At 45.4% G+C, this 65,314-nt stretch overlaps 3 protein-coding genes and 1 long non-coding RNA gene across 4 annotated transcripts in view; 1 reads left to right on the forward strand and 3 right to left on the reverse strand.

Moving 5' to 3' along the window:
• Positions 1-23,031, reverse strand: part of mylka (myosin, light chain kinase a) — a 42,207-nt gene extending 19,176 nt beyond the window's left edge. The window contains exons 1-17 of the mRNA XM_026144124.2: positions 22,876-23,031; positions 17,830-17,989; positions 15,349-15,556; positions 15,092-15,137; positions 14,136-14,301; positions 13,830-13,995; positions 13,560-13,581; positions 12,879-13,050; positions 12,699-12,772; positions 12,513-12,613; positions 12,131-12,343; positions 6,505-6,636; positions 4,837-5,034; positions 4,156-4,363; positions 4,036-4,080; positions 3,141-3,227; positions 1,597-2,465 (exon numbers count right to left, since the gene is read on the reverse strand). Coding sequence (XP_025999909.2) covers positions 1,597-2,465; positions 3,141-3,227; positions 4,036-4,080; positions 4,156-4,363; positions 4,837-5,034; positions 6,505-6,636; positions 12,131-12,343; positions 12,513-12,613; positions 12,699-12,772; positions 12,879-13,050; positions 13,560-13,581; positions 13,830-13,995; positions 14,136-14,301; positions 15,092-15,137; positions 15,349-15,556; positions 17,830-17,985 — 2,863 coding nt within the window. The 5' untranslated portion in view covers positions 17,986-17,989; positions 22,876-23,031. The remainder of the gene's footprint in view (positions 1-1,596; positions 2,466-3,140; positions 3,228-4,035; positions 4,081-4,155; positions 4,364-4,836; positions 5,035-6,504; positions 6,637-12,130; positions 12,344-12,512; positions 12,614-12,698; positions 12,773-12,878; positions 13,051-13,559; positions 13,582-13,829; positions 13,996-14,135; positions 14,302-15,091; positions 15,138-15,348; positions 15,557-17,829; positions 17,990-22,875) is intronic.
• Positions 11,188-11,866, forward strand: LOC145421038 (uncharacterized). The gene is made up of 2 exons (XR_013902306.1): positions 11,188-11,419; positions 11,545-11,866. It is a non-coding gene; the product is annotated as an uncharacterized LOC145421038 (long non-coding RNA).
• Positions 23,032-29,727: 6,696 nt separating the features above from the next.
• LOC113007503 (uncharacterized) lies at positions 29,728-59,139 on the reverse strand. Its single transcript, XM_026144130.2, has 6 exons — positions 58,970-59,139; positions 54,242-54,583; positions 54,067-54,171; positions 51,304-51,630; positions 33,972-34,313; positions 29,728-29,966 (listed from the first exon to the last, which is right to left on the reverse strand). Exons 1-6 carry the CDS (start codon positions 58,998-59,000, stop codon positions 29,875-29,877), a joined length of 1,239 nt encoding a protein of 412 aa, XP_025999915.2. The 5' UTR covers positions 59,001-59,139; the 3' UTR covers positions 29,728-29,874.
• A 2,520-nt stretch (positions 59,140-61,659) lies between these two features.
• LOC145421037 (heat shock 70 kDa protein 12A-like) lies at positions 61,660-63,968 on the reverse strand. The gene is made up of 3 exons (XM_080290768.1): positions 63,852-63,968; positions 63,611-63,782; positions 61,660-63,509 (listed from the first exon to the last, which is right to left on the reverse strand). Exons 1-3 carry the CDS (start codon positions 63,870-63,872, stop codon positions 62,476-62,478), a joined length of 1,227 nt encoding a protein of 408 aa, XP_080146894.1. The 5' UTR covers positions 63,873-63,968; the 3' UTR covers positions 61,660-62,475.
• Between the last annotated feature and the right edge of the window lie 1,346 nt (positions 63,969-65,314).

Raw genomic sequence — 65,314 nt, forward strand, 5'->3', positions numbered from 1 at the left:
CGTACAGCTCTGCTATCACTTCCAACATAAATGAAGACAGAAAACTAAACAGCAGTGACGTTTGTAGGGTTACTGAAGTTGGGCTAGCTGGTATATAATGATGTGCTACGTGACCGCTAGCGACACAGCTATGTTAGCATAATATAAACAAGCTAACTTTTTTTCCACTCGATAAAAGTTACAGTGAGTGTTCTCGGTGGTCAGGAACAAATGTAATCGCATGGCAGGATGCTGTAAAAGGACCAAACTTCAGCCAGGAGAACAACTGATCCATCCACAATACGAGGTTAGTCATTCATATACTGCTGCATGGGCTGGGCTGTAGTTACATCCTAAGGTTTTAAAAACTGAGCTTAAATAAATGATTAGTGGTAATAAAAGCCGAGGGAGGTCAACAGGGATCACTGACTGTTTTAGGAGCTTTTTGAGATCAAATAGAAGAAAATACAAAACATTAAACATGTTAACAACACAAAAGCCATATTAAACGCAGACTACTTTAGACCCGGAAGTAGGATTCGTCACGTCATCACTTAACGACCGGATAATAAGGTCCTCATTTGCAAAGTAAACATGACGCGGGCAGCAGGCTCACACACTCCGACTTTTACACAATTGGCAGAGGAGTTGCCCCCTACTGGAGATTAGAAAGAATACAGGTTTAAAGTAGCTGAGCACCGGCTGCGTCCATCTTCTTGTTTTTACTTGATCAGCTGATGTTACATTCCTGCAGTGCGGCTAACTGTCACTGCCTTCTTAATGTTACTGCTAGAACAATCACGCTAACTCAATTTTAGCAAAGTCGTGTCTAAAGTAAGTAAAACTATCACCATCACTGCTAAACACAAAACAGTCCAGACTGAATTTAAAGTAAACTTTGTTTTTTACATTTTTGTCTTCACAATCAAATCCATGAACGACAGTTCTGCTCAGCATGTTCAAAGTTACTGAACAAGTTTTAAAGATTAGCTTCGGGGAGACGTAACTAAACATCATGAAGACAGTTTAAGACAGAGTGTCCCTTCAACTGATGAATGAATCCCCGCCGGACCTCACAAGTACAGTAATACGTGTGTGTGTGTGTGTGTGTGTGTGTGTGTGTGTGTGTGTGTGTGTGTGTGTGTGTGTGTGTGTGTGTGTGTGTGTGTGTAGTGATCTGCTTCCATATGAAATTCCAGTGACGGTCACACATCACATCCTGCTTCTATTGTTTCACATCTGCGTTCTATTATTAGAGTCTCAATCCTCAGACCTCCATCAGCAGCTGCTTCAGCTCCTCCACCGACTCCACCAACGCTGCTCCACAGCTTCACCTCCTGAGCTCCGCCTCCCTGTGCGCTGCTCATTCTGTCGTCTTTAATCTGAGGGGTTTCTCTCTGTTTTCTCAGTCTGAATAAATTCAGTGGCTCTAATCGATTCTGATCACTTCCATTGATGATCGCAAACAAACAGTACTGCTAAATAAAGTTTCTTTGAATTCAAAGAGAGCGTTCGGGGTTGCTGTGAAATGTAAACAAAGCCCTCCTCCCTCCTTTTTAACCAAATCATGTCAGAAAACCTTTCACTTCCTGTTGTGCTGTGTGTGTGACCTCTGACCTTCGTTTGCGAGGATGATGAATTTGGACGCCTTGATGACCTTCCCGTCCAGCGTCCAGGTGACAGTGACATCAGAAGCGGTGGCGAGGCGGCACTGCAGCCGGAGCCGCTGACCATCCAGCACCGTCATGTCGCTCAGCTTCTCTACAAACTCCGGCGCCGCACCTCCTCCTCCGGTGCTCTTCTTCTCATTAATCCCTCCATCCATGCAGTTGTTCACCTCCGCCTTCTCCCCATTCTTCTCGGGGCCCGTCGGGTTCTTCTTGTTGGCGAGGACAGAGCGGAAGTCGCCGGCGTTCTTCGTGGGCGTCTCTGCGGCCTTGCTGCTGTTGCTGCTTGCGGCGCCCTTCTTCCCCAGCACGCTGCGGAAGTCGACCTGCGATGGGGAGTTCACCTTCTCCTCGCTCTTGGGTTTGACACCCTTGAGGTTGGCCTTAAAATCCATGTGGTGGCGCTGGTTGTGCTCGGTGGTGGCGGTGGCGGTGGCGGGGCCGGCCTCCCTCTGCTCGTCTCCCTCTTGGATGTTTTTGCCTTGAACGGCTCGGCGTCCAAGCAGCGAGCGGAAGTCCAGCTGCTGCGCCTCCCTCTGCCGCAGCTCCTCTTCACCCCACTCCCTGGTTTCCACACAGCGTTTGAGGAGGCCTCTGGGAGCAGTGGTCTGGTCCTCCTCTTTCTTCTTCTTCTCTTCCCTGTGCAGGTGCGGGAGCTGCCGGTTCTCCTTCTGCTCCTCGTTGGCCTCCTGCCACTGCCGACTGACACCACTGCTGCTGCTTCTCTGCTCCACGCCTCCTCCTCCTTTGCCACCTCCTCTCAGCACCACGCTCCCACCAGCTGCTCCTCCTCCTGCTCCTCCTGCTGCTGCTGCCAGGCTGGATGAACAAGCACAGAGACAGATGGAGGGACAGAGAGAGAGCAATAGGACAAGCTCCGCCCCCCAGGTCTTAGCTGGTGGGGTGGGAGGTGTGGGGGGGGGGACCTCGACTCAAATTGTTCATGTTACATCACAAGTGACTCAACTGCCCGAATATGGGCATGAGCAGAGGGAACACACACACACACACAGATGTAAACAAAGAAAAAGCAGACTGAGGACACACTCTTCCTCCTCCTCCTCCTCCTCCTCCTCCTCAGTTCTGAAGCTGCTGACTCTTTTTCACAGTTTCATCAAACTAGAGCAAACGGGGTTTCTTCCAGCAAACACTCGCAGCAGAGTAAACACACAGAGGAAATACTGGCTCTGATTGGTCGGGGTGATATGGACGGATTAGAGAAGCTTTAGGGAATTTCTGGATAAATAACAGAAGGATGGAGGGAATGGTGGGTGGGTGTGAGGAGGGGGTGGAAACAGGAACAGAGAGCTGGGAATAGTGGGGGGGGGGGGGGGGCTGACGGAGTCAGACTCTATGCTGATGATGCAGAGGTCTGTTTAGGGAACGAGATGTTTTAAAAACTCGTCAGGTTCAACCAATCACGCTCATACGGCACAGAAATCTGACTCCGCCCTGTTCAGCCAGCTGCAGGTGTCCAGGTGAGTGAGGTCTCACCTGCTGCCGTCCCGTCCTCTCCTGTCCTTTTCTCGTCTTTCGGTGACCGACAGCGTGGCCACAGCGCTGCACTCGCCCACGCTGTTCCTGAAACACAAAGTTTATCTTCTACATGCAGCACTCTCTCATCTTCTCACAGGCACTAAGACCATCTCCCACTTCCACGCCACTGATTCATCACAGCGGTGTTTTCATTCAGGCACTGCTGCACTGTGCTATTTGCAACGTCAGACTTCATATGAGAAACTGATCCTTCTATCTCTCATTAATGGCACATAACATTTTCCCTTTAAGAGAGGAAAAGACACCAGGTAGGCTCCACTGGTCCTGATCAACAATGTTCAGAAACGTTTGACTGAAATTACCCTGGAAGCTGTTGTCTTTGTTAGCACTAATCACATTATGTCTTGATGCTCAATCATCCCTTCAGTCTCTGAATAAGTCACATTATGATGTGGAAAACCTGATATTTACTTTTATAGATCAACTGTTTGTCTTTTTCAGTCTGGCCAACCATTAGGCACCTTTAAATTCCTTGATGTTGGTTTGTGTTTCGGGTAAAGTGCAGCTTTACCGTCTCTCACAGTTTCTTCATGTTCACTGGCACCAGCACATCACGTATGATTTTCATGAGCAGAAGGAGATTTCTCTTCTATTCTCATGTTACATAGTCATGCTTTGAATATGATGCAGACTGCTGTATGTGCTGGGGTGGATGATGAGGTTATGGATGGATAGATTATGGAGGGGGAGGGCTGGTGGTTCCTCTGTGAGTGTAATCCTCACTGCAGCTCTGTACTGTAGATCATCTGGGATTATTTCAGCATGTCTGCAGAATCTGTGTCTTTTTATGACATGTGAGTGTTTACAGTATCTGCGCCTGTCGATCTGTTACCTCAGGCTGATCAGGTACTCTCCGCCATGTTCCTTCTTCACTCGTCTGAAGAAGAAAACAGAGTTAGCTGTATCAGGTGTGGTTAGCTGCAGAGCGTGTGGTTTGTGTGTAACTGTAAACCTTATGAGCAGGGAGACGACGTCCTCTTTCTGCAGAAGTTCATAGTCGCCTCCGGAGGTCAGAGATCGGCTCGGGTCGGTTCTGGTCCAGGTGTACTGGGGAAACGGATCTCCGGCGATGGCACAGGACAGGAGAACATGCTGACCAACAGCAGCGCTCACCTCTTTGGGCTTGGTGATGAACCACGGCTGGACGCCATCCTGAGGCTCTGCAGAAAACCACAATAATAAATCTGGGTTTATATGGAGGTCGTGTGGTTGAGCCTCACATAGGAAACCCAACATATACACTGTAGATAGTGTGTGAACACAATGACACCAAAGTTGATCGGTCAGTGGTTGAGCTGCAGCACAGACATCCTCAGTTACACCTGGAGGGCTGACACAGACACTGACTGGACACAGAATAGAGTATGGAAACCAAAACCTGAGACCTACATAATCAAACACCAAGAATAACGGGGGGGGGGAAAAGAAATGCAAAACAGAAACCAAAAGCTTGACAAAAATAAACTAAGAAGAGAACACAAATAAAGGGTACAAAACAGAAACCACATTTTTGGGCCAAGGTGGATTTGGTATCAGGATCAGAAAGGCTGTGGGTTTGTAATTGTTGTGTTTGTGAACATTGCAAAAATCCCCACATTGGTGTCACTCAGGTCTCAGTGCAACTGCAGCATACCCTCCACCGTGAGCCGGGCCTGGGTCTGGTCCTCTCCATACTGGTTCCAGGCCTGGCAGCTGTAGGTCCCGGTGTCCTCGGGGAAAACCTCGTGGATCAGCAGAGTGCAGCGGGTTCCCTCTCTGAGGAGCTGGAAGTCCTCTGACTCGGTCACCTCCTGCCCATCGTGGAGCCACACCAGCTCTGGAGGAGGGTGACCTGAGGACCACACACAGCTTCATTCAAACATCAGGACACATCAGTGAAGACCAGTACGCACCAATCCTTTTACTTATAATTATTATATGCAGTATTTTTGAGAATTAAAGGAGTGGCAATATTTTGTTTATTTAATTTACATTTTAGTGTTGTTGAATCAAAAGTACTTTAAAAAAAGGCAGACTGGAAGCGCAGTTCCTCTGAAATCCAGCAGAGGCAGCAGTGAGTCAGTCCTCATAGACGTTAGCCTCATACACGAACTGATTGGTCTTCATGGATAATTATCCACCTTCATAACCCCTGTACAGGGGTAGGTGGTCTTTATAACTCACCTGTTTATTTGTTATTAGGGGCGTGGCCTCTTTGACTGACAGGTGGATGGTGACACAGGCGGCTGTAGCTGCTAACTGTTTGCTAGTTTCACCTGAACTGGACCTCTGGGCTGTGTTTGTGCAATTGGAGCATTATTAGTGACATCATCTGACCAATAACATGGCTGCTGTGAGGTCACTGTACCAACAGACCATCCAAGAAGGCGGAGCTTCAGTTTTGATGCACAGTGAAATTCAAGGATTGTGATTGGACGTTGAGCACTGATCAGCAGGTAACTCCATCAGCTCATCCAGATACATCTGGCTGCAGGACTCATTATGTCAAGTACTGTCACAGCCGCCATTATTCAGATACAGTCAGTGATTTAAAGCTAAATTCACTGTTATTTGATTCATTTCACGGATGCTTCAGTAAAGCTGCTTTAACTCTAGCTGTGGATGTAAAATTAGTTTAAATACTTTTCACATTTAGTAAGTACAATTATTTATTAATATGTCAGTATGACCTTCAGGGGAGTTCAGTGTAATGATTGGGTAAGAAAAACATCTAGAGGTCAGAGGTCAGAGGTGTGCGTGTGTGTGTGTGGCAAGGTGTTTCTGCACAGTGTACCAGGGGCACGGAGAAAAGTTGTCGTACCATAGGCACGAGGAGTGTGTGCGTGTGTGTGTGTGTGTGTGTGTGTGCGTGTGTGTGTGCGTGTGTCTCCATAAATTTCAGTTTCGTGTGGAAATGAAGCTCGTGCAGAGAAGCAACAGCACCTCTGATCCTCACACAGCTTATATGGAGAAGAAAACCCAGTGTGGAAAATCATTATGTAACACACACACACACACACACACACACACACACACACACGCACACGCACACACACACACACACGCACACACACACTGCGGGGTTAATAATGTGGGGACTCATAATGAACTCATAATTCAGAAACAATGCGTGCTGTCATATCAGAGCAACAACAACACTCAGAGGAAACGAAGAAGTAAATCTGCCCTCATCGCATCTCCTCCATCTCCCCAGAGATCAGACAGGAAATACCACAGCTCGCGCACACACACACACACACACACACACACACACACACACACACACACACACACACACACACACACACACACACACACTTACCGCTCAGCTCCACCGTCATGGCGACTCTGCTGCCGTCCATCACCTTCAGATCGCTCAGGCGACCAATGAAGCGAGGAGCTTCACACGCTGCTCTGACCTCTGTGACCTCTGACCTCCCGCCTCTCTGTCTGCCTGCAGGGCGGAAACACATAAAGAAGAAAAAGGAGCAGTTACTAATGTAATCAAGTACATTTACTCCAGTACACGAGAGTACTCCAGTCTGCTGATACTTCAAATGTCAAAGGGAAATAATGCACGTTTGACTTCCTGTTTTTATTTACAGTGTAACAGCCAATCACATTAAACTATCATAATCCAAACCCAGAGCTCAGTGTGTTAGCCCGAGGCAGAGAGAGCAGAGAGAGCACCAGCCTGAGCCTCACTCGTCCTCTTCCTTATAAGGAGCGAGGGTTTCCTTTTCTCTCTCACACACACACACACACACACACACACACACACACACACACACACACACACACACACACACACTAAAGTCCATTAAACATGCCTGTGTATGTGTGTGCGCTCATGTGAGGAGGAACAAATGTGTGTGTCTTGTTCTGTGTACATATCAGAAATACCAGAGAGGACACACACTGCTCACCGGCTGTGTGTGCGTCACATTAACTGATGAACACACACACACACACACACACACACACACACACACACACACTGTAACAACAGTTAGTATAATCATATTTCCATGCTGGGGTGTTTCCAGGGTTGATGAGACGAGTGGGGGCAGAGGAGGTGAAGAAACAGAAATCTGAATATCTGAAACGCCGGCTTTGGTTTCATCTTTCCTTCTTACACCAGTGACAAATAAATCCATCAACGCATCCATCAGCCCTCCACCCATCCATCCTTCATCACTCCATCTATCATTCCATCCAACCATCCATCCATGCATTCATCCATCTGTCCTTCATCACTTCATCCCTCCATGCACCCATCCATCCTTCATCACTTCATCCCTCCATGCACCCATCCATCCTTCATCACTTCATCCCTCCATGCACCCATCCATCCTTCATCACTTCATCTATCATTCCATCCATTCCTTCATCCATCCACCCATCCATCACCCTTCCGTCTGTCCTTCATCACTTCATCCATCCATCCGTCCATCATCCGTCCATCATCCGTCCATCCATTCCTTCATCAATCCCTCTATTAATCTTTCATCCATCTATCCATGCATCCATTCCATTGTAACCGGAAGGTTGCTGGTTCGAGCCCCGGCTTGGACAGTCTCGTTGTTGTGTCCCTGGGCAAGACACTTCACCTACCGCCTACTGGTGATGGTCAGAGGGGCCGATGGCGCGATATGGCAGCCTCACTTCTGTCAGTCTGCCCCAGGGCAGCTGTGGCTACGACTGTAGCTGCCTCCACCAGTGTGTGAATGTGAGAGTGACTGAATAGTGGCATTGTAAAGCGCTTTGAGGTTCTCGAAAAGCGCTATATAAATGCAATCATTATTATTATATTATTATTATTCCTTCATCCCTCGTCCATCCATCCATCATCCATCCATCCTTCATCACTATCCATTTCTCCATCCATCACTTCACCCATCTATCCATCCATCCATTGCTGGTAAAGTAATTTGGTAAAGTTCTGCACAACAGCTGCAGCAGACCCAGCCTGTCTAGTTTGGGAGTTTCAGAATTCTCTACTTTTACAAAGAAAATGAAAGTTTGTGAATATTGCTCTCCTTCAGCTGAGGTTATGAACCATGACGCTGTGACCTTCACGTTAAACAGAAAACCATAAAACTGCTGTTTCCAGCGCAGGAATTCAAACTCTGATGGATCGATGCACGCTGTAGTTTGGCAGTTCTTTATTTTGAAAGGATATGAACACTTCCTCCTACACTGTGAGGAGTCATGTGACCTGCAGATACAAACTCACTGTGTGAAACGACTTCAGCAGCCGAGACAGATTCTTCTCAGACTGCAGATGAGACTTTATTGTCCTCACATGGAAATCTGCTGTCTGTGGGAACCCGCTGGTATTTCACTGTGTGTGTGTGTGTGTGTGTGTGTGTGTGTGTGTGTGTGTGTGTGTACTGAGTGGGGGATTTCCTGCTGCATGCCTGATTGTCCTTATAAAGCTGCGATGAAGGTTCCTCTCCAACACGCTGATCAGTGATTGGCTGACTGATGCTGCTCTCACTCATCCCTCTAATAAAATGAAATTCTGCACTATTCAGCAAATTACATTCAAATAAAGTCCAGAAACCATCAGGGCACTAACTCTTCCAGCAGCAGCTTCTTTGATTTCTGCTTTAAGCTCAGTAACTTCACAGAGCTCGTGTTACGACAGCGGTGGTTATATTTTATCATGCGGGTCTTAGATTAATGATAAAATTTATGTGAGTAGTCGAGGTGGGAGGAAGATATAAAATATTGTGAGTGATGAAAAATAAACATTACCAAATAATGTTCACATTCACAGAGCTGCATCTGCAGGACCCAGACTGAGGTCTGTGAGCTACATTCATCCACAGGAGCTGTGATACCAGCAGCGTTCTGGTTTCTATTATTTCATCACATCTGATCAGCTAAACAGTCTGAAATCAGAAAGTTAGACTTTCTGATAATAATGAATTACAGTCGTCCAGCCTGGAAGTAATAAATGCATGAACTAGTTTTTCAGCGTCACTCTGAGACAGGATATTTCTAACTTTAGAGATGTTGCGCAAATGGAAGAAAGCAATCTTACATATTTGTTTAATATGTGCGTTGAAGGACATGTCCTGGTCAAAAATGACTCCAAGGTTCCTCACAGCGTTACTGGAGGCCAAGGTAATGCCATCCAGAGTAAGAATCTGGTTAGATACCATATTTCTAAGATTTCATTTGTAACCTTCACTAAAGCTGTTTCTGTGCTGTGATGAGCTCTGAAACCTGACTGAAACTCTTCAAATAAACCTCTGCAGATGATCTGTTAGCTGTTTGACAACTACTCTTTCAAGGATGTTTGATATAAAGGAAGGTTGGAGATTGGCCTATAATTAGCTAAGACTGCTGGGTCTAGAGATGCTTTTTGAGTAAAGGTTTAACTACAGCCAGCTTGAAGGCCTGTGGTACATAGCTGAATATTAGAGATAGGTTGATCATATTTAAGATCGAAGCATTAATTAATGGCAGGACTTCTTTGAGCAGTTTTGTAGGAATGGGGTCTAAAAGACAGGTTGAAGGTTTGGAGGAAGTAATTATTGAAGTTAACTCAGAAAGATCAATTGGAGAAAAAGAGTCTAACTTAACATCAATGGAACTAAGAGTAGCTGTAGATAATATTACATCTGTGGGATGATTATTGGTAATTTTTTCTCTAATGATAAAAATGTTATTTGTGAAGAAGTTCATGAAGTCATTACTAGTTAACGTTAAAGGGATGGTTGGCTCAACAGAGCTCTGACTGTTCACGTTTCTACACTGGTGACCACTTTAAAGACACACTGTGCTGGAAACTGTGAGCCTCGCCTGCTCCGGACCAGGTGAGATGTTCAGTATCAGTTACCATGGTGACTGAACAAGGTAAGACACTGAAAACTGTGACTAAGCTCAGCAGATCTCCTTCTGGTCTGCAAACATTTATCAGAGGCAGGAGTTTTATAAGATTTGCTCCACGTTCCCGTTGTTTGCAATAATATCAGTGAAATAAATCAATTACCATCACGTGGAACAAAATGTATAAAGAAAAACAGTCTCATCATGAACAAACTTGTTATGTGGCTGAGCATTGAATCAGATGAACTGAGGCTCCTGAGCTTAGAGGCTCAGGCTGCAAACTTCCTCACAGGTGGTAATCTGTTTTAAAACATTTTAAATCTGCTGATAGCGGCCGACCTTTCATTTCATCCATCTTCATGTCCACAGAGCAGTTTAAAGAGGGCCGAGTGTGAACGCGAGAGCAGAAGATCAGGAAAAACAGACGACAGGAAGAGGAGGAAGTGACAGTCGGGATGGGAGAGTGACAGAAGCACGCTATTTACCAAAGTGTTTCATATTTCACTGCAGTGTTTACTCAGCACTTATTTATGAAACCATGTTCTTACAAACCTGGGCCGCAAACTAAAGAGCAGCAAACCAGAACAAAGAGTTTCTGAGTCAGCATCACTCTGTAGCTGCTGTCCAGCCGAGGCAGACCTGGGATCAGCTGCAGAGCTGAGAGGAGTCCCCACCGCCTGATGAAGCTGTGGACTCCCTCTGCATGCCCTTCTTGGGTCAGCTTCAGTCTTACTCTGTGTGTGTGTGTGTGTGTGCTGCTGCGTGTTTTGTCTTTATATGGCTCTCGGCTCTCTGCTGCCTCTGCTCAGCGGTTCAACGACACGGTGCTGAAAAACCTGAGCTGTGACTCCAGCTGATCCACGTGGTTACATCAGCTTCATGATTCTGACCAATCGAAACGACAGGAACAGAGCAGGTAACGAGACGGTGTGAGTAACCTCACCACACACACTCTGATAATCAGTTAATCTGCTTCATGCTGGTGAATGAGTCACGGTGACTGTAGGTGATCTGTATGAGTGGATGGAGGAGGTGGAGGTGTTTGCAGGTCTGCAGAGATAATAACACTAAAGCCGCTCGTGGGTTTAACAGCTGAACACTTTCCCCAGCAGCAGCTCTGCAGGTGGTTTCATCCCTCTTGAAGACGACCGCTGTGTGTTTGCAGGATTCCAGTAAGGATGGAGGAGCCCAGTACACTGTGGTGTGAATGCTGCGGGTGTGGGTGCTCTGTGACAACGACTCTGTTTTAAAGATAGATTTGAAACCCAGACTCTATTTTCAGACTTTATGTCATTGCTACAGTTATGATGGACCATAAACTGGTGTTTGCTCACTGCAGCCTGTTCCTGTCATGAAGGTGAGCAGGTGGCAGCGTTCACGGTGTCCACATGTTTCAGGTGAGCTGATGAAACACTTCCTGTGAGTTCAGAGTGCACTTCTTCCTGCTTCACTCCAAACGTCTCAGACTCTCCCACACAAACATTTCTGTCCTGTGTGTGTTTGTTTTTCTCTCTCTGATCAGAAGGTCAGGTCAAAGGTCAGGGTGGAGTATGTCCTCAGTTTCCTGTTGGACCACGATTGTGTTTCTGTGTGAGAGTCAGTGCTGCCCTCTCCTGGAGGACTCTGTCATCACACTCTGAGCCTCAGAGTGAAGCTGTTCCTCTGCCCTGCGTTACAACATCTATGAATCCACACAGGGTCATGGACCGACTCTTACACAGCACCTTTCTGCTCTCCCACAGTACTCAAAGCGGTCTATACAACACGCCACATTCACCCAGTCACACTCACCCATACACGCATGTCTTCTAAGAAGTACGTGACAAATAAAATTTGAATTTGAATTTGTTGTGCTTCCTCACTAACATTCATGCATTCATTCTCTGATGGATGCATCTGAGAGCAATTTGGGGTTATTATCTTGCCCAAGACGGGAGCCAGGGATCGAACCACTAACCTTCCAAACAGTAGATGGCCACCCCCCCATCCATTCATCCACCCACCCATCCATTCATCCACCCACCCATCCATCATGAAGCAGCTCTGAGGAGATGGTTTAAATAAAGGTTTCATTTCAGGTCCTTTAGTCTATGTGAGGAGGAACTCACTGTGCACGAGGAGCGTCCACGCTGCAGAGTCCACCGTCAGCCCGTCAGCGTTGGTCAGCTGACACCTGTACACGCCCTGGTCCACCCGTCTCACTCTCACCGTGGAGAGGGTGAGACGGGTGCCGTCTCGTCTCTGCCACAGACCTGATCCCGTCCTCACGGGCCCCCCGTCCTTCAGCCAGGTGACCACGGCGCCGGCAGCAGAGGAGGACACTGTGAGGAAGAGGAGAGGCGGCTCACACTCACAGGATCTTAAAGTCACAGTAAAGCTGTGGAGGAGCTGAGACCTGAAATGAAACCTTTATTTAAATCATCATTAACCATCTGCTCAGAGCTGCCTCGTGTCAGTGATTCCACCTTCACAGTCTGAGGCGTTTCTCACCTTGGCAGGTGAACGTGACCTGAGCTCCCTCTGTGGCCTCCTGGTCCAGGGGGACGGCCTCGAACCGCAGGTTGGAACCCGCCTTGGACGTCCTCACCGGCCTGAAACACACAGGTGATCCTGAACACACCTGAAAGTGGACGTGACTTCACATTTAAATAAAAGTGGATTGATCCAAGTTCTGACCTGCTATCTGAGCCGGGTCCTGACTGCTGGACCGAGCAGGTCAGATCTGGATCAGGAGCGTCGATGGACCGGACCTGCAGGGGAGCAGGAGCTCTTTCACTTCATGTCATTCTCTTTCATTTATTCTGCTTTAGATGGCATGAGTTTCAGAAACATTATTATTAGTAGTAGTAAAATAACCTGATCAGGTGCAGTTCTCCTCTCAGCCAGCAGAGGGAGCTGTGCAGGTGGTTCGCTCCTCCAGGAGGCGGCCTGTCTGGGCTCTTGCTCCTCGGGCTGGGAGCTGGGAGCAGCTCTGCCCTCCTTCTGGCTCCTGGTTCTGGTCTGTGGGTCGTCAGTGGGCCGGCCGGTCCTGCGGGAGGAACCAGAGTGGATGATTCTGAACATGCCGTCCTCGTTACCGCGGTGACTGTCCCCGTGTGACAGCATGTTTTTAATTCTTTGCAGTCTGGAAATATTTGATTTACTGGTGGATTTATTTTTATGACGTCTCTTTTCGGTCAGACAGTAAGAAACCTCAGACGGATTATTTGCAGCAGGTTCTGAAAGGTGAAACCTGCCGGTTAGCGTCCCCACAGGAGTTCAGATTGATGAGGAATCTCCTCTGCTTCCTTCAGCTGCCTCTAACCTGCTGCTGTGAACACTCAAGCAGTTTTCCAGAACAAGTTTCCAGCTCGTGAAGCCAAAAGATCTCAAACTCAGCTGGAAAACTTTCGCAGCAGCAAAGGAAAGAGGAGCCACGTTTCCCAGGAGCTGACGAAGCTCTGAGAGGGACGCTGCTGTCCGTCCACCAGAGCTTCAGACAGGAAACAGCTCTGAGGGATTCTTACTGTTAACACATCCAGACATGACAGCACTCACCTGGACGAGTCGTCAGGAGCACCTGGAGAAGAGAGGGGAGGACACGTGAGAGAGAGAACGTCCACATCGTCAGCATCCACACAGTCACACGCTCAGAGCGCCTCACCGCCACCAGCTGCTCAACATCAGGCTGTAAACATGTTTTAACGTGGGGCTGACTCACTGCTGCCTCTGCTGGACAGCAGAGGAACTGCAGCGTTTGGTTTGCAGTTTTAAATAATGACAAATGAGCGTGTGCAGCAGCTGAACGACTCTGATTGGCTGCCTCACCCTGGACGGTAAGCTCGGCGCAGGCAGTCGCTGTTCCGGAACCGTTGCTGATCAAACACTTGTAACTTCCTGCATCCTGGACAATCACATCCTTTATCTCCAGGAAGTGAAGGCCTGAGCGCTCGTACATGCTGACCCGCCCACCAGACTGAAGCTCCGCCTCCCCCTGAGAGACAAACAGTAAATACTGAGTTAATCAGTAAAAGCGGACAAAGAATCTGTCCTCCAGCCGCCGCTGCGAGTGAGACTGAGATCCCACAGCTTCTCAGCTGTTCCTCTGCAGCTCTGATCTCAAGCTCCTCGTACCTTGTGCCAGGTGACCCTGGGCTGTGGGCGTCCTGTGGTTTTGGCGGAGAACTTGGCGCTCTGCCCCGGCTCGGCAAACACTCGGCTCGGTTTGTTGATGAACTTTGGGGGACTCTCGCTCCAAATGCTTGGCCTGTTCTCCACAGCAGGAGCTGCAGAGCGACACCTGGAATCGTGAGAGATGGAGTTCTGGGATCAGCACTTAGCAGTTACTTCTTTATAAGCATGGAGTGCAACCCTGTGCAGCAGCGCCACCTGGTGTTTGGATGCTGGTGTTTACACACTGCTGAAAAAATGAAAGGAGCACTTTTTAATCTGAGTTTGACATCAAGTCAGTGAACTTTGGGATACTGATCTGATTGGTTCAGTATCAGAGGAGGTGTTAATCAGGTTCAGCTGCTTTGGTGTTAATGAAACTAACAACAAGGACACAGCCCCCAGAGCAGGAATGCTTTCACGGGTGGAGGACACTCACATGTTTCCTTCCTCTTCTCTTCTGACTGTTTTTCACTAGTTTTGCATTCGGCTGGTCTCCATGCTGGTAGCATGAGGTGAGGACTGGACCCTGCAGAGGCTGCTTAGGTAGCTCAACTCCTCCAGGATGATGCCTGAATGTGTGGGAGGCTTATTCATGGAGGGACACACAGCCCCCCACAGGCAGACGTTTTCACTGATTCGAATGAAATTTTAATTTAAACTCTTTGGGATGTTTGAATTCAGCCTCTGCACGTTGATCATTTTTAATTAAATGAATCGATGTGACTCCTGACACACGACCCGGTCCATATCAGTGCTGAAGTCCAGCACCAGGTTTTCCCTGATGAGTTTTCAAAGTGTTCCTTTCATTTTTGTGAGCAGTGTTTTTTGTTTGGGAGGAAAACGTTCAGCCAAACTCAGAGCTGTGTGAAAGGAGTGTCCTCTGAGACGTCGCGCTCACAGCTGTTTGCACGGCTCACCCTGCTTTCATGGACGGCGGCACGACGTATTTCTTCCCAGAATTCTCTGCAGGTGGAAAAACATCAGAGCATCAGATCGAGCTTTCGTTAAACCTTTAAAAAACGTTATGGGTGTTTTTATTTGAACCAACAAGGCAGCAAGCAGAAATAAAATGAGGGCATAACGAGTGTGGGTGTCACATGTCCACAGAGGAAAACCATACGAACACGTTTTCCTCACAGTGACTGTTTCCTGTCAGAGCTGCTCACGCTCTTACCTTCCAGAAGGATCTCCACGGTAACCTGACGGCTCCCCGCCTGATTGGTTGCCTGACAGGTGTAACTGCCCAGGTCCTCCTCCGTGACCCCTCTCACCAAAAGGCTGAAGCTGCCCCGCCCACCCCGTTCCACGATGTAGTGCTCTCCACCAATCATGGCCCTTCCCTCTCTGTACCATGTGACCTGTGGCTCAGGATGGCCGCGCACCTGAACGATTCAGACAATGGAGAAAAGCAATCAGCTGATTTCACACAGACTCGTCCAGCTGACTCATCCGGCATAACGGAGGCTGTGTCCATCTTTTATATACAGTGTGTGTTTGGTTTGAGGTCAGCGCGACAGAAGCAGACAAGCAGACCGAATCTGCAGGACTCGAAGAGGACTAAGGACCTCACAGAACTAGGAAAGCAAGCGTGTGTGTGTCTGTGTGTGTGTGTGTCTGTGTGTGTGTGTGTGTGTGTGTGTGTGTGTGTCTGTGTGTGTCTGTCTCTCTGTGTGTGTGTGTGTGTGTGTGTGTCTCTGTGAGTGTTTGTGTGTGTGCAGCATGTGGTGGACAGATGTGTTTGAGGACTTTCAGCTGCCATCAGGCTTTGCAGATCCATCCATCATGTTTGGGGATTTGTGGTGCATTCAGGTGTCCTGGGATTCTTCACATGCAGTCAGCAGACAGCCAGAGGAGCTGAGGCAGAAATGAAGAGCGCTGCCTTCAGGTGAAACTTGTCCAGTTTGGCTGCGATTGGGTCTTTAAGTGGTTAAACTGGTGTAAAACCACGGGGGAAACCAGAGCAGCGTAAGAGCTGCTGATTAAAGTCGGGCCAAACACAGAAAATGACTTCAGAGAGCAAATAAAGCAGAAACAGAACCTTTGGTGTGCTGGGATTGTTGGGAGGCTTCACATCAGGATGCAGCCGGTCACAAGACTGAAGAAATGTTAATCCGTCCGCTCTCACATCCTTCCAGCCTTTCAGACTCTCAGATACAAACACAGTCTCCTGACCTGTGATGAAGGTTCAGCCTGATCTTCCTCGCTCTTATTTCTGTGGCTGGCAGCGAACCGCCTTAAACGTGTTCTTTAAAGTTGGGATGTTTGTTCTGTCTCAGTCCTGCTTTTATGATCTGCTGCTGTGAGCTCTGTTTTTATGGTCTCTCAGATCTGTGAAGCACTTTATTCTGGAAAAAGATCCAGACACAAATCGTGTCATTCCTCCCACACCGAGTGTCTGTCCTCAAGTCCTGCTTCAGTGTTATGTTGAAGAGTAGAATAGAATAGAATAGAATAGAATAGCCCTTTATTGTTATTGTACATGTGCAACAGAATTGTAGGTGCTCCACACCAACTGTGCAGGAACAAGTCTGTGAAGGTTCTCAGTCATCCAGGTCATCATAGTCTAAGAAGCTTGCAAAGAAAAGCGTCTGGACTTCTTTAAGTTGCTTGAAGACGTTTCACCTCTCATCCGAGAAGCTTCTTCAGTTCTACGACACCAACTCTCTGCCATCTATAATCCAGTTTTGAGATCCCTCCCAGACGCCTTAACGCCCACTCACATCCTGGGCCATCTGACCTCAGGAATTCGCATGATAAGGTGGGGCCAGGTTTCACAATGAGCTCACCCGAAACTCTGGCTGATTGGGACCCACACCCAGTTTCACACCTTGGCTCAGGCGATTAGAGGATCATCAGGGGGTCCTTTTGTCCCTCTGTGGGGGAAACTCCCACTGGGTTTAAATCTGGGACTCTCCACCATTTGACCTTAGAACTGAAGAAGCTTCTCGGATGAGAGGTGAAACGTCTTCAAGCAACTTAAAGAAGTCCAGACGCTTTTCTTTGCAAACTCCTTTGACTGTGCAGAAATAAATAATAATGAAGAGGAATATATATACAAAAATAAGAGGAAGGCATACAGGTTGCAAAGTGCTCAGAAAAGAGGAAATGATAAATATTAACACGTATAAATCATCAAGAAGTTTTAACAATTAATTTTCTGCATTAAAGTGAGTCGTTTAAAATGAGCCAGTCTGACTTTGATCGTCAGTCTGTTGTGAGTCTGTGAGGGCGTCAGCGTCTCCTGAGGCTTTCCTCATACACAGAGCCTCATTTCTAGCCTCCATGTTTATATTTGGTCAAACTGTGGTGATTACACTGATGCACGCTGGCACCGCTCGCTCAGGTCACAGGAACACAACTATTTATACAAAGCCAGAGTTTAAAGTGGGCTGAAACCTCCATCTGATAAGAAAGGCTGCATGTCTGAAGAGCTCAGCTGCTGCTGACATCGGCTCTGATGAACCTCCAGAGACTGAAGGTCGGCTTCATCCAGAGTTCAGAGTGCCGGAACGTCTCATTCTCAGACCTGACAGGTGGAAATATCTCACATCTTAGTTATCTTCACGGTGTCGAGTCCACCTTAAACCACCTCAGAGGTGTAAACGCTGTTCACTGTTTCAGGTTTAGAGGTAAAAAGAACCAATCAGAGTCTCACCTTGCCCTCCAGTCGAGCTTCTGCCCCCAGCGTGACCCGGGCATTACGGGGAGGAAGGACGAAAGCTGGAGGCTCGTTGCCGTGGGAACCGCATCCTTGTGACAGGCTTGTAACCTTGGAGACGGTGGAAACTGAAGCCAACCGCACGTCAGTCATTCTCCTATCAGAGGAAACAACCATCAGAGAGTGACATCACAAACATGCTCTGAGCATGTGCACACCTCAGAGGCATCATGTGATCAGCTGATCATGTGACTCTGAGGAAACCGTATTTTCATCTGCAGCTCAGTCCTTGTTCTGATGACCTGTAACACCCGACACGGCTGTGAGTATCAGTAGCATCTGTAGTTGTTCAGCATCAGATGAGTGCGGTGGTTCCTGACACACATACCTGTGAATCACCTCATCATGGTGGTGGTTACTACACCAGCATGAACCCAGGAGCTACTGGTCTCCCAAGGCAAACTGGTCCTGGGTGAGGACAGAGCAGTATACATGCCTGCCCTCCAGTGGGCTCCGGTGGGCCTTCACTTGCAAGAGGGGCTGTCGGATGGTTACTGCTGTGACGTCAGCTCAGAGCGTGCTCACTGCTGGCTTCACAGTCGTTGTATGTTGGTGATATTTTCGGCTTTTGGCTGGACATTAGCTCAGTGTTTGCCGGCTGGTCGCTGTGTGTCTGCTGGATGTTTTGTGTGTTTTCAGAGCAAACAGCAGCAGTCTGCAGCTCTGACCCTCTCTCTGCTGCTGCCTTATAAGGTCTAATAGTTACGAAACACACCCAACTCTGTTTGAAATAACAGTTTTATCAACATGTCAGCTTTTGTTTCCTGTCTCGTCCTGATCGTGTGTTTTTCTCTCCAGCTCAGAGCTCAGACACAAACCTCCATCTGACCGAACACGAGCTGCAGCTCAGCCTGAATGAAAAACTCTGAGAACAGGTTCAAAGTTCATGCTAAGCTTCTGACAGCACGTCGGTGCTCATTCTCTCAAGGAGTGAACACAGGTTAGATGCTGCAGTTTCTGGATACATCGATCAGGAACAAGAACGTGAAGATGAAAGATCAGCGAGACTGCTGTGTGAAGACGTTTGAGTTGATGATGATGAAGGTTAAAGATGTCCAATGAGCCGCCACAGTCCCATGAACTGATTAAATGTACCGAAACCTGCAGAGGAGAACGTGCTGGAAATGCTGCAGAGCACCAACAACCAGAGATGGGCAGTAACGCGTTACTGTAATCTGATTACTTTTTTCAAGTAACGAGTAAAGTAAGGGATTACTATTGCAAAAACGGTAATTAGATTACCGTTACTTTCCCGTAGGAACGCTGCGTTACTGCGTTACTAAAACCGTGTTTTTTTTGTGAGAATGTCTCATGACAGTGACGTAAGCGAGTGCGACGTTAGTGACAACAGCTGTGTGCAGATCAACAATGGATCATATATCGAGTGCAGAGAGAGTATGAGCGTGCAGCGTTTAAAGCGTGGAAGTACTGACCTTACTTTGAGTTTGATTCCATAAAAAGTGACAAAAACATTAGTGTCCGCTGTGCGTGGGAAGAAAACTTCTTTTTACAGCGAAAAAACCCCTAAACTTCCAACAAGCACCGAGTAGCTACGACGTAATGGGAAACTCACAGAGAAACTCGCGGATTCTTCCACTGACCGCGGCACACCTGCACCAGGGTAAACCTCCGCCTGCCCCACTCCTGCTTTACAGGTGAAAATAGAGCAACAGGACCGCTGAGTCTTTGACTTTATTTATTTTCTGCTGTGTTTTACTTGCATCTATTTGAAAGACTGAGTGTAAACACACAAAAATATTTTATTTTATGAGCTGGAATGTGCAGAAAATAGGTTTACATGTTAAACTAATTTCTTCCAGTCAGAGAATGTTGCAGATAATTAAATTTTTACATTTTAAAGATTAAAACTAATAAAACAAGTTTTAAAAAGAGACTTTTCCATTTGATTACATTTTGTATGATGATGATGCAGAAAAAGTAGAATTGGGCTGAAAGATCTATCACTTTATCACCTCTTCAGGTTGTAAATCGTGTTTTTAAAAAGTAACTAAGTAACTAAGTAATTAATTACTTTTGAAAATAAGTAATCAGTAGAGTAACAGGATTACTTTTTGGGGGAAGTAATCAGTAATTAGTTACTAATTACTTTTTTCAAGTAACTTGACCAACACTGCCAACAAAGACACAGAAGAAGACAGCATTCAAACAGGAAGGCCTGCGAGAGCTCTGAAGGTCACAGAGAGCCTGAGTGAAGCTTTTCTCACAGATGGTGTCACGTCGGTGGAGCGACACAAACAGCAGGAAAACAAAGAGAAGCTGACAGAAGATCAAGAAGATCAATAACACAGAGATAACAGAGATAACAGAGCAGCGACACATGAATGTTTGCAGTCAGCAGCTCAGCTCCACCCTGAGTGACAGAGAGAGAGAAAGACTGAGCGGAGCTCACTCGCCCATCTGCGCTTGTCATTAGCAGAGTTCATTATCAGGAGCAAAAACTGTTTCCTGTTTGTCATGCTGAACCAACGCAGCCAAATAACACAGAAGCCTCCCCTCAGTCGGAGCTGCTAACTCACTTTCTAAAGTTCAAAGTTCAAACTCTGACTTTCAACAGCTGCACTCGGCTGCTGGGTCACATGACCTGATGCAACATCAGCTCTACCAACAGAGCAGAGCTGTGAGGAGGAAGTCCTGAGACCTCGCAGCTGAATACCAGCTCTGTGATTCTGTCAGCAGGTCAGCCCTCACTACCTGTGAGCAGCTTGTTTTACACAAAGCCTGCAAATATTTCACTAAATATGGAGAACATGATCCAAACAGCAGATATTTCCACCGAGTAGAAATGTTTTCACAGTCTGACCCCGCCCACCCCACCATGACCTCATCAATTCAAATCCAAACATTTCCCGGAGTGGTCTGTAAATATGCTTCAAGTCTTTTCTCACTGTACGTGTGTGTGTGTTCATGTGAAACTTTGATTTTGCTGTTTCTGTGTAGTCTGAAAGCATTTGTGGTGATGAACGTGTGTTTGAACAGACAGGTGAGCTGCAGCGTTTACAGCCAGCCTGCACTCAGAGACAGGAATCAGCTGCTCACTGCGATCACGCAGACTTCTTCTCACAGTGAAAACCTTTATGAACAGTCAGAGAGTTAGCACTCATCCCAGACCTGCTGCAGGAAGACAGCTGCTACCATCGGTCATATTTAAAGTCAGTTTGCATTTAATGTGAGGAACGAGATGAGTGAGGCTCAGACACGACGAAACGTCAGCCTGAGACAGGAAGCAGCAGAAGATAAGAAGAGATCAGATCAGGCATCAGGCTGTGAAATCAGAGCTGCAGGTGAGTTCACGGTGCTCTGAAACTTCCCAGCAAACTCCGGTCGGTCTGAGGTCGGCTGTTTAATCAGAGGAGATTCCTTCATGTCAGTCGACCGTTTCACAAACATCCTCTACAACTAAGCAGCAGCAGGCCGAGCTTCTGTTTCCCACATTCACCCTGTAATATCACACACTGTGCAGCAGCATCAGCACTGCATCTCCACTGAGACACAGAGGCGTGAAACATCAAGCAAACACCAGACATACATCAACATCCCAAGAACGTCCTGACAATATCCCAACAACATCCCAACTACGTCCCAACGACATCCAAACAACTTCGCAACAACATGCAGACATGGATCTGTGCCTGGAATTTAGATACTCTGCCCTGAAATGCAGGAAGTCTCACAGTGACTGAGTCTGAAATCCTTCATGGAGCTTTAAAAAGACGTCCGAGTTTGATGGTGAGGATTAACTGATGATTTTAGATGTCGTGTTCAGTTTTGATTGTGTGAAGGAAACCTCCACCAGTGCTGAGGAACATCTACAGGTGGAGGAGCAACACCTGCTGACCCGAGCTGCTGGCAGCTCCCTGCCTGAAGAGGCTTCAGCGTCTTTACTGGATTTTCTCTCAGATTTGATTTTGTTCTTGTTTAAACTCTGCTCGAGGTTCAGACAGACGCAGGCTCCACTCTGATCTGATAACCTTTTGTTATTGACACTCTGATATTCATTAACATTAAAAACCTGCAGCATGAGGTCTGAAAAGTTTGAGCGGTCCTTACAGTCGCATCAAGCTGGCTTCATTCTGTAGGACTCAGTGCTGTAGTGACACCACAGCAGTAACACAGCAGTGTAAAGTATAAAAGTCTGTGACTATGATGAAGTATTTCTTACATCAGAGGGTAAAATGATTATTACTGCAGGATTAATGTGGAGCTGCTTGGTTTCATCATCAGTCTGTGGCTGAGGGGTCGTTCACCTGCTCATCGTCTTCATAACCGACCGCTTTGTATAAATTCAGAGATCATAGCCCACCACACTAACTGCACTTTGATTCATCTTAAAACACTGTGCACAGAGATATCACAGAGGTCAGAGGTCACCACACTGATGATACAGACAGAAGAAAGCAGAGACTCAACAACACAAGGAGTGAAAATAAGATGAGATAATAACTGAGGTCAACTTTAGTGCCAAACATGAAGAAAAGCTAAAGATGAAAGTGAATGAGGGACGAGGTGATCGTTCAGAGGATGGTTTCAAACTCTGACGCAGCTCCTCTGAACTGATTTAGTTTACAAAGTAAAAACATTAAAATTATCAAAGAGAAAAACATCAAAGCGCCACATCTGCACAGAGTTTAACATCTGGCCTGAAACATGTTTGCAAACCTCAAACTAATCGCTCTGATTAATCGGCTGATCATTAAACTGTTGTTTGATTCTGTGACGCGTGCAGCAGGAGAGAGAGCAGAGAAGGAGAAGCAGCTCTTCAGCTGCTCTTTATCTCTGATGGACGTCTCAGTATTAAACACTAATAAACTGATCTGGGCTCAGTGTTTGTTTAACCAGCAGGAGCCTGGTGCAGCGCTGACCCCGCCCACCCCAGAGTCTGGGTGCGTTTGATTAAAACACAGGAGAAAGTCACATTTGAGTCTGAAGAACCACAGAGAGAAGAAGGAGAAGCAGTGAACTCACAGCTCTGATGTTCCTCTGATGGTTCTCCTCCTCTGATGGTTCTCCTCCTTTGATGGTTCTCCTCCTCTGATGGTTCTCCTCTGCGACTCCTGGAAAACAAAACAGACTGAGGAGCTTGTGTTCCTCTGCAGCAGCTTCACCTGAATAATCCGCTCATTCAGCACTGGGACTCCTCCTCTTCCTCCGGGCGGTCACTGCTCTGTGCTGCTGTGGGTGGGGGTCTCTGTGGGTTCAGGCTGTGGAGCTCAGGCTTCTGATTTGTGTCAGTGTGGCGCCATCTGCAGGTCAGTCTCGGTGCTGCACTCTGTAGCATGTGTGGGAGGAGTCCTGCTCCTCAGCCGCCACCCCCTCTGACATCATCCTGGAGTTCGTCATACAGACGTGTCTGAACATGAGAACTCCTCTCAGGTTCTTTACAAACCTCCAAAGAACCGAAGCAACAGGTTAAACAGAGTGTTTGTATCAGCTGTCTGTGCTTCATCAGAGGAACTTCATCATCCTCAGACTTGTTCACATAATGATGTGATGAGAGCACAGTTTGATTGGTTATCCACAGATTTAGGAATCATCCATCCATCTTCTTCCGCTTACCCAGGGCCGGGTCGCGGGGGCAGCAGCCTCAGCAGAGAAACCCAGACTTTCTCCCCAGCCACCTCCTCCAGCTTGTCCATGAGACCACCAAGGTGTTCCCAGGCCAGCCGAGAGATACAATCTTTCCAGCGTGTCCTGGGTCTGCCCCGGGGCCTCCTCCCCTGATTTAGGAATCATTTAAACTTTGTATGAAACAACACACAGAAAGGAGCATGAAAGGAGCACTTTTTAATTAGAGTTCAGCATCAAGTCTCAGTCCCCAAATCACGGCTGAAACTGAGGAGACCGAGCGTTCTCTATCGTGGCTCCTGAGCTTTGCAATAATCTTCCTCTTCACATTAGGCGATCGACATCAGTGCTGGTTTTTAAATCCAGATTGAAAACACATTTTTATTCACTGGCTTTGACTCAGTGGTTGACTGACTTGTATTTTATTGTTTTCGCTATGTTTATTATTTTATTGTATCTATTATATTTCTGTTGTTCAGCACTTTGGTCGGCCTTGTGTGTTTTTAAAGTGCTATATAAATCAACGATGATGAAGTCAGTTACACTGTTGGGACACTTTTTGTGGATACGTTTATTTCCCATCATTCAGCAGAGGCAGCAGGGCTGTAGTAATATTATTAAGGTGGAACCTCTCCCTCACCGTGGCTGACTGTATAAAAGAGAATAATGGGCGTTATGTTATTGTCAAAGGAAGTTTGACATCAGAGTTTGTGATAATGAATGTTTACCCACCAGAGCATCCCTCTGATTTTCTGATTCACATGTAAAATCAACTTCTTGTTCCTTTTTCCTTCATCTAAAGAGTGCAGCGGTGTTTTTAACCCAGTGCAGTTTATTATCGTTGTGTACTCCGAGGTATTTATAGTCCACATCGACCCCCTCGATTGAAACAGGGGTCACAGGTTTCCTGGTCCTCCTTAAGTACGTTGAGCTGTAAATAATTCTCTCGCACCACGTGACAAAGGAGTTAACCACAGCCCGCTACTCTGACTCATCACCCTCACCGATCCACCCAACCACCGCAGAGTCATCAGAAAACTTCTGAAGATGCCAGGTCTGTAATCCTGGGGCCAATGGGATGTGGCGTCTTTGGTACAGGAACGAGGCATGATGTCTTCCACAGCAATGGGACCCTCTGTAGACTCACACTCAACATGAACAGTTTATGAAAGACTCCACAAAGCTGGGGGAGCAGGCCTCGAGGACACGGGACTCACACTGTCTGGTCCAGCAGACTTGTGGAGTCTCCTCATCTGTCTCTGAACCTGGTCATGAGTGAAAGTGAGAGGGGGGGGAGGGGTGTCAGGACTTTTACAGGAGGCTATGATGCAGTGTGGAGACAGTGGGTGGCTGTGGACTGCAGGCTGACCACAGGTAATGCTGTGGGGGGAGCAACATTCACTGCAGTGTCCAGTCTGTTGTAAAACACATTCAACACGTTAGCTCTGTCCTCACCACCCCCAGCTCCTCTGCTGTTGGATGGTCTTCGTGCCATTCCACACCTCTGTTATGTTGTTCTGCTGGAGTTTAAACTCCAACCTTCTGTCACGGTTGCCGATAGCCAACTGCGGGGATGTGAGGAAAAGGAGGACCCAGGCGTGGAGCTCTGAATGTAAGCAGTGCGTTTATTTACAGTGCAGTAAATGACCAGTACATAATAAATCCCCGGAGCTCCCTAGACTCCTGTGTCGTGTCTCACTCAAACGTCTGTGCTCGTGCTCTCCGCTCCCGTGTTACCGCACATGCCATGCATTCTGCTCCACGCTCTTCCTGCAAGGAAACAACAGAGGCAGCCGTCAAACACAACTCCTGCGGGCAGACACGACACTAGTCTAGTCTAGTCTAGTCTAACTTGGAGTGTGGCAGGGACTTCAGGTGTGGCCAGTCCTCCAGCAGGGCCACACCCATCAGGCCTGAAGGTGCTACAGAAAGCAGCTGTACATACACACACATACCTGCCTACATACAAATGTGGACACAGAACAGTAGCACAGTATCACATATAGCACATATACTTCATAACTGCTCAGGGTCCTGGGTCGCTCAGACCCAGGACCCTGACACCTTCTCCTGTAACTGTCCTTATCCTCTCTGAACTCCGCCTTTATTAACACCTGAACTGTTCTCACCTCCTCTCTGTCGCCCCTCCTCTCATCATTGAGGAGAACCTCCTATTGTTTATGAGACATAGGCTGTGTCCCAATGACTGTATAAAAGATGGACGACGCGACCCCGCTTCCTCCCATTGTGCAAGAATGAAGACAAAATATCCCGCTTGTGGAGGCTGCCATCTTGCAAATTTGGAGCCAGAGTCTGCGCAGTAGTGACTTGAGGTGGAGCGACTGTGTAACGCGCCTGCCCACATACCCGCTGGATGTGACCGCAAACACGCCCCCCTACACTTTTTACGTAGCCCAGCTGCTCGAGTTTTTTTGCTGGTTTACCGACGACTTGTTTAATTAAGGTAAATACAACCACGTCACTGTTATAAAAAAGACACACAGCTTATCATCTTATAGTTCTAAAATCACTCTGTTGTTAATTCGTTTGCTAGATTAGCCGCTAGCATGCGCACTGTGTTGGAGGCTAGTTGCTAGCTAGTTAGCGATGCTACACACCTGTTACTCTAATAGTCTGTGTTATTGAAGGATTCAGGACTCCTTATGTTATTTTTTATCCATTTTTAGACAGCGATGAGATCAGCTGCACACTCTACAGAGGCCCAGAGTTACTGTTAATATCAAAAATATAATGCTGTCCTTTGAGATTTTAACATAAGACTGAGTGTAATGGATCTAAAACTGTTTAAATCTGCAGAGCCCTCTACAGCCTGGGAACATGGAGACTTTAAAAACAGCAGCAGAACTTTTCAGTAGTGTAGTCTAATTTGTTCTTTTCATTTAATAATAGAGTCCATATTGATCCCTCAAAATTGAAATAAAGCTGATTCTTCTGTCCTCACACACTCAGGATCTGAAGTTCTTCTCTTGCATTTTTTCAGTGGATTAAAGTACACTACAGTACTTTAATCCATAGTTCCTGATTAATGAGGAGTTACTGAAGTACATGCTTTTAAAAAAGATGTTGCTCTCTTTACAGATGTGGCAAGAGACTGAAAACATGTTGTTGTTTGCACATATTTAATATTCAGCTCTGCACAGGAGCTGAAGCTGTTATGTGACGGCTGTGTGCAGACAGGAATAGGACCCAAGGTGCAGACTCCAGAGACAAACGTAAACTGAAACAGCTTTAATGCTGAACTCAAACATAACATAACTGGAAAAATCAAAATAAACTAACACCAGCGGACTGACAGAACACACAGCTAGGTAAACGGTAGATCACGACACAGACACAGAGAAACACAGGGCTTAAATACACAGAGGGAGCAATCAGGGAATGGGTAACAGGAGGGAAACACAGCTGGGGCAAATCAGGCCTAACGAGACAAGGGGAAGCGAAACCAGATACATAACATCAGACATGGACTTTCAAAATAAAACAGGAAACATGACACAGACTGAACTAAAGACACAGACTCACACGCACTGCAACAGAGGGAACAGAGACGTGGGACCAGGGCAGACACTGACTGGACACGGGGATATAGGAACTAAGGATACACAGAGACGCGAACTAGACAAGGGGATACAGCTGACAGGGGAGACAGAGCAACTAGAGAAGACAGAGACATAAACCATAAGACAGAACTCAAAGAAACCAAAGACTAGAAATTATAAATAATAAACTCAAAAACCCTGGGTCAACGACCCAGGCCTCCTAACAGAAGCAGGGTGCAGCCTGTTGCTTTTACAGTATAATACTTGTAATAAAAGTACAGTAACAGTAATTAGTGACTGAGTAGCCTGGGGCGTTTCTCTTGATTTCTTTAGTAAATTTCTTTGGTAAATTCATTCACCTGCACGGGTTAGCTAAACAAACCCTGACAGCCGAGTGCTCATTTTAGCTAGGACGGTAGTTACGGATTAGCTTACAAACACATTTAACTTACCGAAACAGTGCAGCAGGGCCTCGGGTCCTTCTGTCGGGTAGTCCAGTTTACTGAAGAACACCTCAGGCTGTCAGGTTAAAACACTCGGTCGTGTTTTCGTAGCGTAAACGCTGGCCCTCCTGTCAGAGCCTACGCTCTATCTGTCTGCTATTCCCAAACAGAGATACGCAAGTTTCTCCATGACTGCAGCTGCCAGTCAAAGCTACGATAGCGTTACACCCCAATTTAACATCACCGCGGTAGGAATTAGAATCAAACTTATGGGAAAGGAGACCCCTTGAACATCAATCAGCGTGATGAGAACTATTGAAAACAAAAGACAGAATCTTTGGAAAAAATTTATCTGAGGAGAATTAATTTATTTTAGTCTGACCCCAGTCCCATCCGCTAACATGGAGGAGGCGGGGTTTATGACCTATACTGCAGCCAGACACCAGGGGGCGATAGAGACGTTTTGACTTCGCGTCCTCCATGTTTTCTACAGTCGATGCTGTGTCCCAAAACGTCGGCTGCATCCTCCGGAGTTTGCATTTGAAGGAGTCGACGAAGGCTGTCCCAATTCGTCGACTCCTTCAAATGCGGCCTACAAATGCGTCCTTCATTTCCCCGAATTTGAAGGATGGGTCGGGTGTGTCCTTGTCGATATTTTTCCCCCCGCGCCTCAGAGCAAAAGAGAAAAGGGATTCAAATTTTATATTTCTCAGTATCTGTAAACAGCGGTCCCTCGTTTATCATCTCAAACCAGGAAGTTAGCATTTTCTCGTGCACAGGGTCTATTAAGAGACCGCACGCTAGAAGTACGCATTTTAAGTGCGATTACGTCACCGCCACGCGACGACGGCTGTCCCAATCGAAGTGTACTTCAAATGCATACTCCAAATGTGCCATCGATTTCCCCAAATATCAAGCGTGGTCCGGTGCATGCTTCGTGGTCCCATATATCCCACAATTCATAGCGCGGCGGTGGGTGTGGATAATTTTGCCGCAAAATACGGCAGAAGGGAGCAGCCGAAGAGTGAACTGTCAAAAGTAAGTACTGAAGATTATGTCACTTATTCATGTGCGAATGTTTAATAACGAAGAACATTAAACATTCCTGTTGGCCACATGTCGGCAAAGTTATGTGACATTAGTGACGTTTGTACTAACTTTGTTTTAAAGCCTTTACTTTAAAGTATACGCCGTTCAATAGTCGACCTTAATCTTACAGAGAATCTGATGATTTATGGATAATTAAAGTCAGTCATATATCCACAAACACAACAAGCTGAAAGTCAGTGACGCTGCTCGGTTTCCTGAACATCACGGCACAAGCAGGATTCACTGCACTGTTAATGTGAGCTGTGTTATATTGCTGCCTCTGTTCGGTGGTGTCGAGCCAAACGCACTTTAACGTGTGTTTGAACGAGCTGACGGTTCACTCGTTAAGCTGAAAGAAAGATGCTTTAATCACAGCAGTCACACATGTGTCCACTGCACCATCTGGGACTCTTCTTGTTTACACTCGTAATAACACAAACACTAAATCCTGCTTCTCTGGTGATGTTGTGTAGCAGTGTGTACACCTGAGACTGTCACCTGTCTGTCTGTCCTGCACTCTCTCTCTGTTTCTTTCTCTCTGATTGTGGAATAAAAGTATGAACATGTGTTTATAAGTTACACTTGTGTTTGAATCCTGCAGCTTATCACACATTTGATTTCCATGTGTGACGACTGCAAGTGTCCAGAGTGAGGACAGACTGAGGGACACACTGCTGCACATCATCTGTGAGGCTTTGCAGCCCTGATGATCCACCAGGACAAACTCAGCAGTGTGTGAGGAAGAGGAGGAGGAAGAGGAGGACAGGGACAGGTGCTGCTAGGGCGAGACAGACGTCTCTCACGGAGTCCTTTAGTGCTGCAGGCAGGCAAGGTGTTCAAATAGCGCACAACTTCTGGTTTTTATTTCAATGTGATAATTGCACAGTTTGCATGAGCATTTAATCTAAGCACTGTGAACAAAACATAGAATAGATCATTAACAGCACGCTGATGCAGAGCTTCTGCCCACAGTGCTTAACACACTTCAAGAAGGTTCCTGGTTTGAATCCCAGCTGGTTCTGTCTGTGTGGAGTTTGAATTAGATAAAATATGAACGTACAGGAGGTCAGATGTGTAAGAACATGTCACCAGTTCTCTAGTACTTGAAATGGTACCACTAGTATCTCCATACAGGCGTCTTGAAGCTGAATCACCAACAAAGACTTTTGTAGGAAATATTAAATAAATTTCAGTTCAACAAATTTTCCCTGTGTCATTTTTCATTATCACACCTGTTTCACTTAAACATTATATCAGTAATATGAGATTCTCCAGAAAACCAGACTTTTCTTCCTCTTCAGGTCTGATCAGTCAGCAGGCTGTGACTGCAAGGCCATTTCTTCTTCACTCATCCACAGATGTTTCTCCAAGCCAGCTGGGTGGGTCAGTGGCTCAGAGGCTGCAGGATGGAGGAACAAAAGAATCATTAGAATTTGAAACAACCAGAGACGAGACAGAAGGAGGCTGTCACCAAGTCTTCAGTCAGAGTCCAGAATTTATCAGGACAGAAACAGATCATCTGCAGAGGCTTATTGAAGAGTTTCAGTCAGGTTTCAGAGCTCATCACAGCACAGAAACAGCTTTAGTGAAGGTTACAAATGATCTTCTTATGGCCTCTGACAGTGGACTCATCTCTGTGCTTGTCCTGCTAGACCTCAGTGCAGCGTTCGATACTGTCGACCATAATATCCTATTAGAGCGATTAGAACATGCTGTAGGTATTACAGGTACTGTGCTGCAGTGGTTTGTATCATATCAGCTCTGTTCTGGGATGGACTAGGACGGTTGAGGCAGTGCCATGTGAGGACGCTGGTTTGTGAGCTCTGCACTCGAACCCTTGTATTTACCATATTACTCTTCAAAAATGACGTAATATTACTTCACATACGAGAGCAAAAACATATTAGAAAACAACCATCCCGGTCTATGGACAACATGCCCGAAAAAATTCAAGCCAACAAGATGGAGCAGGACATGAGGGCCTCTCAAGCAACTGCTGGCCCAGCTAGCCTAGCATGCCCAAATGCCACGGAGACAACTGTGGACGAGCAGCAGGCAATCCTGAAGGAGCTGCAATTAATGAAGCAAGAATTGCTGGAGAAAATAGATGAAAAGGCTGCAGAGACCCAAACGGAGCTGCGTAACATCACTGACAGGCTCAATAAAAGACGGGATAAGGTTGAAAGCCACACATCTGAGTTGGAAAAGGGAGTCACTGCTAATTCCGACTATTGCAGCTATGCAATCCAACATGAAGAAAGGGTTACCAGCGTGATCCAGCGTGGAAAAAGAGCGAGGATTTGGAGGCTAGGTCACGGCGCTGCAACGTCCGCGTTATGGGGGTAAAGGAGGGACGAGAGCAGGGAACACACCCATCTGAATATGTGTCAGAAATGCTGAAAAAGGCTCTTGCTCTGGAAAAAAAGCCGACTCTGGATAGGGTGCACCGGACCCCCCGCACCAAGCCAACTCAAGATGACCAGCCATCGAGGGCATTTGTAGTGAAATGTCATTACCTCAGAGAAAAGGAACTACTTCTCAGGAAGGCAGCCGAGGCTGGGGTGATAACAACTGCAGACGGTGAGTCTGCCGTACTGCCGGACTTCAACCAAGCTGTGAGTAAACAGCGTGCCGCCTTTACCGAGGTGAGGAATCTACTTCACAGTTGCAATGGAGTCCGCTATGGGCTGAGGTATCCAGCGACGCTGAGCAGTGGCGTGTCTAGAAAATTTTTGTTGGGGGGGCCAGGTAGGGGCACAGATTTGGAGAAGGGTGGCAGATTTAATTGGCAGATAATGTTTTTAAAAAAAAATTCTACCAACCCTTAACCATAATTCAATAATCCTATAAACCTAATAACCAAATGCACTTTTAACTCTTATTAGAATGAGATTTTAACCACTACGGTGCAAAGTTTTTAGATACTGCGTTGATAAAGTACAAGAGATACAATCAGTGCTTTGTCAGTGTTTACTCAGCATTCAAGGACAGCAATATTTGCATAGTATTTTTACTGACATATACTGCACATATGTTTTGGGCAAAAACATTTTTGAATATTAAAATACGAACATTTGTAGCAAACAATTGACAAATTAGCCAATGCAAAACTTTATCTGCCTGTTAAAAAAAGAAGATCATCTTCTCACAAACTGGTGTTTGATTTTGAAACAGGAAAAAAGTGGGGAAACAACTGAAAAGACTAACATTTGAATAAAACCTGAAAGCAAGTAAATACTTTCTATGCTGCCTTATGGTAAACTTTGGTAATATTGATAAAGAACAACACTGGCTGATGATGAAATACATTCAGCTGGCATGGTGACACTGCCAGTATAACCTGCAGGGCTGGACTGGGACAGAAAATCGGGCATTTTGACTACAGACCGACCCCCCAGGTATTAAAGCCATAAAGCCTTTGAATGAAAACAAACCCTGTTGTGACAGTGATGTACAGTCTTTTTGGTATATGTATGATTTCTATACATTTTACGTCAGATAAAAACTTTGGTTGTAAGATTTAGATAATTATTTAATAAAAGCTAGATATTTTAAATGAGAATAGGAAAGAAAAGTATTTCTTTGTGCCCCCTTTCCCTGTTAATGCCCTACCTGGCCCCCTGGCAAAACTTTGCTAGACCCGCCCCTGCACAGTTACCAGCTGTCAGCTACATAAAAAAGGATCCTGGTGGGTGGTCTTCACGTTTCCCTCTCACCAGATATCCAAATCGACATCATGACCAGCAGCTTTACAGCTGTGGCTCCAGCAAACATCAGCTGATACTAGAAATTAATATTAAATAAATTCTAACAACAGCCGATCAAGCTTAAACGTGCTGCTGTTGTTTAGCGCGACATCTGCTGGTTTCGTCTTTCTGGCGCAAAGTGGGCGATAAACAAACAAGAGAGAAAAGCCGATCAGCTGATCATTGATCAGTTTCATGATTGAAGTAGCAACAGGAGAGGGAGGGGGAGAGAAGAGGCAGCTGTGCAGCGTAAAGACAGAATAAATCCAGCTTTGTGTCTTTTTCCATTCTAGCTGAAGTCCGGGACAAACTGCGTCTCTTCTCAGCTCAATACGAAACGTGTAATATTTTCTCTGATTGAGGGACCATTCCATTTTTTTAAGGAGCCGTTGGCAACTCTACTAACCTTATGAATAAAATAAAGTTCACTATCAGTAACATCATAGCACCACCCAGCTGTATAAAAACTCCAAGCTGGCTAGAACGCAGTACGAGTTATTGCAACTGACAGTAAAAAGTCAGCAACATGAAAATAAACTCCACCTAAACTTAGTTTATATCTGACCCAGATAGACTGCAGGTCATAACTTCTTACCTGAAGTTCAGTTCACCTGACACTCGGACTGGCGGCTGCCTCGGGGCTCTCCTCCTGACTCCCCTTCCCTCATCCACCTGTTGCCTCTGTGGAAGCCCCGTCATAGCCACCACCAAACAACGGAGTTATTTCTACACATCGACCTGCATCTGGCCAATCCACCACCTCTCATTGTTCATGCCGTTACAAAAAACATAAAAAATAAGTCAAATAAGCCCGATGGCCAGTCCAGCTATGTTAACCTGCAACCAAATCTGCAGCTCCATACAGCAATGTTACGACTTAGATTATATCTTATAACTCATAACTCTTATGTTAGCTCCCCTCTGTAGCATACTGTCTGAAATATTCCACGGCTGCAATAATTCTTTAAGTGTTATTTTTTCCTTGGTATTCTAATTTCGCCGAAGTTTACTAAACTCAACAAACTTAATATTACTTACCGGGACATTTATTCTGTCCTCATTTTCTTTCACCGAAAACTGTTTCCTGCAGTGCCGTCTTTCGTGCTTGGCTCTCCTACCTTTGCTAACGTGATGCGCATAGCGCAGAAGCGATGCTGCATTCACTTACACTCGGATATCTGAGCGTCACCGTGAAAACATAATCGGACATTTGATATTTGATTGAATTTTATTGTTTTGCCTTTGGGGTGGCACCTGGGGTGGCCAGTCTGGTTGGGGGGGTGGCCTGTGCCCCCCCAGGCCACCCCGCTGGACACGCCATTGACGCTGAGGATTACTACCGCGGATGGACAAGAAATGAAGAAGTTCTGAAGAAGTTAACGAGCGCTTGATATATGTCTGGGCCAGGACTCGCTCACACCTGTGACTGTTCTGATTTTGTATTATGTAAATAAAACTGAACTGAACGGACTCTGTTGGATGCTTTGGAGACATCTCACTGTGTCTCCACTATATTTCTACGTGCAACCAGAAGTAGACAAAACTGCATTTGCTTTATTGAAGAAGACATCAAAAAGGCCATTAAAGTTGTGAATCTGGTGTTTTTAACTCTATAAAGTTACTAAAACATGCAGGTGGAAAGGTGAGCTGATGTCTACCTTCATACTGATCTCCGACTTTGAGCAGCACGGTCTTCTCTCTCCAGATGTTCCTGCTGTCGACTCTGCAGCGGTATCTTCCCGTGTCACTGACTGTTGGATGTTTAAGGGTCAGGCTGAGGTTTCCTGTCTCCAGCAGCTTTTTGCTCGTCTCTGTTCGGCCTCTGTACTCCTCGTCCTGTTTGTCAGGCTGATCTGATTTGTTCTGATACACGTGGACCATCACCATTGGTTCAGGGTCATCTCGCCACCACTTCACTCTGATGTCATCGGGGAGGTCACCTGTGGATTTGAAGGGCAGCTGGATTGACTCCTCCCCATCTTTCACCTCCATCTGACAGACTGAAGACAATGCAGCATGAAATCAGGCATGAAGAGCAAAGACAGTTTAACAGCAAACAGACCAGTTTAAAAACAACACAGTAAAACTGTCACTGTCAGGGTGCTGGGCCATTGAGTTTATTTAGTATTTTTATGTTTCTGAGATCATTTGTAATCCCTGATTAATGTTCTCTTTCTGTTAGGTTCCATTCATGCCGTTGTCTTCATCTGTGTGTCTCACTCTCCAGGTCTTAGTCATGTCCTTGTGTCTTGTCTCCCTTTTCTGTTCCCATGTTCGCCTCCTTGTGTTTCATCCTTTCTCCTCTGTCTGTCATCTGCATCCATGTGTTTCTCCCCAGCCCGTCATGTGTCTTTGGTCGTGTCCAAATTCATGGGCTGCATCCTCCTGAGGACCCGGCCTTCGTGGTCTACGTGGGCCGGGTCCTCAGAAGGTCGGGTAGGCTGGAAGTAAACGGCTGTGGAATTGGACGGTCTAGCCTTCAGATTAGCGTCATCGCTGTCTCGGTGGAGTTTAATAAACTCGGCCGTTTGATCCTTGCTATCTAAAATATAACAGGACACTAGCGTGAATTCTCGACTGTCTCATACTTATGTTTAATCAGTTTTCTGTTTGACGTTTAGTCAGCTGTGTGAAAACCAAGGAGGAACCCACCCGATGGATTAATAAAGTTTTATTTTATCTAATCTAATAACTTTAATCTCAGCCAAACCGATTTACTCACGAACAAATAAAACACTGAAAAAAGCCCAACAATAACATTTTTTTTTCTTCTTTTTTTTTTCTGATTAAACTGAAAACATGGTTTGACAGAAACAAGTTATCACTAAATTCGAAAAAAAAAACTACATTTATGTTATTTGGAAATTGTAAAAAAGATGCTGGAGCAAATGTTGAAGTAGAGCAAGTTTCTGATACAAAATGTCTGGGTGTGATAATAGATAACAACCTCACATAAAGCATATACAAGCTAAACTGTCAAGAAGCATCTCTGTACTGAGTAAAGCTAAACTTTTTTATGGCTTCCAAATCACTCCGGGTACTTTATTGTTCACTTATATTGCCATATTTGGAATACTGTGTGGAAATTTGGGGAAATACATACAAAACTTCACTTCAACCATTATGTAAAATTCAGAAAAAAGCAATCAGGGTGATTACTAAAGCAGGATTTAGAGACCATACTAACATCATGTTCTTGAAATTAAAAATTCTGAAGTTTATGGATCTTATAAACATAAAACTGTAAAAATTATGTACACGGCCAGATACAATATGTTACCAGGAAATGTACAGAGGATGTTTTTTGACAGAGAAGGGGACTATGAATTGAGGGGAAAATTAAATCTGAAGATTCTTAAAGCACGGACAAATGTTAAAACCTTTTGTGTTACTATTTGTGGGGTAAAACTGTGGAACAGTTTTGCTGTGGACCTACAGCAATGTTTAAGCATTAGTCAGTTCATAAAGATGTTTCGAAAACTGCTTTTGGAAGAATATGAAACTGATAAAGTTGATCACCCATTGCATATATAACTATGCTAAATTGTATCTAAATTATATCTATTCTATCTATCTTTATACCACTGGGGAAACCTGCAGTCAGCTGAGACTGAAGAAGTCACTTAGGTGAATGACGAAACGTTTCTCCCACTGAAAACTTTACGTCCAGATGAACAGAATCGCCTTTTGGGTATTTATTTACCTGGATGATTGAGCTGAAAGATCAGTTGAAACAGTTTTTGTTCACTCTCTCTGGGGTTGTGATGTTGTTATTTATTTATTCATGCAAGGACAGGCCCCTGCACGGCATGTACCACCAGCAGATAGAGAAGGTGGCTGACATCCAGAAATCCTACCAGTGGCTGGACAAAGCCGGACTGAAAGACAGCACAAAGGCACTAATCATGGCAGCACAGGAACAAGCTCTGAGCACAAGATCCATAGAGGCTGGGGTCTATCACACCAGGCAAAATCCCAGGTGCAGGCTGTGTAAAGATGCCCCAGAGACAATCCAGCACATAACAGCAGGGTGCAAGATGCTAGCAGGCAAGGCATACATGGAACGCCATAACCAAGTGGCCGGCATAGTGTACAGGAACATCTGTGCCGAGTATGGCCTGGAAGTCCCGAGGTCAAAATGAGAGACACCCCTCAGGGGGGTGGAGAATGATTGCGCTAAGATCCTATGGGACTTCCTGGATGGCCGTAGTGATCAATGTAGCGATACCGCATAACAGCAAGATCAGGAAGAGGGAATACGAAGCTGGAGAAGTACCAAGGGCTCAGAGAAGAGCTTGAGAAAATGTGTAAGGTGGTCCCAGTTGTAATTGGAGCACTAGGTGCGGTGACTCCCAAGCAAGGCGACTGGCTCCAGCAGATCCCAGGAACAACATCGGAGATCTCTGTCCAGAAGAGCGCAGTCCTGGGAACAGCTAAGATACTGAGCAGGACACTCAAGCACCCCCCACCTTTCAGAAGCAGGACAACGACCCCAAACACACAGGCAAAGCCATTAAGAACTATCGTCAGTGTAAAGAAGAACAAACAGTACTGGAAATGATGGTACGGCCCCCACAGAGCCCTGATCTTTTTTTTTTTTTTTTTTTTGGCCTGTCCCATTTGGTTCTTTAGCCGTCAGAATTGTTGTCTGAAGACCAACAAGGATACCCAATGGATTTACTTTGCCAAATGGATCATCGTGGCATTGCCGTATTGGTCCATTTGGTCGATCTTTGTTTTTATTATTTATTATATTTTATTTTCAGATGTTACAGACGGGACAGACATGAGTGAGGGATAGGAAAGGGAGAAAGAAAGAGGAAGGAAAGGAAAAACAGAAGGGGAGAGGGACAGTGAGAAAGGGGGGGAGAAAAAAAAATAAAAATCTCCTGGATCACCTGTTGAGAGAAGAATAGAAAACAAGCAAAAAAAACAAAAAAAACAAAGCAACATACTAAACACAACACCATCGCATTAATCTAGCTAAGTGTAAACAGCAGTAAATACTAAATATTCAATGTTGTTGTGCAGCACGCAGGACAGATGTGCTTCGAAGTAGCAGCCAAGAAAGGTGTAATTTACAGTGGGGCAAAAAAGTATTTAGTCAGCCACCGATTGTGCAAGTTCCCCCACTTAAAATGATGACAGAGGTCAGTAATTTGCACCAGAGGTACACTTCAACTGTGAGAGACAGAATGTGAAAAAAAAATTCATGAATCCACATGGTAGGATTTGTAAAGAATTTATTCGTAAATCAGGGTGGAAAATAAGTATTTGGTCAATAACAAAAATACAACTCAATACTTTGTAATATAACCTTTGTTGGCAATAACAGAGGTCAAACGTTTACTATAGGTCTTTACCAGGTTTGCACACACAGTAGCTGGTATTTTGGCCCATTCCTCCATGCAGATCTTCTCGAGAGCAGTGATGTTTTGGGGCTGTCGCCGAGCAACACGGACTTTCAACTCCCGCCACAGATTTTCTATGGGGTTGAGGTCTGGAGACTGGCTAGGCCACTCCAGGACTTTCAAATGCTTCTTACGGAGCCACTCCTTTGTTGCCCGGGCGGTGTGTTTTGGATCATTGTCATGTTGGAAGACCCAGCCTCGTTTCATCTTCAAAGTTCTCACTGATGGAAGGAGGTTTTGGCTCAAAATCTCACGATACATGGCCCCATTCATTCTGTCCTTAACACGGATCAGTCGTCCTGTCCCCTTGGCAGAAAAACAGCCCCATAGCATGATGTTTCCACCCCCACGCTTCACAGTAGGTATGGTGTTCTTGGGATGCAACTCAGTATTCTTCTTCCTCCAAACACGACGAGTTGAGTTTATACCAAAAAGTTCTACTTTGGTTTCATCTGACCACATGACATTCTCCCAATCCTCTGCTGTATCATCCATGTGCTCTCTGGCAAACTTCAGACGGGCCTGGACATGCACTGGCTTCAGCAGCGGAACACGTCTGGCACTGCGGGATTTGATTCCCTGCCGTTGTAGTGTGTTACTGATGGTGACCTTTGTTACTGTGGTCCCAGCTCTCTGCAGGTCATTCACCAGGTCCCCCCGTGTGGTTCTGGGATCTTTGCTCACCGTTCTCATGATCATTTTGACCCCACGGGATGAGATCTTGCGTGGAGCCCCAGATCGAGGGAGATTATCAGTGGTCTTGTATGTCTTCCATTTTCTGATGATTGCTCCCACAGTTGATTTTTTCACACCAAGCTCCTTGCCTATTGTAGATTCACTCTTCCCAGTCTGGTGCAGGTCTACAATACTTTTCCTGGTGTCCTTCGAAAGCTCTTTGGTCTTGGCCATGGCGGAGTTTGGAGTCTGACTGTTTGAGGCTGTGGACAGGTGTCTTTTATACAGATGGTGAGTTCAAACAGGTGCCATTCATACAGGTAATGGGTGGGGGACAGAAAAGCTTCTTACAAAAGACGTTACAGGTCTGTGAGACCCAGAGATTTTCCTTGTTTGAGGTGACCAAATACTTATTTTCCACCCCAATTTACGAATAAATACTTTACAAATCCTACCATGTGAATTCATGGATTCTTTTTTCACATTCTGTCTCTCACAGTTGAAGTGTACCTCTGGTGCAAATTACTGACCTCTGTCATCATTTTAAGTGGGGGAACTTGCACAATCGGTGGCTGACTAAATACTTTTTTGCCCCACTGTAAGTCTACGAGCAGTGAACATCCGTGTGCATACCTGTGTGGATCAGCGTGCTTGTATTCCAAAGGTTTCTCCATGTAACGATCTGCTAGGGAGTGTGGGGGGGCCACAGCCCCGTCCTCCAGGGTATGAAGCAGGTATGGAGGAGATCAAAACTCCAGACATCCAGAGGCCCCCAGAACACAAGAGACCATGGAAGACCAACAGAGGGGCAGCCGCGCCACTGTTCCAGTAAGAGCTGAGGAGAGTCCCAGATGAGGGCTCACCCAGCAGCCGCGGAGCAGAAGCCAGGGGGAGTTGCAGTGACGCGCCCGTGAGCTCCGCCGGCAGCCAGCTGTGCCTGAGTGACCAAGCCCCAGGCCGAGAGGCCGGGGGTAGCCCACCTCCGAAGTGGCCCGAGCGAGCCCCAGGCTCCAGGCCCCGATAAGCGGCCGTCAAGGAGTGAGCCGGTGTGTACCTGGACGCCCACCCCCAGACACAAAGAACCACCAACGCACCGACACCTGAGGGAGTCTGCCACCGGCAGGGGAAGTGGTGGTCAATATCAATGTTTGAACCTTTTATTGTTTTATGTAAAGCACTTTGGTATGCCCAAGGCTTTTAAATGTGCTCTATAAATAAAGATTGTTGTTGTTGTTGTTGTGGTGGGTGGAGATAGGCCTCCAAACCTTGGAGGGCCTGAGATGTCCCCAGAGAGGTGGCGTCTGATACCCAACCTGACATATAGGCACAGACATACAGGCACACACAGACACAAACATCCATTCCCACCCTCATGCTCTCATATGCACTTACTCCACACTCAACCAACGTGGAGACAGACATAAAGAGACGCTGTACACACGATCACACTCCCCAAGCGTACTCTACAAACCGGGTCTAGGTGCCCTTGCCCCTGGAGGGGGGAACTGCACCCAGACCCAGGTGGTGTTACCCTTTTCCCTGCGGTGGGGGGAGGCAGACCACCCCGACTCCGTAGCAGCAGGGAGGCCCCACACTCCAGACCGCAGTCGGACGGCCAACTCCTCCTAGCCCTCCCGCTCCAGCAGGCCGCAGAGAATGGGGGTGGGAGAAGACTCCAAACCTCCCTCCACCCGCTCATTGTAGTGTTGATGCATGTGTGTTCTAAGGTGCATTTAAAACCCAGGAGGGCATGGAGCTACCTGCCAGAGAGCAGCAGGTAAGCACATAGTCCCTCCTGCTAGCCCTCAATGCCTACGTGTATTCAAAATTGAGAGGTGGGCAACGATGCCAGGGGTGAGGTGTACAGCCTGATGGTACTTTGGACTCCGTGTATCGTGCCCACCCCCAAGATCCTATATGTATGTGTAATGAGAGTGTGAGTAATGTGAATGTCTAAGTTGTGGGATAAAATTGAGGCAGAGGCAGCCAGAAGGGAACAGGGGGGGGGTAGCCTCCTCTGCACCCTGGTGACATACCCCTACTCCAAGGCCCTGCATGTGTGGGTGGTTGTGGTGGAGCGGGAGGAGGGAGGCAGCTGGAGATGGGGAGGGAAGGAAGGGAGGGGCAGGTAACCCTTCCCTGGGGCCAGCTCCCCCGCTGTAAATGTCCAGTTTTGTTTATTGATCTAAGCCTGAACAGCTACGCGTAGTGTCCAGTAGAGGGCTCTGTTGTTTAGTTAGCGGCAAGCTGCACTTCCAGCTCAGACCGGTTTTGTGGCGCACATGTCCCAGTAGGCAGCTCTCAATGAAGCGTGAAGCAGCGTGATACCGGACTCTAGCAAAATTAACAATTTGCAGCCCTTGGAATGCGGAGCGAGGTACATGTTTAAGTTGTATTTGTTTGCTTAACTGATATTTTGTTGTATTTTCTGCATTATTTGAGTTCATATTTGTAATAAGCGTCTAAGAAAATGTATTTTGTGTTTCTGTTTAGTTTTCACGGTGCATTGGTGCACCTCAGCACTGTTAGATTCTGAATGAATCTCAAAGTAAAAATTACTGCACCCGTCGAGGCTCTCTCTCTTTCTTCCTTGGTCCGAGGGACTGCTACAGTGAAAACTCGATCGCTGAGTGAAGGCTACTTGCTAGCTCCCATGCCAGATGAGTGCAGTCCGTGCCACGAGGTGGGTCCGTGTGTCAGCTGTCAGATATTTCTACACCAGTCAAGATCATCTTTGCTTCGTCGCCTACCTCCCCTTTGAACTCTGATGGTTACTTTACGAAGGTGCAGGTATTATGCCCATTAAGGACTTTGCTGATAACAAAGTTAAAATGTCTGCACACTAATTCAGAGTTACTTGCCTTAAATATTTTTGTGGTTACAGCCTTAAAGGTATACTGCATTGCACTGAGTAATTACAATCTTTAAATTGTATGGGTTTATTCTTCTTGAAAGTAACGTATATCAGCGGTATTTACAGTTACATTTTGTCTAATATGTGGGTGCTAATCTGTTTATTTATGTGATGTAAACGTCTGATGTGAGCATTGTTTCCAAAAGTAACACTCACGTAAGTTTAAGTCCAGACGTTATCGCATAGAGCAACATACACATTGCAGTAACAAAATGTTGAACCCTGCTGAAGAAGCCGACGACTCAGAGCAACAAGGAGTAAGATCCAGCAATCGTGAAAGGCATTTAACTGAAAAGGGTAAAGAAATGCAGGAATATGAGGCAAAGAAAAATGAGAAGGCATTTAACAAAGCTTATGACACTTGGAAGAAGGCAGCTAAAGAAATCAGAACAAAGCTGAAAACTTTCTGCTCACCTGAAGAGCTAAACAATGCCAGTCATGACATAAGAGACAAGCACGCTGTAGTACAACAGCATTATGAACCCATTCGCCGCAGCCAATCCATGACGCCAGACATTGTTAAGCGAATGGATGCTTGTGCAGTGCTTACAACTGACATTTGTGAAGTTGTTGCTAAACGACAGGAAAATATCGATCAGCTCTTTAACGATCGCCTTGAAAAGGAAAGAGTACGAGTGATGTTAAACAAAAGGGACTATGGTTCTGTGTTTGGTGATACAAAAACTGAAACGTCGTTCCCAGAGGGTTCAGTTGCACGCTCAAAGGCAGATTCTACTGGCAGTCGTGAGGTGGAAGCAGAAGCTGAACTTGCAGCCAAAGTGGAACAAGCAAAGGCCACACAAGAAATATTGGCACAGGAAACCAAGATCAGCCAAATGGAAAATGAGTGGAAAATAAAGGAAGTGGAAACAAAGGCAAAGTTGGAGGAGGAAAAGACTAAACTTCAACAGTTAAAGGCAGACAGCGAAGTGAAAGTAGCAGCTGCACGAGTAAGAGCCCTTAGCGCTCAAAATGACATTGAAAGCCATGATCAAGTGTCCTGCTACAACTTAGAAAATTCCGCAAATCTCCCCAACATCGCACCACGGCTCTCTTTAAATCCACAAGCACCAACATTTAGACCTCACAATACTACTCCAGAACGTGAAGAACTTAGCTTAGTTCAAGCCCTCGCCAGCTCTCTTACCCTAAACAGGCTTCCTGTACCTGAGCCCACCATCTTTAGTGGCGACCCCCTAAAGTTTATGGATTGGAAGGTATCCTTTATGGCACTAATTGGTGACAAACCTTTACCTGTGTGTGAGAAAATGTTGTATCTAAAGAGCTATCTTGCAGGTGAAGCACGAAAGGCAGTAGAGGGATATTTTTTCCGCAACAGTGAGCAGGCATACGCAGGCATTTGGAGCGTTTTAGAGGAAAGGTATGGCAGCCCATTTGTTATTCAAAGAGCCTTTAGGGCTAAACTCACAAAATGGCCTAGAATAGCTGCCAATGATCCTAAAGCACTGAGGGAGTTTGCAGATTTTCTCCAAAGCTGTGCAGAGGCTATCCCTCAAGTCAAAGGCCTAGAGATCCTTAATGATTGTGAGGAAAATCACAAGCTTCTAAGAAAACTGCCTGAGTGGATAGTGCAGAGATGGAGCCGCATTGTGGTGGAGGAGCTAGACAAAAGCCAAGACTACCCCAACTTCGCTCGCTTTACAAAGTTCATACAAAATGAAGCTAAAGTAGTTTGCAATCCTGTTGCCTCACCATTCCTAATAAACGAAAGGGCATCAGAAGAGCGGCACGTTAAAAGAGCGAAGGCACTCAGTACTACCATCCAACCAAAGTCTCCACCAATCCCAGTATCTATTTCTAGACCTAAACCCCCATGTTTGTTTTGCAAAGAAGAATCGCACGGCATAGCTAAGTGTCCTGCTTTTGCAGCGAAAACTAGTGATGACAAGAAAGTTTTCATTCAAGAAAATCGTCTCTGCTTCGGGTGTTTGAGAAGGGGTCATGTAACCAAAGAATGCAGAGGACGTCACTCCTGTAGTAAGTGTGGTCGGCGTCACCCCACCTGTCTACACACAGAAAGAGTGAATGAACCTAAAGAAAGGAAAACTGAGGATTCTAAATCCCCAGATGAAGGTGCAAACAAGGAAGTGCATAATGTTATGACTCATGTACTAACAAGGAAACCATCTTCCACATCCAGCATAGTACCAGTATTTGTGTCAGTTGCATCTGAGCCTGAGAAAGAAATACTTACATATGCCCTGCTTGATACCCAGAGTGACTCATCCTTTATTTTAGAGGATTTGGCCTTAGAACTAAATGTAGACGCCCAACCAGTGCAGTTAAAGCTTAGCACCATGACTTCCGTCGACACAGTCGTTGCAAGTAAACTTGCCAACAACTTACAGGTGCGTGGGTTTGATTCTGAGACTCGTGTCCGAATAGAACACGTCTACTCTCGTGACTTTATCCCAGTTGACAAGTCTCATATCCCTACCAAGGAAACGGCACTTCAGTGGCCACACCTTGAAGGCTTAGCTAACAAGTTACAGCCATTACAGAACTGTGAAGTAGGTCTATTGATTGGTTATGACTGCCCATCAGCACTAGCCCCCCTAGAGATCGTCACAGGCAAAATAAACGAACCTTTCGCACAAAGAACCCTACTAGGATGGAGTATTATTGGTTCTGGTAATCCTCACCTAGACAGAGAAGGTAACCAGAGTTATGTGCACAGGATCACAGTCAAAGAAATGCCCATACCATCAGCCACAGAAGTACTCAAAGTCCTAGAGACTGACTTTAATGAGAGAAACTATGAGGATAAGTATGTATCACAGGATGATGTTCGCTTCATACAAATCCTCAGTGATACAATAAAACAAAGACCAGATGGGCACTATGAGATGCCGCTCCCCTTCAAGGGCAATGATCCACCAGCGCTTCCCAACAATAAGAAGTTAGCCACAGTCCGACTGCAACACCTGAAGAAAAGGCTAAAGGCTGATAAACAGTATCATGAACATTACTGTTCCTTTATGAGAGACATTATCAGCAGTGGTGATGCAGAATTAGCACCTCCTTTGTCTGAAGGCAAGACTGCATGGTACATCCCACACCATGGGGTATATCACCCGAAAAAACCAGCCAAGCTAAGAGTTGTCTTTGACTGTTCAGCAAAATTTCTCGGTGTCTCATTAAACGACACTCTTCTCACAGGTCCAGATATGATCAACTCATTGGTGGGGGTACTCTGTCGTTTCAGAAAGGAAAATGTAGCCATAATCTGTGATATCGAGAGAATGTTCCACCAGTTCTCTGTTTGTCCAGACATGCGCAACTATCTGAGATTTCTGTGGTGGCAGGATGGACAATTAGACAAAGAACCCAGAGAATACAGAATGGCTGTACATCTATTCGGTGCCAGTTCATCCCCTGGATGTGCTAATTTCGGCCTGAAATATTTGGCACAACAGTACAGAGCAGACTATCCTAAGGCCTCAGAGTTTGTTGAACAGAACTTTTATGTAGACGATGGTCTAACTAGTGTCCCATCAGTTAAAGAGGCACAAGAACTCATCACCGAAACACAAGCACTTTGTAGACTTGGCGGTCTACATCTGCACAAGTTCAACTCAAACCAAAGTGATGCGCTTTCCCAGCTGGAACCCTCAGACAGAGCAGACACCACAGAACCGCTCGATTTCAAACCTGACACAACAGCTGAAGGCCATGTGCTCGGCATCCAGTGGTCAATCAAAAATGACACTTTCAGTTTCAAAATAAACACTAAGGACCAACCTCCTACTCGCCGGAGCATACTGTCAGTGATCTCATCCCTGTACGACCCACTAGGGTTCGTAGCTCCCTTCACCTTAAGAGGCAAAGGTATCCTACAGGAACTGTGTCGCAGAGGCATTGAATGGGATGACCCCCTTCCTGACAACTTACGTTCACGGTGGGAGGACTGGAAAGATGGGTTGGAAAGACTAAAATCGGTTGCAGTGCCTAGATGTTACCACCCACCAGAACTAACAGACATTGTAAAGGTGGAACTGCACCACTTTTGTGATGCTAGTGATTTAGGATATGGTGCATGCTCCTATATTAGGTACCTCAGCAACGAGAAGGTCCACTGTAGTCTTGTTATGGCTAAGGCAAGAGTCGCACCTACCAAGGTGACAAGTATCCCACGATTAGAACTCTCAGCCGCAGTCACATCAGCCAGAATGAGCAGCATGCTAAAAGCAGAGCTTCAGATGTGCATTAATGAAGAGTTCTTTTGGACTGACTCCCAAGTAGTCTTAGCCTATATTAACAATGAGGCACGACGGTTCCACGTCTTCGTTGCCAACCGTGTTCAGTTAATTAGGCAAACTACAGATCCCAGACAGTGGCACTACATTGACACAGCTCAGAATCCTGCAGATTACGCCTCTAGAGGGCTCAGTGCATCAGAAATCATGTCAACATGTTGGTTGTCTGGTCCAAAGTTTCTGAAGGAACATGACATTTCATATGCACCCAGCCCCTCAGCTGTGTTGTTAGTAGGGGATCCAGAAGTCAAAGCAGTCAAAGCTCTCACAACTCAAACAAATGAACAAGACAATATCCTCAGCTGTTTGTCAAGGTTTTCAAGCTGGTCAATGCTCCTTAAAGTGGTTGCAAGGATAAAAAGATTGAGATCCGGCAAAGCCCAGTATGGAAACTTTGTAACAGTAGATGAACGGAAAACAGCTGCTGACACAGTAATAAAGCTCCTTCAGCAGCAGGCCTTTTCTCAAGAGATGGAAGTGTTGAAGGTGGGAGATAACCTTCCGAGTTCAAGTCCCCTGTTTAGAGTAGATCCAGTACTAGATCAAGGACTTCTCCGTGTTGGAGGAAGACTGAAGAAGTCAACACTCTGTCAGGGACTTAAGCACCCCATCATCCTCCCGAAAGACCATCACATTACAAAGTTGATCATTGCTCATTTTCATGCACAGATTTGTCATCAAGGTAGAAGCCAAACTCTCATGGAAATCAGATCAAACGGATTTTGGGTGATTGGTGGGAGCAAGGAAGTTGCAAAACTAATAAGTAAATGTGTTCAATGTCGAAAACTAAGACGTTCACCAGAAGAACAACGCATGTCTGAACTTCCAAAGGAACGAGTTGAAATCTCAGATCCTTTCATGTATTGTGGAATGGACTGTTTCGGACCATTTGTCACAAAACAAGGTCGCAAAGAGCATAAAAGATACGGACTCCTCTTTACATGTCTTTCCTCACGTGCAGTCCACATTGAGATGCTTGAGGATCTTTCTACTGACTCTTTCATCAACGCTCTGAGATGTTTCATCAGCTTAAGAGGAGCTGTTTGTAAGTTGTACAGTGACCAGGGTACAAACTTTATTGGAGCCAAAAATGAGCTAAGAGAGTCTCTTAAACAATGTGACATGGATGCCTTAGAAGCATTCCTTGCCAATAAACAGTGTGAGTTCGTCTTCAATGCCCCATCTGCTAGCCATGCCGGAGGTGTGTGGGAACGACAGATTCGAACCATCCGCAATGTTCTCAATGCCACCATTGCTCAATGCCAAGGCAGGCTGGATGACAGCTCTCTAAGAACTCTATTCTATGAGGCGATGTTTATAGTTAATGGTCGACCACTGAGCGTTGATGGAATCAATGATCCTAAATCTCCTGAACCTCTAACTCCAAATCACCTCATATTGATGAAATCAAAGGTTGCACTGCCTCCACCAGGAAAGTTTGTGAAAGAGGACTTATATGCAAGGAAACGTTGGCGCAGAGTCCAGTATCTCACTGAGCAGTTTTGGAGTAGATGGAAAAGAGAGTACCTTCTGAACATATCTATGAGACAGAAATGGCACCTACCACGTCGAAATCTTAAAGTCAATGACATAGTCATTATCAAAGAAGACATGCTTCCCAGAAATCAGTGGCAACTGGCTCGAGTGGTTGAAGCACCAGAAGAAGATGACGGTTTGGTCCGCAGAGTCAAGCTTCAAGTTGGCGATCGAGGCTTAATAAAGAAGCAGGGAACAGCACACAAACCTCACGTAGTTGAGCGACCTGTTCAAAAGCTTGTAGTTCTATTAGAAAATAACTAATTGATGTTTCAATCAATACTTTCACATCAGGCGTATTTTGCGAAAGTTTATTGATGATGTATTTGAAATTGTGTTCGTTCTTGTAGTAATGTCCATATGTTAAAGCTGGAAATCATGTAAAGAATGTTGTTTGTTATACATGATTTGGTGGGAGTGTAAATGTCCAGTTTTGTTTATTGATCTAAGCCTGAACAGCTACGCGTAGTGTCCAGTAGAGGGCTCTGTTGTTTAGTTAGCGGCAAGCTGCACTTCCAGCTCAGACCGGTTTTGTGGCGCACATGTCCCAGTAGGCAGCTCTCAATGAAGCGTGAAGCAGCGTGATACCGGACTCTAGCAAAATTAACAATTTGCAGCCCTTGGAATGCGGAGCGAGGTACATGTTTAAGTTGTATTTGTTTGCTTAACTGATATTTTGTTGTATTTTCTGCATTATTTGAGTTCATATTTGTAATAAGCGTCTAAGAAAATGTATTTTGTGTTTCTGTTTAGTTTTCACGGTGCATTGGTGCACCTCAGCACTGTTAGATTCTGAATGAATCTCAAAGTAAAAATTACTGCACCCGTCGAGGCTCTCTCTCTTTCTTCCTTGGTCCGAGGGACTGCTACACCCGCTGACCCCAGTAGGCACTCCCACCCTCCGCGACCCGCCAGGGAAAGGGGGCCCAGGCCCATCCAGACCGGGGCCCAGTGCAGCAGCGCCTCCCGGCCCCACAGAGCCCGGGACAGTTCACCCAACCCCACCACAGAGAAAACTGCACCCACCCCACCATCCACTCATCTTCCAGACTACATAAGACAATAAACACCCAGGCTGAGATCTTCCTCCACCTCTCCTGTATCTCCCCCTCCTGCAGAGGGAGCTCCTGAGGCTATGCATAGGGCAGTGAAAACCATATGGGCGATATTCTTTTCTGAAGTGACATTATCTAAGCTGCCCAACAAACACACTAAGGGGGAAGTTGGGATGTTACATTTCAGACACTTTGATAAGTCTTCACATATCTCGCGCCAAAACTTTTGCACTGGTGGACAGAACCAAAGAGCGTGGATGTAATTGTCTGGTGTATTGCCTTGACAGTGTGAGCAGTTGTTGGAAGATGTAAAGCCCATCTCGAACATCCGATGACCTGTATAGTGCACTCTATGTAGTATTTTGTATTGTATTAATTGCAGACTGGGATTTTTAATCAATTTAAAGGTTTTTAAGCATACCTGAGACCAGAAGTTTTGGTCTAAGCTGACTGATAAATCCGCTTCCCACTTTGCAATAGGAAGGGATATTGATTCATCTAATTTAGAAAGTGTTCTGTATATTTTAGATAATAATTTGGGGGATTTAAGAGTAAGAAAATGTGCTGCACTTAGTGGTGTTTGTAATTCAACTTGACTGAGGTTAAATGTCTTTTTTACTATGGATTTAATTTGTTGATATTCTAAAAACCTTGTCTTGTTGATCCCATATTGTGCAACTAGTCTGTCAAATGGAATAAATTCTGTTCCCTCTAATATATGTTCTAAGTATTTAATTCCTTTACAACTCCATTCTGGGAAATTAATCATATTATTGTTTTGTAATATGTCAGGGTTATTCCAGATAGGTGTACGTTTGCATGGGATTAATGAAGACTCCGTTATTTTTAGAAACTCCCACCATGCTGTTAGAGAAAAGCTGATGTTGATACTTTTAAAGCATTCATGTCTTTTGATGTTTGAGCTGATAAATGGTAGGTCTGAAATCTCTAGATCCTTGCATAGTGCCTGTTCAACATCTAGCCAGGGCTCAACTAAGAAGGTATGTTTTGACCATTCTGAGATGAACTGAAGCCTGTTGGCTAAGAAGTATTGGTGAAAATTAGGCAGATCTAATCCTCCTCTATCCTTGGTTCTTTGTAGCGTTTTTAAGCTGATACGCGGGGGTTTATCTTTCCAAAGGAATTTGGAAATATATGAATCCAGAGATCTGAACCAATCTTGTGATGGTTTGTTAGGGATCATCAAAAATAAGTAATTTATTTTTGGCAAGATCATCATTTTTATAGTGGCGACCCTTCCCATGAGTGATATGGGTAAAGATTTCCATCTAGTCAGATCGCCTTCTACTTTCTTTAGAAGTGGGATGTGGTTTAGTTTAGTTAAGTCTGAAAGCTTAGGAGAGACATTAATACCTAAATATTTAATATTTCCAGATTGCAGTGGGGCAGAGGAAGAATTATGGAAGGAGCAGTTAATGGGGAGAACTGTAGATTTTGGCCAGTTAATTGAATAATCTGAAACTCTTGAAAACCAGTTTATTAAAGTAATTACCTCAGAGAGGTTGGTTTGTGTGTTTTGCAGAAAAAGCAACACATCATCCGCATAGAGACTGATTTTATGTTCTATGTTCTTACATTTTATGCCCTTAATTGTTGTAGCCTGTCTAAATGCTGCTGCTAGAGGTTCGATAAAAATTGCAAAAAGTGAAGGGGAGAGTGGGCATCCCTGTCTGGTGCCCCTCAGGAGACAGAAGCTGGAGGATGTCTGGTCATTTGTTCTGATACGAGCTGTTGGGGAATTGTATAATATTCTTATCCAGTTTATGAAAGAGTTTCCAAAACCAAATTTGTGTAAAGTTGCGAATAAAACTTTGTTAATGTTATTGTTAAAAAACAATAACATTTTTAGGTTGTCTAAGTGACTTATATGTTTAACCCGAGTAGCGAAAGTCCGCGGTGATCTGAAAATGATGTGCCGGGAGTTGTGCTGTTCTCGGCTGCTTCAGTGACCCTCGAGCTCCTGGCTAGCTATCGAGCTGGTCGAAGCACTTTTGCAAATATGCGATATCTTGATAAACCGAGCAGATATTTGATGTTTACACAGCTACTTTCTCGCCTGAAAATACGTTAAAAGTTTATTTTGTGACCCAGAAAGATTAATAAGAGTAATTTTAAAACTTAGTAGCAGCCGCCATTGTTGGAAACTGGAGTTTGGCTGGGCCGCGCTATGAATTCTGGGATATGGTGGGCCACGAAGGAAACACCCGACCCATCCTTCGAATTCGGGGAAAAGGAGGACGCATTTGTTGGCCGCATTTAAAGGAGTCGATGAATTGGGACAGCCTTCGGCGCGTCGCTGTGACGTAATCGGTCTACAAATGCGGCCTCAGGAGGATGCAGCCCATGAATTTGGACACGACCTTAGTCTGCATCTTAGTGTGTTTCCTGTTTTATTTTGACAGTCTCTCGTCCCGTGTTCAGTGTGTTTGGTTTCGCTTCCCTGTCTCGTCATGTCTGTCCGTCCCATGTGTTTCCACTTCCCTCATCAGCCTTCTGTGTATATACTATCTCTGCTTTTCCTTTGTCCCTCGTTAGTTTGTCTGTTCTTCTCCAATCATGTTCCTCGGCTGTTGTTTCCAATCATGTTCCACCAATAAACAGCTCGGTTTTCATTAGAAGTTAGTTTTCCCTCCCTGCACCTGCTTTTAGGTCCTCACCACTCACCGCTCCACACGATCTGCACATGTAGATGGTGGTAGTCACAGATATCCAGGGTACTCCTCACTAATTAATCCACAATGTGCGATTTCATTATCACAGCATAAAGAGTTCTTCCTGATGTATTTAAACAGCATCAGACAGCAGCAGCATCCATGACAGACAGTCTGGAGCAGCAGCAGTCGTGAAGTGACTCGTGTTTATTACATGTATGAGGTTAACGGTGTTTGGACCTGATCACAAAGGAACAGCTGATTATTTAATAGTGAGTAAATTTGAGGTGTGTGGATGTTTACTGCAGGCCTGATAATGATACTCATGCACATAACTCACATCATTTCCTGTGCTGCTAACACTATCAGGATGTGTCACTCATCCTCTGAAGCTGGTGTTTACACTGACGCTGACAGGAACGTGTCTTTGGTATCGTGTACAGTCCTGACCTTTGACATGGAGCTGTACTTGTTTCTTCATCAGGATGTTTCCCTCCCTGCTGCGGGCGGTGCAGGTGTAGGTGTCTGTGTCTGAATCTGTGGGATATTTCAGGGTCAGACTGAGGTCTCCAGCCTTCAGCGGGCGTTTCTTCATCTCTGTCCGCTGTCTGTAAAACCAGTGCTGCTTGTCGTGCTGGTCGGAGGAGTTCTCAAACAGGTGGATTGTCTTGTCTTTACTGTTGCTCCACTCCACTTTAGCATCTTCAGGCAGGTGAGTTATAGTTTTGCATGGCAGTTGGACAGCATTCACCTCTGCATCCACCTCCACCTGGTACACTGACAGAAAAGCAAACCACAGAATCAGCTTTGCAGGCAGCACATGGCATCATGAGCCCCCATCAATCAGCTCTATAGTCTTCAAAGGCTTTACCCCTGAACTCATGCACAGGATGTCAAAGCTGCTGGTTCCTCATAGCCACACAGCAGTGCCATGATAAACCAGGTAACAGCAGTCACATATAGAAGCTTTCAAAATACCCCAAGTATTACATTTAAAAGCACTGGGTGGACATCATTGTACTGGGAGTTAAGGGGCGAATTTTAAAACTAACCTACACCAAGGTGGTTTTTAGCGCCAATGCTAAGCAGCAAGTGAAAACTAATAGAAATGATGTTTGTTTGTTAACATTTTTACTGCCACCACACCTTTAATGATTAAGACAAAAAGCCCTGCGACAGGCTGGAGATCTGTCCAGGTGAACCCCGCCTCTCACCCTGCAGTATAGGCAGAACAGGCTGAACGGGCCCCTTTGCAGTTTTCACATCAACCAGACCCTTTGGTTGGCATCAACAAGCTTCAGGCATGATTCTGGCTGACCCTCTTTTTATGCTACCTGGGTGTTAAAGCATTGTTTTGGTTTTTGGACTTTGGACCCTGTTTATTATTGTAGTAACCTACGTCTCTTAGTCTTTATCTGATGTTGTTTCGTTTTCCTGTGGCTGGTCTCTGTCTGTTTCCTGTTTTATTGTGATAGTGTCGTGTCCCATGTACGTTATGTTTAGTTTTGCTTCCCTGTTTCATTATGGTAAACGGTAAATCGCACTTTTTGGTGATGTCTACATTGTAGCCACAGCCGCCCTGGGGCGCACTGAGTCACATTCATTCCAGTTGTGTGTTCGCCTGTTACCCAGTCTCTCCTTATCCTGCATGTATTTCTGTCTTCTGCAGCTTTCAGCTCTGTCTCAGTTGTTCAGGATTCTGAACTCTTCACGTTTCTGTTTTTTGTTGAGCGTCAGCACACGATCAGTGTCGTGGTCTGGTAAGGTTCTGCTGGGCTGTTTTTCTTGTTTGTTTTCTTTCCCTTTTTCTAACTCGCTCTCTTTACAATCATTATCAGGTGGAGCTGCTGAGCTGGCATGAAGCTTTGGGTGGAGGTTTCCTGACAGTTCCTTCTTTCCCTCCTGCATCTGTTCCTGATCACAGTTAAGTGAGCAGGTATTATTGAGTGGTGCTGCAGCTCTCTCCTGGTTCATCTTTGCTGCATTGGTGACAGTCAGGTCCCTCATCTTTCTGTTTGACCTTAGTCACTGGCTCTTACTTTACATTTCTGTTTTCCTGCAGTATCCTGTTTGAACCTTCTGTGGAAGTTTGCTCAAGTCTCGACCCTTTTGTGGACTTTGAACTCTGCTGAAATCTGCAAAGGAACTCATTCACCTACCAGCCATCAGCCAGCTCCAACCTGGCATCCCTGAACAACTGCTTGTTGGACTAGTAACCCTCCCAAGTTCTCATTCGACTTTCCAACATAACTCCTACACTCTGCATCATGCTCCAGTCATCTTGAGACCTTTATTAACATTCGATCTCTTCTCTGGCAGAGCCACCTTTTGCCCAGCAGCTGCTTTCTCGCTCCTCTCCACGGTTGCCTTGTCCCAGTGGTTCCCAAACTTTTCTGTTAGCCCCCCTTTGTTTTACAAGAAAAATCTTACATGAGATGAATTTCTACAGTGACAGAGACAAAATGTACTGTTAATCTGACTATCTTCAGGTTTTACACGCTTACATACACACACACAGTTACTGTCCCTCCATTTACAAAGGCAGAGGCGTCACGGTGTGATTATTTTACATGTAGTTGTTTTTTCCTGTGTAATAATGTTCAACATTGCTATCAATACATTTTTTTTAAAAATGCCTCTCTGTGCAAAATGTGTTCAAAAACATAAACAGCTGTGAGATCCTGTTTGTCTGTGATTTGAACCGGGGGAACAAATCGTGGCAGGATCAGCCTGATGTTATTTGTATCCTGCTGTAACTTTACTGTATAAAGAGCAAACATCTCCAACATGTCAGGAGTAGTTAGTCATTACAACAAGTGTTTGTGAACTAAAGATCAAGGATGTGGGATCCTTGTCCGTGATTTGAAGAGCCCAGCGCTTCACCATATTTTCTAGTCTTTGGCTTAGAATGAAGTTGGTTTGGAAACTTATTCAGCGACGCTTCATCTCCTGCTTTGCGTTTGTGTGGCCTGTAAAAACCTGTCCATTATGCCAGCAGTGTCCAAGCGTTTTTTTTTTTCCTTTCATACCGTGCGCTCCCTGCGATGGCTCTATACCCCCACTAGGGGGCGGGCCCCACACTTATCCTTCACCTTCAGTAACACATTTAAACCTGCCAACCACAACCTGAGTCCACTCCTTGAATTCGATTTGAATCACACTATGACAGTTGGAGAATTTTTACCATCATCCTGGATGGTGATAGAGACTCACCTGACATTAAATAGAGACGGAAATAAAATAAGAGACCTCCAGAAACAATGACAGTGGTGAGAACCAGGAGAACCAGCAGAACCTTAGACCAAGCTGGGAATCGTTCTGTGGAGAAACAGAAAGAACGTCATGACGTCTGACCTCTGACCTGTATCTATAGAGGATTGTTTCTGACCTTTGACCTGTAGCTGTATGTTATTCAGTGTCAGGTCTTGTGTCCCATCACTGATGGTGCAGGTGTAGTTGCCGCTGTCAGTGAGCCGGGGCTTTCTCAGAGTGAGGCTGTAGTCTCCAGTATCCAGGGCATCAGGCCTCATCGACGTCCGCCCGCTGTAATGCTGGTTTTGGCCTTGGAGGTCATCTTCTTCTTTTCTCTGGTGGACAGTTTTGGGATTGAGGTCAAAGCGGCTCCAGATCACTGTGGGATCGTCCTCGGGTATGATACCAAAGTACTGGCAGGGCAGCATGACAGCCTCCACCTCCTCGTATACCTCCAACACTGCAGCACCCTGGGAAACTGCACACCAACACAAATCAATCACATGATGTAGGTTTCTGTCAGTGTGCCCCAGCTGTGGCTGCAACTCAAAATTCAAATTCAAATTTTATTTGTCACGTACACAGTCATACACAGTACGATATGTAGTGAAATGCTTGGACAACTGCTCGTGACCTAAAGAAAACAGAAAAGGAAAAGGCTATGAATAAGATAGGAAATAAATATGAAAAATTAAAAAGGGTAAATTTAACTAGGAAGGAATAAAATATAAATTAAGGTTAAAAATGAAATAACTGTACAACACAAATTAGAATGAAGGGTAAATTTAACTGGGAAGAATAAGATAAAAGATAAATATATAAATTAAAGTTGAAAATAAAATAACTGTACAACAAAATACACAATATAGAACTATATAAGAATGTATGAAGAAATCTAAATATAAATAAATATATACACAATAACAGCAGCTGTACAAGTATAAACCGGAAATGAAGAATATAGTGACCAGTGTTGTGCAAAACCAAAGTCCAGAAAGTCCAGTGTGTGTGTAAGAACCATATGTGTGGGTCAGTACTGTGTGGTGGTGTGATTGAGAGACCGTATCGCCTGCGGGAAGAAGCTCCTCCTCAGTCTCTCTGTGTTGGTCTTCAGGGAGCGGAATCGCTTTCCTGACCTCAACAGAGAGAACAGTCTGTTGTTGGGATGGCTGAGGTCCTTCACCATCTTCCTGGCCTTGGTCCAGCACCGCCTGCTGTAGATTGAGTGCAGGTCAGGGAGCTCGGAGCGGATGGTGCGCTCAGCTGACCGCACAACCCTCTGTAGAGCTCGTCTGTCCTGCATGGTGCTGTTCCCGAACCAGGTTAAGATGTTTCCCGCCAGGATGCTCTCTATGGTGCAGGAGTAAAAGTTCCTGAGCACCTTGGAGGGCAGTTGGAAGTCTCTCAAGCGTCTGAGGTGGTAGAGACGCTGTCGGGCCTTTTTCACCACGGTGTTGATGTGACAGGACCATGACAGGTCCTGCGTGATGTGAACTCCGAGGTATTTGAAGCTGTCCACTCTCTCCACTGGGCACTCGTTGATGACGGGGGTCTGGTAGTTCCTCTCCTGCTTAGTGCTGAAGTCCACTATCAGCTCCTTTGTCTTACTGACGTTTAGAAGGAGGTTGTTCCTCTGGCACCAGTTCTCCAGATTCCTAATCTCCTTCAGGTAGGCCGTCTCGTTGTTATCAGAGATCAGGCCCACCACGACGGTGTCGTCAGCAAACTTGATGATGGTGGTGGAGCTGGTAGTGGCCACACAGTCATATGTGTACAAAGAGTACAGCAGGGGGCTCAGAACACACCCCTGGGGGGCTCCAGTGCTGAGAGTGGTGGAGGCTGAGACATGTCCGCCCATCCTTACTGCCTGTGGTCTGCCAGTTAGGAAGTTGGAGATCCACTGACACATAGATGAGCTGAGTCCCAGATGCTCCAGCTTGGTGGTGAGTGTGGAGGGAATTATGGTGTTAAATGCAGAGCTGTAGTCTATGAAGAGCATTTTAACATAATTCCCCCTTCTAGTGTCCAAGTGAGTGAGTGATGTGTGGAGGAGATGAGAGATGGCATCGTCTGTGGAACGATTTGGACGGTAAGCGAACTGTAGTGGGTCCAGTGTGTCTGGTAGTGAAGAAATGATGAAGTCTCTGACCAGGCGTTCAAAGCACTTCATCACTACTGAGGTGAGGGCTACAGGGCGATAGTCATTGAGAGAAGCAGGGTGGGGTTTCTTCGGGACAGGAACAATGATGGACTCTTTGAAGCATGTGGGGATCACCGACTGAGATAAAGAGATGTTGAATATCTCAGTGAACACAGGAGCTAGCTGGTATCAGAATCAGAATCAGAATACTTTATTGATCCCTGGGGGAAATTATTTTTTGTTACAGTGCTCCATTTTAAACCAACATTAAGACAAGACAGACAATACGCTAACTAAGAATAGTACAATATATACATATATATACATACATACATACATAAGTCACTCATAAATAAATAGTTGGAAAAGAAACATGTGTAGCTGTAGCAGCAAACAGTGTGTTAAGTGGATGCGTTGTACAGGGAGCCACAGGCAGGAATGATTTCCTGTGTCGTTCAGTGGTGCTTTTCGGTAATCTCAGTCTCTCACTGAACGAGCTCCTGTGACTGACCAACATGTCATGGAGTGGGTGGGAGGTGTTATCCAACATTGTCTTTATCTTGGACAGCATCCGCCTCTCCGACACCACCTTGAGGGAGTCCAGCTCCATCCCCACAACATTGCTGGCCTTACGGATCAGTTTATTGAGTCTGTTGGCATCTGCGACCCTCAGCCTGCTCCCCCAGCATGCAACAGCATAGAGGATCGCACTGGCCACCACAGACTCATAGAAAATCCTCAGCATTTTCTGGCAGATGTTGAAGGACCTCAGTCGCCTCAAAAAATAGAGACGACTCTGGCCCTTCCTGTAAAGTGCTGTGGTGTTTGTAGCCCAGTCCAGTTTATTGTCAATGTGTACTCCAAGGTATTTATAGTCCTCCACAATGTCAACACTGACCCCCTGAATTGAAACAGGGGTCAAGTGTTTCCTGGTCTTCCTGAAGTCCACGATCAGTTCCTTGGTCTTTGCCACGTTGAGCTGCAGATGATTCTGCTCACACCACGTGACAAAGGAGTCGACCACAGCCCGGTACTCTGTCTCATCATCCCTGCTGATGCATCCAACCACCGCAGAGTCATCAGAAAACTTCTGAAGATGGCAGGTCTCTGTGCAGTGGCTGAAGTCTGTGGTGTAGAGGGTGAAGAGGAAGGGGGAGAGGACAGTCCCCTGTGGTGCCCCTGTGTGCGCAGTCTCTGAGGATACGACCTGGGATGCTGTCTGGTCCTGCTGCTTTCCTGGTGTTCACTCTCTTGAAGGCTCTCCTTACTTCATGCTCGGAGATGACGAGCACGTTTCCGGTGCTGGCAGTATCTTCCTGTCTGCAGCCGTTAGCACCGCTAGCACTAGCATTGTTGGAGTCCTTAGCTGCAGCCTCGAAGCGAGCATAGAAAGCGAGCAACTGTAGCTGCCTCCACCAGTGTGTGAATATGAGAGTGACTAAATAGTGGGATTGTAAAGCGCTTTGGGTGTCTCGAAAAGCGCTTTACAATGTTGGTCCATCACAGTTCACCTGAGAAACTACAAAACACCCACAGTGATGTTTGGAGGTGACAACGTGATAGCGTGTGGCTGTTTTTCAGAACATGGCACTGACCATTTCATATCATTGAAGGAAGGATGAATGGACAAATGTTCTGAGACATTCTTGATAAAAATCTGCTGCCATCTACCAGGATGATAAAGATGAAACGAGGGTGGAGTTTCGGTAAGAGGATGATCCCAAACACAGCAGAGGAAACATTCAGCTGGTTTCAGAGAAAGTTTTAAAGCTGCTGGAACGGCCCAGCCAGTCGCCTGACCCAACTCTTGGACGCTGGTCACTTTGGGTTATTGGCCCCCTCGACACATCCACAGAACCTTCAGACTGTTTGTGTGGGAGACACATAACTTTTATCTATGGACATCTATGGTTTGATTTCTTTGAATGTAGACTGGATGGACTGTTACCAACATCTGGAGAGAATTTCATGTCAACTGCACCTTTATAAATATATTTACTTAGAAAATTGGTGGCATATTCAATACTTTTACCTGCTGTAGTTCATCATGGCCTCAGTCGTTCAAACAAGGTAACTGTTGCCGTGTCACTAATCAGGGGGAAACCTGATTAGTGTCCGGCAGGTGAGCTGGACAGGTTTATACAGCTAAATATCATCAACATAAAATTATAGGAAATGATAAATGGACTGATTCTTTTGTACTGCTTTTCTACTGCGACACATCATCAGGTCTCATTACTTCATCCACACGAGCATGTTTTTGTACATGTGAGTACTTTCTATCATTCACATCCTGATAAACAGTGTAATGAAGGCATTGGGGAAACTTGGGGTTTCCTGGACATCTTGCCCAAAGATGCTGGCATGGAGGGCAGCCAGGGGTCGGACCGCACTGAGGTCAACCAGAATGAGTACAGAGCAACATCTTACATCAGTAGCCATGCTGTTAATACTGTCAAAAATACCCTTCTCCTTACAATTCGTGAGATTATTGATGTCTATAAATGGTTTCCATATTTGTATTGACATTTTTGTTTATAACTCTTCAAAATAAAGCCTGAAACAGTTACAGTAGCATTATTTTAATATGTTGAGTCCTCTTTGTTACAAAAGTGCAACAGTGTGTGAAAAATGAGTGAAGAATTTGAGGATCATAAATATTTAAAAAGCAAGGACTAAAGTAATGACATCTGACTGAGGTCAGGTGGAGGGAGGACAGCTTACCCTGCAGCAGGATCACAAACACAGCAAACATCTTCGTCTTCCTCAGCTTCTTACTGAGCTCACTCTTCTAAAGCACGTCGACAGCAGGAGCTCACGGACGTTTCTCTGGATGAACCTGCTCAAACTCATGTAGTTTCACTTTGAACTGTTTCCAGTGAAGCAGCAGCTGGAATGCAAAGAAACCAGAAATACGCTGCTGAATAACACAAGTGATGTTTCATTGATCTTCTCTGCACTAGACTGAATCATTAGTAACACAGAGGTGTACGTCTCTGTGCTCAGGTAGTCTTAGTTCATGTATGGTTATGGCTATAACTCTGGTGTTTGAGGTACAGTATACTGAAGTATGTTCAGACAAACTGTCGTGATGAGCTGGACCCAAGTGCAGGACTCCGAGGCAAAACATTAACTTAAGACGGCAGCTTCATCTGCTGGCAACACAAACTTGACAACACAACAAACAAAAACTCGAACTAAGATAGTTTAACTAGACCGGGATTCACACACAACTAACGTGGACGCAACAACTGGCAGAGACAAAACACAGGGCTTAGATACATGCGGAGGTGATTAGGGAATGAGAAACAGGAGGAGAGCACAGCTGGGACTCATCTGACATGACAAGACAAAGGGGAGGCAAAACTCAACACATTGACATAGACACAGACTTTCAAAGTAAAACAGGAAACAGACGCGGACTTGACTACAAGTTTACAGTTAACAGAGAACAAAGGGACACTGGCACAAGACATGCTAAGGAACTAAGGAGCTGGGAATACTAGAGACGGAAATCAAAACCAAGAGGATCAAAACACATCATGAAATCAAGGATAACAAATACAAACAGAAAAACACTGAGTCCACAGACCGTGACACAAACACTCCATGACAGGGAAGGGATCGTCTAAAGCAGGGGTAGGCAACTCCAGGCCTCGAGTGCCGGTGTCCTGCAGGTTTTAGATCGCACCCTGGGTTAACACACCTGAATCAAATGGTTAGTTCATTACCAGGCCTCTGGAGACCTTCAGGAAATGCTGAGGAGTCATTTAGCCCTTTAAATCAGCTGTGATGGATCATGGACACATCTAAAACCTGCAGGACACCGGCACTCGAGGCCTGCAGTTGCCTACCCCTGGTCTAAAGAAAGGAGATGGTGATGTGAAGAATAGATCTAAGTATGTTACACTGTGATTGGATCAGGTCGCACACAGTCATTCAAACACACCCCCAATGAGTCTAGTACAGTGAAGATCAATGACACGTGTGCTGCAAGCAGGTGTTTTTATTAGAAGAATCAAGGAAGAATTCAAGCCGACACATTTTGTCCTTATTTCATTTTTATCTTTATTTGGTCCACATTTTCTACATGTTGTATATTAATAAATAAACAACATGTATTGTCCTCATATGATGGATTACACGACGGTCTTTTCCTGTTTCATATGTTCGGCTATGTCCTCTCTATTTTTGGTAATTCCAAACAAACCCAAACAAAACAGGCATTAAGAGGCTCTGATGTCTGTGTCTAAATCTCACAGCCCACATAATAACATGAAGAAATATTTTTAAAAAATTATTGTTCAAAAAATGATTTACTATGAAGGCAACAGGCAGAGTTACAGGCATCGCCCTAAAGCATGCAGCCTGATGGGCAGTGTAGTCCGTGCTGCTGGGAGGATGGACCCGTGATGTGTCTGTGAGCGAGGAGGGAGAGAAAGGAAAAGTACGAGCTGTCACCGAGCAGGAACAGGAGCTGGAAGCATGTAAATATAATAATAACCACTGCAGCCAAACAGAGAGCCTGACGAGCCCAGCTGTAAGTAAGCTGTTAAGACTCGACTGTACGCTGTGTTCCTGTTTTCCTCTGAAACAATAAGTTCTGTTGGAGCCTTTCAACGTCTCTCTCTGTCTCTCGCTAGCAAAGTGACCCAGACAACCAAGTAAAGCTAGTTTTCAGCTACGAGCCGACACGAACCCGACGTATTAGCCAGAGGTCCCTTTACTACGGTTCAGAGCCGCGGACCTGTTTTTTATACGCGAGGAATAGTTTCTATATGAGATCGAAGCAAAACGTGCAGCCTTACCTAATGTCCACCTACTGTTACTCATTTATATCAAGATTTAAACATGTGGCTGGTGTTGGTGTGGAGAGTAACCTTCAGTAATAGTAATAAATCACACAGCAATAGGACATTCATGTAGTTGTAAACAGCATGATAATATATGAAGTAATCCAAAGTATTCAGAATAGTTACTCTCATTGCCTGCCACACAGCTGTACCATGACACCAATAACAGTCATTTCCATATAAAATGATAAAACAAAACAAACCCCCACAAAGGTTTGATCATCAGAAAATATCTGTCCATCCATAAAAGTTATCCAAAGTAGGGTGATGGGTTTGTAGCGTAAACCTATTCGCTGGAACGTTAAGGACAATTTGCTACACAGCAAAAAGCAAGACACAAGTCACCAAAGTTCTTTGGGTCACTCATGCACGAGGGAGGCCTGCCTGGAGCCAAGTGTTGTTCCACCCACTTGACCTCCGTCAGGCTCTCAGCCAGGTTCCCCATAGCACTCCTTTTATTGTGGTTACATGAATATGCATAGGGTCTGACAGGGAATTTCTAAGAATCGCCCCACAATTCTTCAGCTGAGACACCCGAGTTAGAAAACACAAACACTGCAGTTGTCTTTACTCGTGAGGACGGTCACAGAGCGCTCGTACTCGCAGGAGACACTCACGGACTCGCGCTCTGTCACTGTCTGCGTTCTTTATTTATACAAGCTTGTGTGTGTACAAAGATAACAAAGTTATTCTAAGAACTCAGAGCTGAGCTTCCTCTTTTCTAAATCTGTATGTTCTTAGAAAAGAGGAAGCTGTTAGTTGTTAATAAGTTTATCACACAAGAGTTAAAGTCAAAAGTCACGTAGACATTTGCTTAGTGATCAATAAAAAAACACATTTCATGAAGCTGATCACACTATGTACAATTTTCTTTTGACAGGGTCATTACCATATAACATCTGACATAGGTATACATGTGAACAAAGAATACCTTGTCTGTGTGTGGGGGGGGGGGGGGGGGGGGTCAGTGTGTGACCTTATAAAGACTTCCCTAAACCTGCTGGTCTGGAAGTCCAGCAGTTCATCTAAACAAAAGGTACTTAGCCTAAAATTGACATAGCTACGTTTATCCTACCATAAAACAATAAAACAAGGTGGACCTCTCCCATGCTCCCAGGATGTGGGTGTGAATGCCAGAGCACACAAAGCCTTTGCAGACTGCTAAAAATCACACATCCTATCACTACACAATCGATTATATACCTCTAAGCAGATATATTTAAATATTTCCCAATACAAATGACAATAATAAAATCTAACCCCATCATAGGGTGATGGGGTAGGCTGCAGTTACTGGATGAGAGGCAGGGTTGTTGGTCCATAGCAGGACGAACACAGAGACACAAGCTGCTGGCTTCTCAGTGTTTGTACAAATCTTCATGATCTGGTCATGAAGTCAATCATGGCTGATTCTTTAGACCCATAAACTAACCCTGTGCCTGTGACCGTTATCTCAGTGGAGCCAAATGTGATGTTCAGTTTGACTTCATGCTTCCTGCCTCGTGTAGTGGGCATTCTTACAATGAGTAAACCGACTTCCTCCACTCCCTCTTTATCCACATACAGAGGATTTCTTCTTTGTGTGCGATAAAACCTGATTCTTACATGTGTGTGATATTCTTTAGCTTCCAGAACATTAAAGATGAGCTCTCTGGTTTCATCCCAGCCAACATCTTCACCTTCCTCCACAAGTTTCCTGAAAATATCTCCACAAAACTCCTCCCCTTGGACTACAGATTTCTTTTCTTTCTTATGTTTGGACGGATCAAACTTCTCTGAATCTGCAAACCCGTACGTAAAGGCAGATTTTCGAGATGCCAACACTGCTGGGTGTCTTCCAAACTCCAAAGCTCCCTTCACGACCGCTTCCTGGGGCCTACAAGGACACAGGACTTTACACTGATCACCAAACTGATCAATAACATGTTGCCGTAGAATCTGGCTTTCAGCGTAGCCCCCCACTAACAGAATGTACTCGACGTTTAGATCTTTATTCAGGATTTCTCTGAGACTGTCAGTGATGCCCTTCAGACTCTCAGCAAAGAAAGACCTCAGTGTCTCTTTGGAGATTTTGATGCATCCTTCATCCCAGGAAGCACCTCGCACTGATTCAAAGAACCTTTCTATTTCCTGTCTTTCCTGAGCCAGTGTTCCCAGATTATATGGACACACTATCTGAACATCATCATCTACCTTTTTGAGAATCATAAAATCATACATTATCCTTTGAACCTCACTGGAAAAGTTTTGTTCATATTCATCCCAGACACCATGACTGAAGATTTCTCTGAGGAACTCTTTGAATTTCCTGTCCACACTTTGTCCCCCCAAATCATTTCCTGAGGCCTTGTGCAGCTCCTTCAGGGCTCCTCCATCCAGGACTTCATGAACTGTGATGTCGATGGTTCCACCTGAAACACACAGGAAGTGATGAAAGCTGACTTCCTGCAGCAGCAGACAGATGTTTCCAGCGTGTCTGTGGATGAATGTTTGTGAGTGTCACATAGAGTACCTCCACAGTCCACCACTATGAACTGTGTTCCTGGACACTGATCCAGTGATCCTCCATCATGGTTCTGAGTGATGAAGCCATCAGCTGGCAGCTTCATACACCAGGCTGAGGCTGCCTCTGGTTCCAGTGCGATGATCAGGTGGTGTTGAGTTCCTTCTGTAACGAGTCCTGCCTGCAAGTGAAAGAAAACTGAATCCTCTGAACATTTCAGGATCTCAGAGCTCTTAATAAATGATGTTACCTGAGTCGCAGCTTCTCTCATGAACTGCTTTGCTGAAGGATCCCAGATGGCAGGTACAGTCAGCACCCAGGTGAAGTCAGAGGCTATGAACTTCCACCCTATTGTGCTCTCTGCGATGGTTTTATAGAAAGTTTTATATGTAAAAATATCTGCTCATCTCTGGTTACTCTGTGAAGGACTCTGAATTAGTTTATGATAAATAACACTCTATTGGCAAAAAACAGTGAAAGAATTCAGATCAGAAGTTTTAGTTCAACATAAAGGTGACGACCTTTGACCTTCAGGTTTTATTACTTGTGTCAGAGAAAACATCATGTGCTGAAGCTGTGCAGGTCTGAGATCAGCAGCTTTCTGAAACCCCAAACCGAGGTCCTGTTTCTGCCCCTGAGTGTAACGAGCAGCAGGTGGATGAGGATCTATATACTCGAGTACCTGGGCTGGCTGAGCTTTTGACTTTGACCTTCATTCATAGCATCGTTAGAACTTTCTTTCTTTGAGCTCTTTAAACAGAATTTCTTTAATACAACATTATTGCCTGGGTGCCTGGGCCGTTGACTCGGTGTTTCCAGTTTTGTTACTGTTTAGTTTACCATGTATATTTCCTGCTTTATCCGGTCTTTAAGTGTGACGTAGCCGTGCCTGGGCCCAAACTCCCTTCAGGTCCCAAAGTCAAACGAACACTGCAGCATCACTGAGAGTTACAAACTGTCTAAATTCTTTCATCTGTAATAAAATGATCAGTGTTGCTGCTTTACCAGGTGTAACAGTTAAGTTTAACATCCATAAAAACAGAATGTATTTATTAAATTTAACAGAGTTAGAAATTAGCAGGAGGGTTAGCTCGCTAGCTTCCATCTAAACATGATATAGCATGTTCTGACTGAGAACATGGCATATCATATGTTCTGTTCTTGTGTTTGGGAGTGCTTCAGGTCTGGAGCCAGTCTCCTTCTTTCTTCTACTTTGTATTACTGTCTGAATTACCACTGAAGTAAAGTCCTACAATTTACTTGTGTGTTATTCTGTGTCAGTGAGAATCTGGACAAGACTTGATGGTCCAGACCAGCTCGGCCTCTCAGTGCAGTTGGACTCTCCTTACTACCTTGGTGGCCTTTTCTATTACAGCTCAGTAATAATGTGGTAATAGTGCAGTGATAAAGTGGAAACAAGGAGGTAATAATTTGGACAACAGCATGGTATTATCGTTACATAAATAATGTCCTAGTAAAACGACAGCTGGGTAATATTACATTCATATAACCAAGTAATAATAGACCAGAAACTGTAGTAATAATGTAGGATCAAGTGTGTCCATATGAGGAAAAACCAATGATCAACAGTATAGAAATGTATTAATAACAATATAAAAACCTAGTGGCAATAAAATGTTGACATCTGTGCATTAGAAGGGCTACACACTAACTTTTAGTGTGTGACTGACGCCTGTTATGACATTAAACCTT

This window comes from Astatotilapia calliptera, chromosome 16 (genome assembly GCF_964374335.1).
Source record: "Astatotilapia calliptera chromosome 16, fAstCal68.1, whole genome shotgun sequence".
NCBI lineage: Eukaryota > Metazoa > Chordata > Actinopteri > Cichliformes > Cichlidae > Astatotilapia > Astatotilapia calliptera.

Excerpts from the sequence above, each read along its gene's own strand:
- LOC113007503 (XM_026144130.2), bottom strand. The coding sequence starts at position 59,000 with ATGTTTGCTGTGTTTGTGATCCTGCTGCAGG. Across the intron at positions 54,584-58,969 it reads GTTTGTGATCCTGCTGCAGG|TTTCCCAGGGTGCTGCAGTG; the intron begins GTAAGCTGTCCT and ends GTTGGTGTGCAG. Across the intron at positions 51,631-54,066 it reads CCGTCTCTATTTAATGTCAG|TGTACCAGGTGGAGGTGGAT; the intron begins GTGAGTCTCTAT and ends CTTTTCTGTCAG.
- LOC145421037 (XM_080290768.1), bottom strand. The coding sequence starts at position 63,872 with ATGAGAGAAGCTGCGACTCAG. Across the intron at positions 63,783-63,851 it reads TGAGAGAAGCTGCGACTCAG|GCAGGACTCGTTACAGAAGG; the intron begins GTAACATCATTT and ends TTTCACTTGCAG. Across the intron at positions 63,510-63,610 it reads CATAGTGGTGGACTGTGGAG|GTGGAACCATCGACATCACA; the intron begins GTACTCTATGTG and ends TGTGTGTTTCAG.